The sequence below is a fragment of the Tachyglossus aculeatus genome, unplaced genomic scaffold (genome assembly GCF_015852505.1).
Source record: "Tachyglossus aculeatus isolate mTacAcu1 unplaced genomic scaffold, mTacAcu1.pri scaffold_1_arrow_ctg1, whole genome shotgun sequence".
Lineage (NCBI taxonomy): Eukaryota > Metazoa > Chordata > Mammalia > Monotremata > Tachyglossidae > Tachyglossus > Tachyglossus aculeatus.
This window is the reverse complement of record NW_024044915.1, coordinates 4122177-4194265: the sequence shown is the minus strand read 5'-3', so window position 1 is coordinate 4194265 and position 72089 is coordinate 4122177. Positions and strand designations below refer to the sequence as shown.

At 46.7% G+C, this 72089-nt stretch overlaps 1 pseudogene; it reads left to right on the top strand.

Moving 5' to 3' along the window:
* The first annotated feature begins 35167 nt into the window (after positions 1-35167).
* LOC119923487 lies at positions 35168-48447 on the top strand (annotated as a pseudogene).
* The last annotated feature ends 23642 nt before the right edge of the window (positions 48448-72089 follow it).

The following is a 72089-nucleotide window of genomic DNA, read 5'->3' as shown; positions in this document are numbered from 1 at the left end:
AGTCCTTCTCAAGGGCAGCAGCTTGTGTTATTACTCTCCCAGCTGGCAGCAGGATGAAAGTGATCCACAAATGGAAATCAAGCAATCAACTGTATTGATCCCCTGTAGATTGTAAACTCCCTCTAGATTGTAAACTCACTGTGGCAGGGAATGTGTCAATCAACTCTGCTGTATTGTACACATCCAGTTGCTTTGTACAGTGCTCTGCACAAAATTAGTGCTCCATAAATACCATAGATTGATTGACTGAGCAGAGCACTGTACCAAGTGCTTGGGAAAGTACAATACAGTAGACTTGTGTCACTGGGAGGAACGAGCTGCTGGATAGCTCATGAGTTTGTGGATTGAAGGGTTGTAAATAGAATTGCAGACTCGAAGTTATGGTTAGGGGAAGCAAGTTTATTGCTATTTTAACACAAGTAATTTTGTGAGGTAATTTTCAAGAGCAAAGCTACTCCTAGGCTAATAAGCAACAAGTACTGGTCAGAATGGTCCCCAAATTCTAACAACTGGTGGAAATGGGAGGAGATACCAGTTATCTCCAGGGGCTACCTTTCAAATCACCCCACAATTGAGATCCTTCCCAGAGGGTATACCCATTACTCCTTGCTCCAGCGAGGCGGTCTGATCAGTCACTCAGTACCATGCAGGGGGACGACAAAATGGGAATCCCTGATTCTGGGTAGAGGTGACAAGCCACATGTTACCCCTCACCCCGGGATGGATTCAAGGATCGACCAAGTGAGAGTGAGGCACTAGGGTCAGAAAGGTTGATTTTATACAAAATTTATTCCGTGAGGCTAATTGAACTTTCCTTTCAGGAAGGTTACAATTATTTAACTATCTTGGACCCAACTAACTGAATTTCCCTTTAGGGAGCAATATGATTAATTATTTGGAAGTGGCAGATTGAATTTCCCTCTGGGAGGCCCCTTTTGGGAGGAATATGATTATTTAATGATTTTACAGCTTCCCTATTGGGAGGAATATACTTATGCGTTACTTGCTTGTGGTGAAACACCTAGGTCCCACCAATGAATGCTTCCCACTTAGGAGGAAAACACTTATGCCTTATTCACATGTGGCAAGAAGGCTAGCTACCACCCATGAACACTTCCCCATTTAGGAGGAATACATTTATCCATAACACACACACGGTGAAACGGGCTAATTTCAGCATTCAGAAGAACACTCACCCTTCCCATGGCTCGTCACTTGGTGCAGACAGAAGGGGCATCCCATGCTCTGGGCAGAGATGACAGGCAGCTGCAACTCTCGATCTACACCCAGAAGGTCGGAGGCCACAGGTATCAATTACCTGTGCCCCCAGGCCATTTAGGCTTCCAGGCTAAGCTTGTCCAATCTCCCCCCTCCCCACTTCTCCATTTCTAATTTGATTGGTACAGGGGAAAGGAACACCTTCTGTATTTCCGGCCTGGGCTGTCAATCTAGTGGTTTTGGTTGCAGGGGCAGTGTCACACTTGCGCTTCTGAGTTACGTTTTGCTGGTTCATGCAGTCACGAGAAAACATTTGACCTTTTGATGGTGGACATCCTAGTTCACCTTAAGGCAACACATCAGTGTGGCAGAGTTCCGAGTTCTACAAGGGAGTGGGTCTAGATGGAGAATAGAAGGGGACCCAGACCTGAACCTTGAGGGACACCCACAAGAGGTGGGAGGCATAGAAGGATCCCACAAAGGAGACTGAGAATGAATGGCCAGAGGGATAAGAGGAGAATCAGGAAAGGATAGCACCAGTGAAGCTAAGTTTGGATAAAATTTCAAGGTTTAGAGGGTGGTCGACAGTGTCAGAGGCAGCTGAGGTGGAGGAGGATTAGGATGGAATAGAGGTCATTGGATTTGGCAAGAAAAATATCATTTTTTACCTTTGAGAGGCAGCTCCTGTGGAGTGAAGGGAATGGAAACCAGATTGGAGGGGGCCAAAGCAAGTATTGGAGGAGAGGAATTTGAGACAGATGATATAGACAACTTGATATAGACAAGGAGTTTGAAGAAGAATGGTAGAAATGAGATGGGGCAATGACAGGAGGGAGCTGCGAGGTTAGGAGAATGTTTTTTTAAGGTAGGGGAGACATGGGCATGTGAGAAAGTAGTGGGAAATAAGCCAACGGAGAGCAAACAATTTTTAACGGCTGTTATGAAGGGAAGAAGGGAGGGGGTTCATTAAATCATATTTACTGAGCGTTTACTGTGTGAAGAACACTGTACTAAATGCTTGGAAAGTACAATTCTACAACAGAGACAATCCCTACCCAACAATGGGCTCACAGTCTAGAAGCGGGGAGACAGACAACAGAACAAAACAAAACAAGTAGACAGGCATTAATAGCATCAATATAAATAAATATAATTATAGATATGAACATCATTAATAAAGTAAATAGAAAAATAAATATGTACATATATAAACAATTGCTGTGGGGCAAGGAGGGGGATAGAGCAGAGGGAGGGAATCGGGGCGATGGGTAGGAGAGGAGGAGCAGAGGAGAAAGGGAGGCTCAGTCTGTGAAGGCCTCCTGTAGGAGGTATATATGTATATATGTATATAGGTAGGACTAGGGACTCTGTCTCTATGTGTTGCCAATTTGTACTTCCCAAGCGCTTAGTACAGTGCTCTGCACATAGTAAGCGCTCAATAAATACGATTGATTGATTGATTGATTGATTGAGGTGAAATTTAAGTAGGGCTTTGAAGCGGGGGAATGTGCTAGTTTGGCACATGTGAGGAGGGAGGGCATTCCAGGCCAGAAGTGGGTCGACGGTGGGATAGGAGAGAAAGAGGCACAGCGAGGAAGTTAGCAGCAGAGGAGAGGAGTTTGCAGGCTGGGCTGTAGAAGGAGAGAAGGGAGGTAAGTTAAGAGGGGGCAAGGTGTTGGAGAGCTTTGAAGTCAATAGGGAGGAGTTTTTGTTTGATACGAAGGTTGATCATCAACCACTGGAGATTTTTGAGGAGGGGGGTGACAGGCCCAGAGCGTTTCTGTAGAAAGAGAATCTGGGCAACAGAGTGAAGTATAGACTGAAGTGGGGAGAGACTGGAGGTTGGGATAGTAGAAGGGATGCTGATGCAGTAATCCAGTCGGGATATGATGAGTGATTGTACTAAGATAAGGTACAAAGGAATGGAGTGGCTGGGCCAGCTGATACACAGCTGACTCTGATTAAAACAAACTGATTTTATTGGCCATATCTTAGTTACAGTTAATATGTAACTGATTGATTGATTGATTACAGTTTAACCAGATTCCCAAAAAGGACTTACGTTAGGGCAGTGTTCCTCCTCTAGAGGTACAGGATATGATGAGGCCTTGAACTTCTGAACTGCAGCAAAGCCCTCCCTCTTGTCAGGGCCTCTGGTCTGAAAGCTCCTTGCAGACAAGGAATGTCTGCTGTAAGGTACTCTCCTAAGTGATCAGGACTATACTCTGCAAACAGTAAACTCTCATTAAAGAACATTGATTGTGCTGCTCCCTGGGCCATCCGGGGAATGTAATCTGTCATGGATGAGGCACCAGACAGTCCTCAGTTCACCGAGATTCCAGACATGAGCTGGACAGGAGCAATTACTGGAGCCCCTGGGCCGTGGAATACCCACTCTACACTGTAACTCAGGGCAGACATCGTCAGGGAAAAATGGTGAACAGGCAGCATTTTCAAGGAAGCATTTTCTGAGCATTTCCTTGCAGAAAATTCAGGAAATGAAGTGTCCAAGGCAGACTTCCAGAATTCCTTCAAGACAATGGCTTCTGGGTATTTTATTGGTTTAATTGTCCATAAAAAATCCTTGAAACCGGGAACCTCTTTAGCAAGGTTTTCCATAGTCCAAGTACCATCAAAATCGTAGTTATTTGTTATATACATCATGCTCAAGTAACGTCCTAGTGAAAGGTGGGACCAAAACCATCTCGGACAGTCCAAAACTCTCTATCACAAATCTAAGAAGCTGCATCACAATAGGGAGCCATCACCACAGCTGATGTAAATACACTCAAATTCATTGTGCAAACCCTTTGCACTTTGTCATCTCCTTCAGCACCTTCAGCAAAATGGGAGGTTTATGGCTCTGAGGCCTCAGGTCCAGGAACCATTTCCACCCCAGCTATCTTGAATCTGAGTGGCTTAGTGACAAGAGCACAGGCTTGGGAGTCAGAGGACGTGAGTTCTAAGCCCGGCTCTGTCACTTATCTTCTGTGTGACCTTGGGCAAGCCACTTAATTTTTCTATGCCTCAGTTACCTCATCTGTAAAATGGGAATTAAGACTATGGGCCCAACGTGGGACAATCTGATTACCTTGTATCCACCCCTGTAATTAGAACAGTGTTTGGCACATAATAAATGCTTAACAAATACCATAATTATTATTCTTCCTGGGCTCAGGGCATGTGGAGGATGGACGTTTCTGCTGGAGCTTGGCCTCTCCTTGAAACTCCAGGGACAACAAAAGCCTGTTGAAACTCTACCATAGAAGGGGTTCTTGGGAGCAATCAGGGCCTCTGGAGTCAGACCCCCTTCTAACAGGCCCACTAGTCCGCAGAATGTCAGCTGCTCTGGAAAGTCCATTCAAACAATCAATTCTATGTATTCATTTATTCGTTCAATCATATTTATTGAGCGCTTACTGTGTGCAGAGCACTGTCCTAAGCGCTTGGGAAGTACAAGTTGGCAACATATAGAGATGGTCCCTATGCAACAGCGGGCTCACAGTCTAGAAGGGGGAGACAGACAACAAAACATATTAACAAAATAAAATAAAATAAAACAGAGCACTGTTCTGAGCTCCGGGTGGGGTACAAGGTGATCAGGTTGTCCCACGGGGGGGGCTCACAGGCTTCATCCCCATTTTCCAGATAAGGCAACTGAGGCCCAGAGAAGTGAAGTGACTTGCCCATAGTCACACAGCTGATAAGTGTTGGAGCCGGGATTAGAACCTATGACCTCTGACTCCCAAGCCCAGCCTCTTGTCACTGAGCCACGCTGCTTCGTCGTAATGATGGTATTTGTGAAGCTCTTACTATATGCCAAGCACTGTTCTAAGCGCCTAGGTAAAGCGGGGGAATGGCTGAGATCAGACGCCCTCCTGGTCTTCCCTGAGGGCCGCCCACAGGAGTGACCCTGATGGACCTTCTGGTCTACAACAGGCTGAGCAATGTACTGAGCACCCGGAGGAGTCTATTCAAGTTAGCAGAGAAAGCCTCTGCCCTCAAGAAGGTTACACTCTACTGCAGGTGGAGCACTGTACTGAGCGCCTCAGGGAGTGTCCTAGAGTTAGCCTTCAGGCAGATTGATTGAGCGCTTGCTGTGTACAGAGCGCTGTACTAAGCGCTTGGGAAAGTACAATACAACAATAAAAAGAGCGACCATCCCCGCCCACAACGGGCTCGGAGTAGGGAGGCCAGGGTCCCTGTCCTGACGTTGTGGCCGACCGTCGGAGCGGCCGAGAGGACCCAACCGGTCGCTGACCCCTCCCCCACCTTCCCCCGGCTGCAGGTGATCCCATACGTTGGCACTCTCGCCGAGGAGCTGGTCCCGGGACTGGTGATGGCTGTGCATGGGCACGTGCCCAATGACGCGGACAGGTAAGCGCCCCTGTGCCTGGTTGGGTGGGTGGATGGCGAGCCGGCAGGATGGAAGGGTGAGGGGAGGACGGAGGACCCCCCCATCCTCTCAGCGGGGAGAAGAGAAACCCGGATGGGGGAGCAGGGAGGGATTCGAAGCCTTCATTTTTTTTCTTTGAAATGTTACCAGTCAGCTGGTCGGTTGCATTTATAATAATAATGATATTTGTTAAGCGCTTACTATGTGCCACTGTTCATTCATTCATTCATTCAATCGTATTTATTGAACCCTGCCCACAACGAGCTCACAGTCTAGAAGGGGGCTGTGGGGCCTCAAGTCCTGAGGAGCAGCGGACAAGCTCAGACAATGGATTCTGAGGTAGGAGCTTCGAGTCAGATCTGAATTGGGAGGCAGCAGTTCTTTATCAAGACTGGCCATGGGCCAACAGGAGGTCTTCAGAAAGGAAGAAACCCACAGTCACACAGTGCATGTTGGCAAAGACAGCACAAACTGTTCGTTCTCAATCCTACTGGTCGTAGCATGGGCGAGACTCTTCTGGTGTTGACAGTAAACGCTGCTGGTTTTGGCCTGCAAGGTCGATGGGAGAACCTACAGGTAAAGCTTGTTCAGCTTGAGTGGATGGCCAGAAAAGTGACGGTGAGCATCAGTTTCGGCGAGGGCAATGCAATGCATTTTGGGGAACATGAAACAATCACCAATTGCCCATGCTTAGGGGAGATTCACTACTATAGGGAACGACACCCCAACTTGTTCATGGTTTAGAAGAGGGGAGGCAATATACAGGGGAATGTTTGCCATCCCCAGGTGGTGAGGAAAGAACGTAAGGCCATTATCTGGTCCAACCATAGGAATACTGTGACAATTGTTTTCAGAAGCAGCGTGGCCAATTGAACAAAGCACGGGGGTGGAAGTCAGAAGGACCTGGGTTCAACATGTCTGTTGTGTGAACTTGGGCAAGTAACTTCATTTCTCTGTGCCTCAATCACCTCTTCTGTAAAATGATGATTAAGAACGTGAGCCCTATGTGAGATATGGACTGTGTCCAAACTGTTTAGATTGTATCTACCCCAGAGCTTAGTACAGTGCCTGGCACATAGTAAGATCAAAACAGATACCATAAATAAAAAAACAAATTTCTCTCCAAGAGAGCATCTGCCTGTGTAGATGACGGCGAGGTTTAGCCCTTCAGGAGCTTTCTCTCTGGGTTTGGAGAGTTTTCTTTGATTCATTCTTTCATTCATTCATTCAATCGTATTTATTGAGTGCTTACTGTGTGCAGAACACTGTACAAAGCGCTTGGAAAGTACAATTCGGCAACATATAGAGACAGCCCCTACCCAACAATGGGCTAACAGTCTAGAAGGGGCAGTCAGGCAGCAAAACAAAACAAGTGGACAGGTGATGGATCTGGGACACAATCTTGGTCTGCTAGGTTGACACTGATGGGGACCAAGTTAACTCCAGCCATGAGTCATCTTATCCTCTGGCAGATCAAGAGACATCACTTTCCCACAAAATTGGGAACCTCTATGCATGAGCTTAGTGTACACTGTCATTCAAGTTCATTTGTTGAATTAGAGAAGCAGCATGGAGTAGTGGGTAGAGCAAAGGCCTGGGATTCAGAAGGACCTGGATTCTAATTCCAGCTCTGCAGCCTGTCTTCTGTGTGACTTTGGGCAAGTCACTTCACTTCTCTGGGTTTCAAACGTCTTAATCTAGAAAATAGAGAATAATATTGTGAACCCTATTTAAGACAGGGACTGTGTCCATCCTGATTAGCCTGCATCTAAGCCAGTGCTTAGAAAAGTGCCTGGTACATAGAAAGTACTTTATAAATACCATTTAAAAAATCCTTGAAAGTTTCTGTGGGTGGCATCAGATTGCGTCTGAACATCCGGTTCTGGGTCACTGGTAACAAACAGATTGAAAATGAAAAGACATCAGGCAGGGACTTTCCAAGGTTCCCACATACACCACCACTTTGTGGGCAGGAAAAGGTCAACTTCTTTCTCCACAATATGGTCCAGGGGCTCCCTGACTGGCCGAAATCCTGGCTGACCATATCTTATGGGGTTGGGGACACTCCTGTCTCCTCAGCTCCCTCTCCCCCTACCCCATTTTGACTGCCCCTTTCCACCACTATGGGATATCCCTTTCAAAGATCCAGCTTTGGCAGAAAGAGAGAGGGAGAGAGACAGAGACTTCCCCAATTACTGGGCTACATGACTAAAAGAGATGAACTTCTAGTTCCTCATTCATTATTCATATAGGCAATTCAGAGAAGTATCTAGCCTACTGTAAATAGACTGGGCTTGAGAGTCAGATGAGCTGGTTTCTAATCCCAGCTCCACCTTTGTCTGGTATGTGGCCTTGGGTAGTTCACTTAACTTCTCTGTGACTCAGTTTCCTCATATATAAAAAGGGGGGTCAAATCCTACTTGCTCCCTCTTAATAATAATAATAGCATTTATTAAGTGCTTACTATGTGCAAACCACTGTTTTAAGCGCTGGGGAAGATACAAGGTGATCAGGTTGTCCCACATGAGGCTCACAGTCTTAATCCCCATTGTACAGATGAGGGAACTGAGGCACAGAGAAGTTGAGTGACTTGCCCAAAGTCACACAGTTGATAAGTGGCAGAGCCAGGATTCAAACCCATGACCTCTGACTCCAAAGCCTGTGCTCTTTCCACTGAGCCACGCTGCTTCTCAGATAGTAAGCCCCAACTGGAACAGGGAATATGTCCAATCTGAGAATCTTTTATCTACCCAAACATTTAATGCAATGATTGGCACAAAGTAAACACTTAACAAACACCATAAAAAAACCTTTCCCCCAGTAGTCCAGCCACAATCTTTTCGAAATTGGTAAGATTATTCCTGGACTCTCTTACCCTACCCTCCAGAATGAATCTGCTTGGAGCTAAGCTCTTGCATTACACTTGGCAGAGTCGGCAGGAGCTTAGCTCCAAGCAGATTCATTCTGGATTCGGTGAGACCGAAGAAAGAGAGAGGAGCCTTTGCAATGAGGTTCATATCACCTTTAATCTCGCGGCGGCCGGTCGAGGTCCTGGTGGAAGGACAGCCCGTTTCCACGGGACATCCGTGGAGCATCCGCACCACAGCAGGTGTGGGGCGGGCTTTTACACAGAACCGGACAGAGGTGGCCACTTGCCAAAGGCTTATCTAAGGCCTACATAAGTGTGGTGCAGTTAGAAATATATGGCTCATGAGAAGAAAACACAGCAAGGAATTCTAGGTATCATAACTAAGCGAGGGATCCTGGATATCACAACAAAGCGAGGGATTCTGGGTATAGCAGTATTCTGTGGACATACACCATATCAGCATACTTGCTGACCTTCCAGCCTCCTGTTTCCCCTCTCCAGTCCATACTTAACTCTGTTGCCAGGATCATTTTTCTTCAAAAACTTTGAAGACATGTTTCCCCACTTCTCAGGAAACTCCGGTCATTGCCCATTCACCTCCACATCAAACAGAATCTCCTCACCATTGAATTTAAAGCACTCAATCTCCTTGCCCCCTACTAACTCAACTTACTACTCTTCTACTACAGCTCAGCCCACAAACATCACTCCTCTAATGTCAACCTTTTCATTGCACCTCGATCCTGTCTCACCACTAACCATTAGTCCATGTCCTGCCTCTGGCCTGGAAGGCCCTCCCTCCTCAAATTGTATAAACATTTACCCTTTCCCACCTTCAAAGCCTTATTGAAGGTATATGTCCTTCAAGAGGCCTTCCACAACTAAGCCCTCTTTTCCACCTCTCCCATTCCCTTCTGCATTACCCTGATTTGCTCCCTTTATTCATCCCCCTCCCAGCCCCAAAGCACTTATGACTATAACTGTAATTTATGTATTAATATTGATGTCTGTCTTCCCCTCAACTGTAAGCTCATTGTGGGAAGGTATTGACTGTTTTGTCATATTTTACTCTCCCAAGCACTTAGTATAGTGCTCTGCACACAGTAAATGCTCAATAAATATGATTGATTGATGGAATGAATAAATGAATATTTGTTACCAATTTTAACATTATAATGTAAGTTCCTGGAGGGCAGTGATCATGTGGCCTGCTTCTGTTGAAATATGACAAGTCCTTAACAGTCCTTCACACTCAGTAGCTGCTCAGTGATTACAATAATGATGCTGCTGCTGCTACTGTTGTTGAAGATGATGTTAACCAGCTATTTTCTTTGGAACAGTTGGATATTATCTATCTAAACAACCATTCAATTAGGGTTACTTACTGAACCTCCAATTTGGGTGAAGTGCTGTTCCAAATGTTTGAAAGAGTACAGCAGTTGAGAGACAAGTTCCCTGTCCTCAAGGAACTCAAAATATACTGGAAGAAACCAAAAAACAATTATTTACAAATTAGTATTAACAAAAGGAAGAAAAATGTTATGAGGAAAAAAATTCAATTATCACTATGGAATGGCAGAATAAGTAATTTACTATACAAATGAAAATTCACATATATTTGTATATGTCAAACTAGCTATTACAACTTTTACTGGTTGGCTTGGAGACTAGACTCCCTTTGAAGTTCACCCAAAGTGAGAGGCTGCAGTCTTTGCTTGCTTTTATGTTGCTGTCCTGGTCATTGGGGGAAATTGATAGAGAAATGGGAGGTTGTTAGGATGAGAAATCAGTTCTGTTTGCTACTTTTTAAATGAGTGAATAATACATGAAAGGAATATATTAAAATTGTTGGGAGATGAAACGGTATACACTGATTGGGTTAAATCTACTAAGTACTAGTAGAGAAGCAGCATGGCTCAGTGGAAAGAGCACGGGTTTTAGAGTCAGAGGCCATGGGTTCAAATCTCGGCTCCACCACTTGTCAGCTGTGTGACCTTGGCCAAGTCAGTTACTTCTCTGGACCTCAGTTACCTCATCTGTAAAACGGGGATTAATACTGTGAGCCCCACGTGGGACAACCTGATCATCTTGTATCCCCCTAGCGCTTAGAACAGTGCTTTGCACATGGTAAGCACTTAATAAATGCCATCATTATTATTATTATTATTACTAGATCTTTAGCTCCTTGTGGGCAGGGAACATATTCACTAATTGTGTTGTATTGTACTCTCCCAATTAGTTCAGTGTTCTAAATACTGCAAGTGTTCAATAAATGCAATTGATTGACTTACTGATTGATTGATAAGTATACCTGATGACAATGCAGAAAGCAGCGAGGTGGAGTCAGCTGGAAATTGATGAGAAACCCCTATTGTAATATAGGTAAAACTCACTACCTTAAAAGCTGACCTGTGGCCTCATCGTGATTAATCATTTATATACATTAATGCCTGTCTCCCTCACTTGACTGTAATCTCTTTGTGGGCAGCTAATGTGCTTACTAACTTTGTTTTTTACTCTCCCAAACCCTTAGTACAGTGCTCTGCACACAGTAAGCACTAAATAAATACCATTGATTGATGGAAGACCGAACATGAACAGTAGCAAAGATGGCGATTTTTACATAGCCAAAGACTAATTGGAGCAGTCATGCCAAGAGTTTAAAGGCAGGAGCACACGAATATGCATAGTAAACTAAGTGGGCAAGTGACTGTCTCTCTGTGCCCCGGAGGTGCTCAAGGGAACCATGAGCAGTAAGATTGAGAGCCTGTTTGCAGGGATCAGGAGAAAGGAGTCTGTAGTAGACAGTGGTTTGCAGAGAGAGTTCCGTGAAGTGACCCATACAGAAGGGCCCCTGTGAACTCCCTGCCAAGGAACCCGGGTGGCAATAAACTCAGTTCTGGTAACAACGGATGTCTCTCGTGAATTAATCAGTATATCTGCTCCTGGCCACAGGCATCACTTGCAAATAAAGAATGGGGAGAAATCGCGTAGGACTCTGGCTGACACAAGGATAGCAACTATGGTTGCCTGCAGTGCAGGAATTTCCGGTGTCTGGAAAAGTAAGGGAGGGGGAGTGACAAATTTCTCTCCTGGACTTCCTGACTCCAACCCTAGGACATGGGATAGATGGCTAGGTCTTGAGAGATCCCTTTGCCTTTGTAGCAGGATCTGTTTTAGAGGCAGGAGTAATGGTCGTAACTGACGTGGTTGAGGAGTGGGATTTGCTAAGCATGGACCTACAGTTCATCCCTGGAAGAGAAGATCCAGGGAACATTTCTAGAGGTCATGCTTCTCCTATGTGACACAGGGAGGAATTTTGGCCTGGACCTAGGGCTGAGAGTTCCCTGAATATCACATTGGCTTCTTATTCTCCACCCCTTAGGTGCCCATCAGGATGGAGACTAAGAGACGGGGCTGGTCCCCTAAGAACAGCAGTCTAACCAAACCATCTCCATCTCCTCTTTTCATCATATTAGCTACTGCCTCCAGTTTTAGCCTGGTCTGTCTGGCTGTGGCCTATCCCCACCCTGCCTATGGATTGAAGGATTGAGACTGGGAGTAGGGATTGTCAATGGCTATTTTAGCCTTAAGGTTCAAGTAAACTAGGCTCTACCTACAAGCAAGATGGATCAGAGCCCCTGTAGACTAATGTGGACACCAATTAATGAATGAGTCAATCGTATTTACTGAGCACTTATTATGTACAGAGCACTGTGCTAAGCACTTGGGAGAGTACAATACAACAAAATTAGCAGAAAAGTTCCTTCCAATAACGAGCAATGTGAATGGTGGGAGTAGCAGGTGCTCCAAGCTATATCTGGTTAGGCCAGATTCAGAGCCGATACCGTGCTAGACACTGATGTAGAAGTTGATTATCTGAACCAGTAACACTGATGAGAATGTGAATGTGGCCTAAGGGACAATCTCACCCTCCTGACACCTACTCAGTTGGGGGGTCAATGGCTCCCAAACAATTCATTTATGCATTCATTCATTCAGTCATATTTATGAAGTGTTTCCTGTGTGCAGAACACTGTACTAAGCACTTGGGAAAGTACAATGCAGCAATAAAGAGAGGCAATCCCTGACCACAACGAATTAACCATCAGGGGGAGCGAGGGGTGGAGAGACAGACATCAATACAAACAAACAGACATCAATATACATGAATAAAATTGCAAATATAAACATAAATGCTGCGGGGCGGAGAGGGGGGAACAGCAAAGAGAGTGGTCATGGTGACGTGGAAGGGATGGGAGATGAAGAAAAGTGGGCTTTAATCCTCTTGTAGAAAATATGCATTCAATAAGGCTTTGAAGGAGGCGAGAGCAATTGTCTGCTGGATTTGAGGAGGGATGGCGTTTCACTCAGAGATAGGAGGTGGGACAGGGATCGGCGGCAAGACAGGCAAGATTAAGGCACAGTGAGAAGGTTAGCACCAGAGAGGGTTAGTGGAGTGTGTGGTCTGGGATAGGGAGGTGAGATAAGAAGGGGCCAGGTGATGGAGAGCTTTGAAGCCAATAGTGAGGGGTTTTTGTTTGATATGAAGGTTTCTAGGCAACCACTGGAGATTTTTAAGGAGGGAACATGCCCTATACGTTTCTGTAGAAAGATAATCCAAGCAGCGGACTGAAGTATGGACTGAAGTGAGGAAAGGCAGGAGGTTGGAAAGTCAACAATGGGATAGGTGGGATAGGATGAGTTTTGTATTAATGTGGTAGCAGTTTGGATGGAAAGGAAAGGGAGGATTTTAGCAATACTGTTAAAGGTGTGATCCATAGGATTTGGTGAGGGATTGATTATGTGGGTCGAATGAGAGAGGGGAGTCAAGGATAATGCCAAGGTCATGGGCTTGTGAGACAGGAAGAATGGTGGTGTCGTCTTCAGTGATGGAAAAGTCAGAGAGAGGACAGAGTTTTGTTGGGAAGATAAGGAGCACTGCTTTGGGCATGTTAAGTTTGAAGTCACGGGAGTACATCCAGGTAGAGCCGTCTTGTAGGCAGGAGGATATGTGAGCCTGGAGAGAGGCAGAGAGATCAGAAGAGGAGATGTGCATCTGGGTATCATCTGCATAGATATGGTAATTGAAGCCGTGGGAGTTAATGAGTTCTTCAAGAGAATGAGTGTAGATGGAGAATAGAAGCGTACAGAGAATTAAATATTGAGGGCCCCCCACAGTTAGGAGGTGGGAGTTCAGAGGAGTATTCTGCGAAGGAGGCTGTGAATGAATGTCCAGAAAGATAAGAGGAGAACCTGGAGAGGACATAATCAATGAAGCCAAGGTTGGTTAATGTTCCCAGGAGAAGGGAGTAGTCCACAGTATCAAAGGCAGCTTAGATGTCAAAGAGGATTAGTCTCTCCATCTGTACTAGAGCACCTCGGAGGTCACAAACCTTCTGTTGTTTCTGCACTATCACATCTAATCTCAAAGACTCTGCACGAACATAATCTTTCATTTCCAAGAGGTTCATCTTTCCATGGGGTCTCTTGTGGTTCTCCTTCTACCACTCCGGAGCTTTGTCTTAGCCTGAGGACAGTTCTTCCTCTGACTCCCACTAACAATATTTGTTTCCTTCAAAGACTCAGTTCTGGGTCCCTTTCTATTATCAATCTACATGCATTCCCTTTGTGAATTCGTCCATTCCCTAGACTTCAACAACCACCTCTACAAGGAAGATTCTGAAATCTACTTTGACAGCCATAACTTCTATTTCATGCAATTAAACATCTTCTCCTTCCTCCAGGACATCTCTACATTTATGCACCCCTGAACCCTCAAACTCAGAATCTTCAAAACTGAATTAATCCTGTCTCCCAAATCCTCTTCTCCCCTTGATTTTCCCTTAACCACCAGGATCTCTTTCTCTCAAGATCTTGGCCTTACCCTTGACTTCTCTCTCTCCTTCAAACTGACTATTCAGTCCACAGCCAAATCCAGACCATTTTTTCCTCACATTTCCAGAACATTTCCACTTCTGTTCTGTGCCACTTTCTGTTCATTTTTAGTGGTATTTGTTAAGCATTAACTATATGCCATTAACTGTACTAAGCGCTGGGATAGATAAAAAATAATCAGGTTAAACACAGTCAAACAGTTCATTCAAACTGCCACCTTGCTGGTACAAGCATTTAACATATTCTGCCACAACTACTGCATCCGCTTAATCTCCAAGCTCTCTGTCTCCATTCTCTCCTCTCTGGTGTACATTCCTAACTCTGATTCCCAGATCATTTTTCAAAAGGAATCTTTCAAAACTCTTCTCAAAAATCTCCAGTGGCTACCAATCAATCTGCGCATCAGGCAGAAAGTTCACTCGGCTTCAAGGCTCTCCATCACCTCGTCCCCTCCTACCTCACCTCCCTTCTCTCCTTCTACAGCCCACCCCGCACCCTCCGCTCCTCCGCCGCTAATCTCCTCACCGTGCCTCGTTCTCAACTGTCCCGCCATCGACCCCTGGCTCACGTCATCCCCCGGGCCTGGAATGCCCACCCTCTGCCCATCCACCAAGCTAGCTCTCTTCCTCCCTTCAAGGCCCTACTGAGAGCTCAACTCCTCCAGGAGGCATTTCCAGACTGATCCCCTTCCTTCTTCTCCCCCTCGTCCCCCTCTCTATCTCCCCCATCTTTCCTCTTTCCCTTCCCCACAGCGCCTGTATATATGTATATATGTTTGTACAAATTTATTACTCTATTTATTTATCTTACTTGTACATATCTATTCTATTTATTTTATTTTGTTAGTGTGTTTGGTTTTGCTCTCTGTCTCCCCCTTCTAGACTGTGAACCCGCTGTTGGGTAGGGACTGTCTCTATGTGTTGCCGACTTGTACTTCCCAAGCGCTTAGTACAGTGCTCTGCACATGGTAAGCGCTCAATAAATACGACTGATTGATTGATTGATTGATTCATACGTCTCCCCATTCTTAAAACCTTACCACTGGCTTCCTATTCTTCTCTTCATCAAGCAGAAACTCCTAGTCATCTGTTTTAAGGCACTCAGTCAGTCCTCTCAAGTGCTACTCCGGCCACCTGTGCTTCTGACCCCATTCCCTCTCATCTCATGAAATCTCTCGCTCCATCCCTTCTCCCCTCCTTAACATCCATCTTCAACCGCTCACTCTCCACTGGTTCCTTCCCCTCTGCCCTCAAACATGCCCATGTCTCTTCCATCCTCAAAAAACCTCTCTTGACCCCACCACACCTTCTAGTTATCGCCCCATCTCCCTCCTACCATTCCTTTCCAAACTCCTTGAACGAGTTGTCTACACACGCTGCCTCGAATTCCTCAACACCTACTCTCTCCTCGACCCCCTCCAGTCTGGCTTCCATCCCCTACATTCCACAGAAACTGACCTCTCAAAGGTCACCAATGACCTCCTGCTTGCCAACTCCAGCGGCTCATACTCTATCCTAATCCTCCTCGACCTCTCAGCTGCCTTCGACACTGTGGACCACCCCCTTCTCCTCAACACGCTATCCAACCTTGTCTTCACAGACTCCGTCCTCTCCTGGTTCTCGTCTTATCTCTCTGGTCGTTCATTCCCAGTCTCTTTTGCAGGCTCCTCCTCCCCCTCCCATCCCCATACTGTGGGGGTTCCCCAAGGTTCAGTGCTTGGTCCCCTTCTGTTCTCGATCTACACTCACTCCCTTGGTGACCTCATTCGCTCCCACGGCTTCAACTATCATCTTTACACTGATGACACCCAGATCTACATCTCTGCCCCTGCTCTCTCCCCCTCTCTCCAGGCTCGCATCTCCTCCTGCCTTCAGGACATCTCCATCTGGATGTCTGCCCGCCACCTAAAACTCAACATGTCCAAGACTGAACTCCTTGTCTTCCCTCCCAAACCCTGCCCTCTCCCTGACTTTCCCATCTCTGTTGACGGCACTACCATCCTTCCCGTCTCACAAGCCTGTAACCTTGGTGTCATCCTGGACTCCGCTCTCTCATTCACCCCTCACATCCAAGCCGTGACCAAAACCTGCCGGTCTCAGCTCTGCAACATTGCCAAGATCCGCCCTTTCCTCTCCATCCAAACCACTACCCTGCTCTTTTGACCTCTCATCCTACCCCGTCTGGACTACTGTATCAGCCTTCTCTCTGATCTACCATCCTCATGTCTCTCCCCACTTCAGTCCATACTTCATGCTGCTGCCCGGATTGTCTTTGTCCAGAAACGCTCTGGGCATGTTACTCCCCCCCTCAAAAATCTCCAGTGGCTACCAATCAATCTACACATCAGGCAGAAACTCCTCACCCTCGGCTTCTAGGCTCTCCATCACCTCGCCCCCTCCTACCTCACCTCCCTTCTCTCCTTCTACAGCCCAGCCCGCACCCTCCGCTCCTCTGCCGCTAATCTCCTCACCGTGCCTCGTTCTCACCTGTCCCGCCATCGACCCCCGGCTCACGTCATCCCCTGGGCCTGGAATGCCCTCCCTCTGCCCACCCGCCAAGCTAGCTCTCTTCCTCCCTTCAAGGCCCTACTGAGAGCTCACCTCCTCGAGGAAGCATTCCCAGACTGGGCCCCCTCCTTCCTCTCCCCCTCGTCCCCCTCTCCATCCCCCTCATCTTACCTCCTTCCCTTCCCCACAGTACCTGTATATATGTATATATGTTTGTACATATTTATTACTCTATTTATTTTACTTGTGTATATCTATTCTATTTATTTTATTTTGTTAGTATGTTTGGTTTTGTTCTCTATCTCCCCCTTTTAGACTGTGAGCCCACTGTTGGGTAGGGACTGTCTCTATATGTTGCCAACTTGTACTTCCCAAGCGCTAAGTACAGTGCTCTGCACACAGTAAGAGCTCAATAAATACGATTGATTGATTGATTCTATCCCTCCTCTTTATCCATTATTTTATCTCACTACTAAGCCCACTCCATTTTTCTCAAGCTTACTCACTGTGACAGATTCTTATCTTTTCGGCTGCCAAATTCTTTCTCATGCTCTTTCTGTTCCTTGAATCTCTCTCCTCTTTTAAATCAGGCAGACTATGCCTCTCACCATCTTCAAAGCACTTTTGAAATCATGTCTGCTCCAAATGGCTTTCAGAGTCTAATCTCATCTCAGTCCAGTGTAGACTCTGAAAAGAATGGACTTTAACCCAGCCTAGTCCCACATTCTTCCCATTCGGGAAGAAAGGCCCATATGGAAATGGTGCAGCTCCACTGAGTCAGGATTTCCCATGGTTACTTGTCTCCAGAAATAGAAGATATCATCAATATCTCTCAGGGACAACGGGGAGAATTATTGTCCCAGAAAGCATATTTCTAGACTGTGAGCCAACTGTTGGGTAGGGACCATCTCTATATGTTGCCAACTTGTACTTCCCAAGCGCTTAGTACAGTACTCTGCACGCAGTAAGTGCTCAATAAATACGACTGATTGATTTACCTTTAGACACCGGTTCTTTGATTAGAAAAGCTTGTATTCATACATTTACAAAAGCCATTAAGTAATAATAATAATTATGGTATGTGTTAAGCCCTTACTATGTGCCTGGCACTATACTAAGTTCTGGGGTAGATACAAGCAAATCGGGTTGGACAAAGTCCCTGTCCCACGTGGGGCTCACAGTCACAATCCCCATTTTATGTGATGGAACTGAAGCCCAGAGAAGTAAAGTGACTTGCCCAAGGTCACACAGCAGAAAAGTGACCGTGTTAGGATTAGAACCCATGACCTTCTAACTCCCGGGTCCTTGCTGTACCCTGTACACCTTGCTGACTACATACGCCAAGCATGAATGCCTTAATTTCAGGCTGTTCAAGTGATAATTCCTATCAGAATGTTGATGTTATATGAAATGATTCTCAAAATATTTCCCGTGTTTCAACCTCTTGCTTTGGAACCAAGTGATAACATTTTAAACAAAACAACCAAGTTAATTTAATAATGTTAGTATTCCAGGTGTATACTTTTATAGCTCACATTTTCAAATACCATAAACTTTCTTTGATCTTTATTTGAAATGTAGTATGTTACAATCCAACTATTATTTCCTTTTGCATCTACCCACAGAGAAATGAGGAAAGAAGACTTGAGACGAGGATGAATAAAAGAACAGAGTTTGTGAGAAACTGCTAAAAAGAGAGAAATAGAGAGAGGTTTTAAGAAGGCCATTCAACAAGTTTCTAAAATTTTTAAATTACCCCAGTTGGCTTTAAATTAGAAAGGAAAAGCAATCAACTCTACTGAGAATAAAGTAGGAACTATAAGATAATGTGTGAACACTGGAAAAAAAGTATTTGAATAGCAGGTCAAAACTGAATGGGTGGGGCAAAGATGAAAGGGTGGACTTTCCTTGTGTCGCTGTCAATAAATATTCTTTGCTCTATGAGGGTTGTATTTGAGTCAGTAAGGAACATTCAGGAGGGAAAGTTCCAAAACAGAAATGTGGTGACTTACCCGATTTGGAGTAAAATTGAACTGGAAAGCTAGCTCAGGCGCTTCACTTGTACTCAAGGTTTTATTGGCTTTAAAATGGGTCCACAGAGTTTCCAACAATGGGTTGCTGATCAGGCTTTTCTCTTTCTCTTGGAGATGATCAACGACTCCACTCTCCTTTTTTCTTTCCCTTTCGTTTCCAAGTCTGTCTGTGGTAGAGGAGGACTGAGGTTGGCCTTGGTCTATGAGACCAACTGGAGGGAAATCCAAGCTTCTTGAAACAGAGTTATCTGTAGAAGGAGAAACATCAGACTGATCTCAGCCCTAGGAGTAGTTTCAGTGTCTGTCTTTAAGTATGGAATATTCAGTAATGCAAGAGAAAGTGTCAAGAATCCAAATCATTGAAAGAACACACAGCATAGAGAGTCTCACGAAAAGAGAGGGTTCTCTTTAGCTCAAGACCAGTGCTAGAAAATTCTAAAGTTATAGAAGAATGATTGCAAAACTGAAGAGAACCTAGAGGGTAAAGCATCATGTAACATTGTCCATGTGTAGAGGATTAAAAGGAGAAGTGGTACAGACTAGTGGAAAGAGCCTGTGCCTGGGAATCAGAAGACCTGAGTCTTCCAGCCTCCACAAGTTGTCTGCTATGTGACCATGGGTAAGTGACTTAACTTCTCTGTTTACCTCAGTTGTAAGATGGTGGTTAAGACCATGAGCCTCATATGGGACATAAACTATGTATTACCTGATTGTCTTCTGTCTACCCCAGAGCTTAGTATAGTTCCTGGCACATAGTAAATGATTAACAAATACCATAAAAATGGGAGTAGGGCCATACAAAAGTAAAGTAAGATGAAAGCAGTTAATAGAAAAAAATGGGAGGAAAGAAAATAAATCAAGTCACTTGGAAACTACATCCTCAACATAGATTTATGATCAAAATCTCCACATTTTAAAATTAGTGATTCCAGTCCTCTCCTCAACGACATTTTCAAAAAGCTAATTAAACTGCACCCCATTCTCACCAGGAGAAAGGTAGGAAAAAATACATTCGGAAATGGGAACCAAAGCAAAGAGTAAACGATGGATAAAAATGGGGATTTCCCAAAGGACTGAGCCCAAGGTGATCTCCTTCAGCAGTGCCCTCCAGCTACTACCTCCTGAGCTCCAATCTACATCCGCAATGTCCTCCCAGAAACTTTCGATATTTTGCAAAATGTCTGGGGTATGAGACAGGAAGACAGCCTCCTGTATGCTCATAGTCTCCAGGATGAGCTTGTCCAGTTCTCTGTCCCAGTCGAAGATCGCCAAGTAGGGCTAGTTTAGGGGTTGAGAAAATCAAGAGCAGAAAAAGACCTCATTAACAGCAGCAGGGGTGTGTGACAGAGCTAGGGACAGGAAAGACAAGGTCACTTTCACTCACTATAGTTCTCGGGTTTCTACCTCTTATGCCACCCACAGAAACAGTTGAGGAATTCAACAAATGAACATGAATGACAGCAGTACACTAAGCCCAGGAATGGAGATTACCGATTTCTTTTGGGATAAATTGACTGTTGGTCAGAGTTAACTTGGCCCAAGGCAGGATCGTCCTAGCAGGCTGGAATTGTGTCCCAGATTCATCAAGGAAAACTCCCCAAACTGGTCCCCTACCCAGGCAGTTACTCTCTTGGAGAGAAGAAAATTGAACCAGGGTCCCTGTTGCCTGACCAGCAAATGGCCTTACCTTCTTCCCTCAACAACTGGAGCTGGCAAAGATCTACCTGAATCTTCATTCATTCATTAATTCAGTCGTATTTATTCAGTGCTTATTGTGTGCAAAGCACTGTACTAAGCGCTTAGAAAGTACAAGTCGGCAACATATAGAGATGGTCCCTACCTAACAACGGGCTCACAGTCTAGAAGGGGGAGACAGACAACAAAACAAAACATGTAAACAGGTGTTAAAATCGTCCGAACAAATAGAATTGTAGCTATATGCACATCATTAACAAAAGAAATAGAATAGTAAATATGTACAAGTAAAATAAATGGGGTAATAAATCTGTATAAATATATACAAGTTCTGTGGGAAGGGGAAGGAGGTAGGGTGGGGGGATGGGGAGCAGGAGATGGGGAGGGGAGGGGGATCAGAGGAAAAAGAGGGGCCTAGTGTGGGAACCTTAGTCCCTGAAAATTTCTCACAAACACCAGAGGAAAATGGATCCCCTCCTCTAAACCACAGGCAAGTGGGGGCATCATTTCCCATAGCAGTGAATCTCCCCAAACCATGGGCAATGGAGGTTGGTTCATGTTTCCCAAAATATATTGTGTTGCTCTCACTGACAGTAATCCATACCTGTCACTTTTCTGGGCATTTGCTCAGCTGAATAAGGTTTTCTGCAGATTCTCCCACCAGCCCAGCAGGCTAAAAGCAGCAGTATTTACTGCCAACACCAGAGATGACTCTTCCAGTCCACGGCCAGTAGGATTGAGACCAAACAATTGGTGCTGCCTTTGCAGACTCGTGCTGTGGAACTGTGGGATTCTGACTTTTGGAGGACTACCAGATGAACCAAGGTCAGGCCTGATAGAGAACCACTCCCTCTAGACCATATCGGACCTCAGGTTGCTGCTCTGGAACCATCAGCTGAGCTTGCCCACTGCTTCCCAGGCCGTGAGGTTCTACAGATCCTCAGAAAGTCATCTAGATATGAGATTCCAGAGAATTAAATCCTCCTTTAGACTGTGAGATCGTTGTGGGCAGGGATTGTGTCTAGCAACTCTATTAGAGTGCCCTCTCCCAAATGCTTAGTGCAGTGCTCCGCACACAATAAGTGGTCAAAAAATATGATTGGTTGATTGTATAGACTATTCAGAGCAGTTGACATTCTGGAGATTGAATGAATGAATTCTCAATAGGATATTATTGTCCCTGGAGTTTCAAGGTGAGGCCAGTGTCCAGCAGAAACTACCATCCTCCACACCCTAAGCTCCAGAAGCATTTAGGATTCAGGGAAGAATACCTAGGGTGGGAATGGGTCGTGGGCCTGTGGCCTCAGAGCCAGAATTATGCTGAAGGTGTGGCAGGAGGAGGAAGAAGGAATCACACACGAGGATTTGAGTGTATTTACTATCTCCGTGCTGTCCGCTCTTGTCAGAAGATGGAGCTTCTGATCATTGGATGTATCCTGGACTGTGGGGTTGGTCTGACACTGACCATGCCCAGGGTCCTTTGCTCTGGGTAGTGGGGGTAGGTGTGTGTGAGGCCTATGACCTACTTTCTCAAGATTAATCTCTGTCCTTGTCACCACTCCCAGCCTCCTGCCTGATTCAAGGGCTGACAACTCTGGAGTTGCTGTGAGGACTGGTCATATTGTGGGGCTCAGGGCGGGGAGGACAGAGCTCTGGGAGGCTCCCCAATTCTGGAATTATCCGTGATTATCCCAAACCTCTCTAGCTTTCAAACCTCCCAGGGACCCATGAGGGAGGGCAATTCCTAACTGTTTTTTCTTCTGATGTTTGTGAGAAAGTTTCAGGGTTGCAGGTGCAGAGCTCCAGGCAAGGATAATCCCCAGACCTCCTGCATGGCTGATTTCTCTGATCCCAGACTGGGCGCAGGAGATTCAACCCAGTGTTCCGCCCATTCCCAACTACAGGCAAACTATGGCATGAGAACAGAGCCATCATTCTGACTACAAGTCCAGGCAAACTCTCATAACCCTCCCTTCCCAATTTTCCCTAGATCTCAGTTTGTCCTGGTTGCGGGCTTCCCCACATCTTATTGGCAGCTTCCCTCTGAGAGGAGTGGATACTGGAGTCCCAGTCCCTTTGCCCGTGGAGAAGAATCAACCTCCTGATTCGGATGGTTCCTCAATGTTTATTCTAGACTCGCCTAACCTAATGCTCTCTCATCTTACCTTGTTGCTGTTTCTCCAGCTTCCCAATTCCACTAGGTGGCGGGGCGGGGGGGGAGGGAGAGAAGACGCCCTGCTGTCTGGACAGACAGTATCCAGCCACCTGCTACAAGGATGGGGACCTGGTGATCGCAGGGATGTTATCTCTGCAGACCATGACTGTTTTCCAGAGCGAAAACTTACATTTCGTTGATAGTAGTTACAGGAAGAACTATATTGCCAAGTAAGTTTTTTTGTATTAGTGGCTATACTGAATGTTTAATTAAATTATGGTACTTGCTAAGTATTTGCTATGCAAAGCACTGTCCTAAACACTGGTTGGATACAGTTCTTGTTTAATATGGGGCTCACACTCTGACTAGGCTTTAATCCGCATTTTACAGATGAGGTAACTGAGAGACAGAAAAGTTAAGTGACCGGCTCAATGTCACACAGCAGAAATGTGGCAGAACTGAGTTTAGAACACAGGTCCCATGATTCCCAAGCTTGGGCCTCACTACTTCTTTGGTTTTCTCTGTTTTGATGGCACTTGATGATTTGGCAGGGACTGTATTCAACACAGAGTTTCTGACACCTTTCCTGAGACAGGTCCAGCCTGTACTCTAAGCCCCCCGTATCACTTCCCGGTCTGGATTGTCTGTCCCTCCTTCTTTCCCTTCAGATTCTGTCCTTCCGATCCTCCTTCTGGGTTTGAAGGGAAAATGTTTCCTTCTACTCCCTCCCTGTCCTCGTAGCCATTGGAGCTGTGACTCAGAGCCAGGGAGGACTTGGGGCTGGGTGGTGCAGGAGAGGAAGCAGGGTGGCCAGTGCAGAAGGCAATGTGATTCAGGGCCCTGGGCTGGGTGATGCTGCCACTGGACTTTGTACCTGATCTGTTCTTTTGGTAGGACATGTCCCTTGGAATGTGCAGTGGGGCGCAGGGTAAATCCTGGGGGCTTACACTGTCTTTCTCATTTCAGTTGGGCTCACAAAGACTTCGAGCACTTCCTGGCCCTGCTATATGCCATGGATGAGATCAACAAGGATCCCAGCCTTTTACCCAATATATCACTGGACTTCCATTTCCATGAAATCTACCACAATGCCAAAAGAGCCATGGAGGGTGCCTTGATGGGGATGTCAGAAGAAGGACAGACCATCCCTAACTACAGCTGTGGGAAGCAGGAAAAGACTGTGGCTGTCATTGGAGGAGCCACGTCTGCCCATGGCGAACATCCTGGTACTCTACAAGTTCCCGCAGGTAGGAAACCATTCAAACAGTACGGTTCCTTCCCTGTGTAATGAAGGAATGACTAGATTGGAGAGTTGTCTCAGGGAAAGCAGTTTCTGTTTACTTCTTTCAAACCCACACTGCACACTGAGAAGGAATGTTCATGGGTAAGAGCAAATTTTCAGGGAAAGCCTAGCGCTGTTTCTACTTTAAGGACAAGCCAGGTCCTGTGGGTTCACTGATGGATGAAACTGTCCAAGTGAATTTCTATCAAAGTCAGTTTCTTTGTTACTTTTTACTGGCTCCAAGAGCACTCCCTGTCCATACTGCAACTTTCCCTTTAGAGGGGCAAAAAGAAATGGTAAAAGGAAAGTTATAAATATGGGGCACAGAGTCAGGGGGGGTGTGAAGGAGCTAGGGACAGGGAATACAGGGTCACTTTCACTCACTATAGTTCTGGAGTTTCTACCTCTTAGTAGGGTTACAGTGATGCTTCTCACCAAGATTCCAGGAGGATTTCAAACTCCTGAAGCCCCCATTTCCCTCCTCATTTGACTCCTTTAAGAACCACTGCTATGATCCACCGTCCATCTTCCCTAAATGCCAGCTTCAACTGTTCCCTCGCTGAGGGTTCTTTTTTCTCTACCTTCTAACATATGCAAATCCCCGTGAGTCTCAAAACACTTTCCCTGGATCCAATACGCACAACGCATCTCCATCTTGTCCCTGCTCCCTTTCTTGTCATGTCTCCTCGATCAGATATTTTGCCCTTCTGCCTCCATTATCTCTTCTCCAACCCCACTCCTGACCCACTCCAATCTGCTTTCTGCCCCCTTTCCTCCACTGAGGAAGCAATCTATAAGCAACCTATTTTACCCTAATATTCCTCTACTGCTCAATCACTTTGGATTCCATGGACCACAGCCTCTTTCAGAAATACTACCTGAAGCTGTTTTCTCTTTCACAGTCTCTTTTGGTATTATTCTTGCCTCTCTGGCTGCTCCTTCTCACTCCCTTCCCCTGGCTCTTCTGTTTCTCACCCCACAACCTTGGGTGTCACTCAACACTCCATTCTTGCTCTCCTGTCATCTCACTTTGCACTCGCTCCTTTGGAGAACTCATCCACTACCAAGGCTTCATTTACCTTCATTCACCTAGTCCATGCGGTAACTCTAAATTCTGTCTCAAAAGCACCAAATCCCCACTTCCTGCGGCGTCTCACATTCCCACTTCACTCTGCAAGGCTGGCTCCCTTGGGCATCAATTTCAATAAGAATAAAATTGAAGTCTTCATTTTCCCTCCCAATTTCTCCTTTTTAGTTTCCAATAGAGGTTGATAGCATCGCCATCCTCTCTGTCATCAAGACCCTCAGTAGTGGCATGAACTTTGATTCTTTGCTCTTTCATCTCTCACATCCAGTCTGTTGGTTAATGCTGCTGATTTTTCCTCCACAGCATTTTCCCAGACCTGCTACTCCGGTCCCATCCAAATGGCCATCAGCCTGGTCTGACCACCCATAGTTTCCTAGCTAGGATCCTGTATTGGCCTCCTTACTGATTTTCCTAGACTGTGAGTTAGTTCTGGGCAGGGAATCCTTAAATCTGCACCAATTCTCTCAAGTCACCATGCCCCATTTGGTCTCTATACCCAACCTACCTACCCTTATGGCGCAGCATGACACCCTCAACACTACCCTCTCTATTGAAATCAACTTGCTCTCTCCCCTATCCCTTCTCCAGTCTCATACCACTAACCCACAACACTGGATCACCTCCAGAGCACTCTTCCTTTCCTCCCATGGACATGCCGTGGAGTGATGCTGGCAGAAATCCAGAGATCATGCCAACTTAGTCCATGTCAAATGCATCCTTGCCGCTCTAACGTGGCCTCTCCCCTGCCTGGTAACAATATTGCTCCATCCTTATTGACTCCCATGCTCATTGCGTTCGCCAGGTGTTTCATACACTTAATTCCCTCCTCAAACCCTCTGTCACCCCACCCCACCTAACCTTAGTCCCTAACTTGGCCACATATTTTATGGATAAAATTGAAGCCATCAGGAATGATCTCTCTAAAATCTCCCCTGCTCCTGTACAGTCCCTCCCTCCCTCTGTCCCTTTTTTGACTCTCCCATCTTTCTCTGTAATGTTCTAAGAGGGGATCTCCTGCTTCCTTTCAAAATCTACTCCTTCTATTCATTCCTTTCCCTTTGCACCTGATCAAAACACTTGCCCTAACCTTTTTTTCCACCCTGACCTCCACCTTCACCTGTTCACTCTTCAGTGGCTTCTTCTCCATTGCTTTCATATGTGCACATGTATGCCCTAGCCTAAAAATAAACCATCCCTCAAACCCTGGCCCCAGATCCTTCTGGTTATAGCTTCATCTCCCTCCTAACATTGCCTTCCATACTCCACTTCCTCTCCTTCTATTCTCCTTTAACTCCCCACTAATCTCTACCACCCAATCCAGTTACTAATCCCAGGTCCCACCTCCAGGTTTCTGAGCCATTTGGATCTTTTTCTCAAATTATTTCTCTCTTTCTCCATCCCTACATTGATCCTTGGGGACTTCAATTTCCACTTCTTTCTTCCTCTTATCCTCAACTCCACTGACCCATTAATCAACTTGGACATGCACTTGATCTCATCCTCCCTGGTGACAGTACTAGCCTCACTCTCCCCAACTCTACCTTCCTCAACTATGAAATTTCCCTGTAGTAATAATTACTAATAATTTTGGAATTTGTTAAGTGCTTATTATAGGCCAAATGCTGCCCTAAGCGCTGGGGTAATACAAGATGATCAGGTCCCACATGGGACTCACAACCTAAGTCGTGGGGAGAACAGCTTTTTTGAATCACCCTTTGGGAACCAAGGTATACAGAAATTAAGTGACTTGCCTGAGTGATTTGGAACTGGGATTAGAACCCAGGTGCTCTCTTTCCACAAAACCGCACTCTATCCAAACACAGCCTCCTCACCTGATATCTGTCCCTTTCCTGCCCCCACATGGAACTCTCTCCTGTTCTCCATAGAGAACTTCATTTTTTAAATCTGCACCAATATTCTCAAGACATTATGCCCCATTTAGTCTCCATTCTCAAACTATCCTTGATGCAACAATTGACACCCTCAACACAACCCTCTCTACTGGACTCTACTTGCTCACTACCCTCTCCCTTTACCAATCTCGTACCACTAACCCTCAGTACAGGATCACCCCCAGAGCACTCTTCTTTTTCTCCCATGGACATGCAGTGGAGTTGTGCTTGCAGAAACCCAGATAGCAAGCAACCTAGTCCATGTCAGATGCATCTCACCTACTTTAACGTGCCTTCTCCTTACTTGGCGCAGAGCACCGTACTAAGTGCCTGGGAGAGTACAATATAGTAACATAACAGATTTTCCCTGCCTACAACGAACTTACAATCTAGAGGGGTGCTTACAGTCTAAGGAGGAACAGGAGATCTCTTCTTGAGACACTTCAGAGAAAGATGGGAGAGTCAAAGAAGGGGCAGAGGAAAAAAGGACAAGATAGGAGCAGGGGATAGTAATGCACGATGGTCGGGTCCCACATGGGGCTCACAGTCTATGTTGTGGGGAGAACAGGTGATTTTGAATTCTCATTGGGAGCTCAAACATAGAGAAATTAAGTGACTTGTCCAAGAAACTTCGAGCTGGGATTAAAACCATGTATTCTCTTTCCACTAGACCACATTTTATCCAACCACAACCTCCTCATTATGCCCCATTTATTCATTCATTCAATTGTATTTATTGAGCACTTACTGTGTGCAGAGTCTCCATACTGAAACTACCTATCCTTGATGTGCAAAGTGACACCCTCAACACCACCCTCTCTAATGGACTTAACTTGCTCAATCCCCTCTACGTTTACTAATCTTGTATCACTAACCCTCAGTACAGGATCACCCCTAGAACACTCCTCTTTTTCTCCCGTGGACATGCCATAGAGTTGTGCTGTCAGAAATCCAGATATCAGGCCAACCTAGTCCATGTCAGATGCCTTTCACCTGCTTTAACCTGCCCTCCTCCCAACCCGGCAACAATATTGCTGCATCCTTATTGACTACCATGCCGATTGCCTTTGCCAGTTGTTTCCTTCCTCAATCCCAGTTTGGATAAAACTGGTACTATCAGGAGAATCTCCTCTGCTCCTATCTGGTTCTTCTCTCCTCCTTCCCCTTCTTTGACTCTCCCACGTTTCCATGAAGTGTCTCAAGAATAGATCTCCTATTCCTCCTCTAGACCGTAAGTCCCCCTCTATCAATCAATCAATCGTATTGATTGAGTGCTTACTGTGTGCAGAGCACTGTACTAAGCGCTTGGGAAGTACAAGTTGGCAACATATAGAGACAGTCCCTACCCAACAGTGGGTTCACAGTCTCGAAGGAGGAGACAGAGAATAAAACCAAACATATTAACAAAATAAAATAAATAGAATAGATATGTACAAGTAAAATAAATAAATAAATAGAGTAATAAATATGTACAGACATATATACATATATACAGGTGCTGTGGGGAAGGGAAGGAGGTAAGACGGGGGGATTGAGGGGGGACGAGGGGGAGACGAAGGAGGGGGCTCAGTCTGGGAAGGCCTCCTGGAGGAGGTGAGCTCTCAGTAGGGCCTTGAAGGGAGGAAGAGAACTAGCTTGGCAGATGTTGGGAGGGAGGGTATTCCAGGCCAGGGGGATGATGTGGGCCGGGGGTCGATGGCGGGACAGGTGAGAACGAGGCACGGTGAGGCGATTAGCGGCAGAGGAGCAGAGGGTGGGGGCTGGGCTGTAGAAGGAGAGAAAGGAGGTGAGGTGGGAGGGGGCGAGGTGATGGACAGCTTTGAAGCCGAGAGTGAGAAGTTTTTGCCTGATGCACAGATTGATTGGTAGCCACTGGAGATTTTTGAGGAGGGGAGTAACATGCCCAGGGCGTTTCTGGACACAGACAATCCGGGCAGCGGCGTGAAGTACGGATTGAAATGGAGAGAGACACGAGGGTGGGAGATCAGAGAGGAGGCTGATGCAGTAGTCCAGACGGGATAGGATGAGAGCTTGAACGGGCAGGGTAGCAGTTTGGATGGAGAGGAAAGGGAGGATCTTGGCAATGTAGCGGAGCTTAGACTGGCAGGTTTTGGTGATGGCTTGGATGTGAGGGGTGAGTGAGAGAGCAGAGTCGAGGACGACACCAAGGTTGCGGGCTTGTGAGACGGGGAGGATGGTAGTGTCGTCAACAGTGATGGGAAAGTCAGGGAGAGGGCAGGGTTTGGGAGGGAAGACAAGGAGTTCAGTCTTGGACATGTTGAGTTTTAGGTGGCAGGCAGACATCCAGATGGAGGTGTCCTGAAGGCAGGAGGAGATGCAAGCCTGGAGGGAGGGGGAAAGAGCAGGGGCAGAGATGTAGATTTGGGTGTCATCAGCGTAGAGATGATAGTTGAAGTCGTGGGAGCGAATGAGGTCACCGAGGGAGTGAGTGTAGAACGAGAACAGAAGGGGACCGAGAACTGAACCTTGGGGAACCCCCACAGTAAGGGGATGGGAGGAGGAGGAGGAGCCTGCAACAGAGACTGAGAATGAACGACTGGAGAGATAAGAGGAGAACCAGGAGAAGACGGAGTCTGTGAAGCCAAGGTTGGATAGCGTGTTGAAGAGAAGGGGGTGGTCCACAGTGTCGAAGGCAGCTGAGAGGTCGAGGAGGATTAGGATAGAGTGTGAGCCGTTGGATTTGGCAAGCAGGAGGTCATTGGTGACCTTTGAGAGGGTAGTTTCCGTGGAATGTAGGGGACGGAAGAAAGACTGGAGGGGGTCGAGGAGAGAGGTGGTGTTGAGGAATTCGAGCTAGCGCGTGTAGACAACTCGTTCAAGGAGTTTGGAAAGGAATGGTAGGAGGGATATGGGGCGATAACTAGAAGGTGTTGTGGGGTCAAGAGAGGGTTTTTTTTAGGATGGGAGAGACATGGGTATGTTTGAAGGCAGAGGGGAAGGAACAAGTGGAGAGTGAGCGGTTGAAGATGGAAGTTATGGAGGGGAGAAGGGATGGAGCGAGAGATTTCATGAGATGAGAGGGAATGGGGTCAAAGCACAGGTGGCCGGAGTAGCAATTGAGAGGAGGGAGGAGAGCTCTTCTGAGGATACTGCTGGGAAGGATGGGAGAGTAGCAGAGAGTGTTGAGAGCTCTAGATTGTAAGCTCATTGTTGGTAGGGAATACCAGTTACGTTGTTATATTGTACTCTCCCAAGCACTTAGTACAGTGCTCTGCACACAGTAAATGCTTAAGAAATACAGCTGATTTATTGATTTCCCTCCCAGTCTACCCCTTCTACCTGCTCCTCTGGCCCCATATCTTTATACCTTATCAAAATACTCATCTCCTCTTTTCTTCCCTTCCCTACTGCTATCTTCAACTGTTCACTCCCCAATGGCTTCTTCCCCACAGCTTTCAAATATTCTTGTGTATCTTCTATCCTAAAAATAACCCTCTCTTGACCCCTCATCTCTCTCTGGTTCTTGTTCCATATCCCTCCTCCATTCCTTTCCAAATTCTATGAGTGAGTTGTCTACACTCACTGTCTCCACTTCCTCTCCTCCATTTTCCTCCTTGACACCCCACCAATCTGGCTTTTTCAGTAGTTTTTGCTACATGGTTCTTATGTTCCAGGCAGTATGCTCTGGAGTAGGTAAAGTTAGTCGGGTTGTGACCCAATCAATGTCCCACATGGAGTTCACTGTCTTAATCCCCATTTTACAGACAAGGTAAGTGAGGTGCAGAGAAGTTAAGTGATTTGCTTAAGGTAAGACACCAGACATCTGGCAGAGGCAGGATTAGAAACCACGTCCTTTTGACTCCCAGGCCTGTGCTCTATCTACTAAGCCTTGCTGCTTATGCCAACTTCACTCCATGGAAACTGCCCTCTAAAAGGTCGCCAGTGATCAACTTCTTACCAAATCCAACAGTTTCTATTCCATCCTTTTCTTTCCGGACCTCTCAGCGCCCTTCAACACTGTGGACCAATGCCTTCTCCTGGAAACATGATCTAACCTTGGCTTCACTGACACTGTCCTCTCTTGGTTCCCTCCTGTCTCTTTGGATGCTGCTTCTCAGTCTCTTTCACAGGCACCTCATCTACATCCCAATCCCTCAATGTGGGAGTCTTTCAAGGCTCAATTCTGGGTTCCCTTCTCTTCGCTACCTACACTCACTCCCTTGGAGAATCATTCACTCTCATGGCTTCAACTACCATCTCTATGCTGATGATTCCCAAATTTACCTCTCCAGCCTTCATCTTCATTCTCTGCAGTTTCATATTTCCCCTACCTTCATAACATCACTACCTGGATGTCCTGCTTACAACTCAAAACTAGCATATCCAAAACAGAACTCATATTCCCACTCAAGCCCTGTCCTTCCCATGACTTTTCCATCATGTAGATAGCATTATCTTCCTCTCTGTTTCTGTCTCACAAGCCTGTAAATCTGCCCATTCCAGTCCATATTTCACTTTGCTGCCGGTATCATATTTGTAAAACACATTCAATCCATGTTTTGCCACTCCTCAATGAACCTCTAGTGATTGCCCATCAAGTTCCTCATCAAAAAGGATCTTTTTACCATAGACTTCATTATACTCAATCACCTGCCCCTTCCTATCTTACCTTCCTTTTCATTCATTGATTCGATTGTATTTATGGAGCTCTTACTGTATAGAAAGCGCGGTACTAAGAACTTAGGAGAGTACAATATAAGAAACACATACACCCCCTGCTCATAATGAGCTCACAGCCTAGAGGGGGAAACAGACATTAATGAAATAAATAAATGAATAAATGAATACATCAATTACAGATCTATACATATATGTGAAGTGGTGATAGGAGGGAGGATAAATGAAGAGAGCATGCCAGGCAGACACAGGAAGGGAGTGGGAGAAGAGGAGAGGAGGGCTTAGTCAGGGAAGGCTTCTTGGGAGGAGATGAGCCTTCAATAAGGCTTCGAAGTGGGGGAGTGTATTTTTCTGTTTGATATGAGGAGGAAGGATGTTCCAGGTCTGAGGTAGGACCTGAGCAAGAGGTCAGTGGTGAGAAAGATGTGATCAAGGTACAACGAGAAGGTTAGCACTAGACGATCAGAGTGTGCGAGATGGGTTGTAGTAAGAGAGTAGGGAGGCGAGGTAGGAGGGGGCAAAGAAATTTAGTGCTTTAAAGTCAATGATGAAGAGATTTTGTTCGATGCAGTGGTGGATGGGCAGCCACTTGAGTTTCTTGAAGAGTGGGGAAACATGGTCAGAACATTTTTGAAGGAAAATGTTCCGAGCAACAGAGTCAAGTATGGAGTGGTATGGGGAGAGGCAGGAGGCAGGAAGATCAGCAAGGAGGCTGATAACATTAATCAAGGCAGGATAGAATAAGTTCTTGCATTAATGCTGTAGAAGTTTGGATGGAGAGGGAGGGGTGGATTTTAGCAATGTCGTGAAGGTAGAACTGACAGGATTTAGTGAGGGCTTGAATATGTGGGTTGAATGAAAGAGAGGTTTCAGGGATAATGTCAAGGTTCATTCATTCGTTCATTCAATCGAATTTATTGAGCGTTTACTGTATTAAGAGCAATGTACTAAGCGCTTGTAAAGTACAATTAGATAACATATAGAGACAGTCCCTACTCAATAATAATAATAATAATAATAATAATAATAATAATAATGGCATTTATTGAGCGCTTACTATGTGCAAAGCACTGTTCTAAGCGCTGGGGAGGTTACAAGGTGATCAGGTTGTCCCACGTGGGGCTCACAGTCTCAATCCCCATTTTACAGATGAGGGAACTGAGGCACAGAGAAGTTAAGTGACTCGCCCAAAGTCACACAGTTGACAATTGGCGGTGCAGGGGTTTGAACCCATGACCTCTGACTCCAAAGCCCGGGCTCTTCTCCACTGAGCCACGCTGCTTCAACAATGGGCTCACAGTCTTAAAGAGGGAGACGGACAGCAAAGCAAAACAAGTAGACAGGTGTAAATACCATCAAAATAAATAGAATTATAGATATATACACATAATTAATAAAATAGAGTGATAAATATGTACAAATATACACAAGTGCTGTGGGGAGGGGGAAGGGTTAGGGCAGAGGGAGGGATTGGGAGCGATAGGGAAGGGAGGAGGAGGAGAAAATAAGGAAGGACTCAGTCTGGGAAGGCATCCTGAAGGAAGTGAGCTCTCAGTAGGGCTTTGAAGAGAGGAAGAGAGCTAATTTGGCTGATGTGTGGATGGAGGGCATTCCAGGCCAGAGGTAGAATGTGGGCCAGGGATCGACGGCGGAACAGACGAGAACAAAGCACAGTGAGGATGAGAAGGCGAGAAGGGAGGTGAGGCAGGGGGGAACAAGGTGATGGAGAGCTTTGAGGCCAATTATGAGGAGTTTTTGCTTCATGCAATGGTTGATAAGCAACCACTGGAGATTTTTGAGGAGGGGAGTGACATGCCCAGAGCGTTTCTAAAGAAAGATAATCTGGACATCAGAGTGAAGTATAGACTGAAGTGGGCAGAGACAGGAGGATGGGAGATCAGAAATGAGGCTAATGTAGTAATCCAGTCGGGATAGGGTGAGAGCTTGAACCAGCAAGGTAGCAGTTTGGATGGAGAGGAAAGGGCAGATCTTAGCGATGTTGTGGAGGTGAAACCGGCAGGGTTTGGTGGCAGATTGTATGTGTGGGGTGAATGAGAGACCAGAGTCAATGATGACACCAAGTTCGTGAGCTTGTGAGACAGGAAGGATGGTAGTGTTGTCCACAGTGACGGGAAAGTCAGGGAGAGGGCAGGGTTTGAGAGGGAAGATAAGGAGCTCAGTCTTGATATCTTGAGTTTTAAGTGGCAGGCAGACATCCAGGTGGAGATGTCCTGAAGGCAAGAGACATGAGCCTGGAGGGAGGAAGAGAGAACAGGGGAGGACTTGTAGATTGGGGTAACATTAGCATAAAGATAATAGTTGAAGCCATGGGAGCAAATGAGTTCACCAGGGAGTGAGTATATATGGAGAACAGAAGGAGACGAAGATCTGACCCTTCTGGAACCCCTATGTTAGGGGATTGGAGGGGGAAGAGGAGCCCCTGAGGGAGACTGAGAATGAACGGCCAGAGAGATAAGAGGAGAACCATGAGAGGAAGAAGTCAGTAAAGCCAAGGTTGGGTAACGTGTTGAGGAGAAGGGGATGATCCACAATGTCAAAGGCAGCTGAGAGGTCGAGGAGAATTAGGATAGAGTAGGAGCCATTGTATTTGGCAAGAAGGATGTCATTAGTGACCTTTGAGAGGGTAGCTTCGGTGGAGGGTTGGGAATGGAAGTCAGACTGAAGGGGGTCTAGGAGAGAAGTTACGGTTACAGGCTTTTGAGACAGTACAGATGGTGGTGCCATCAACAGATGGGAAAGTGAGTGGGTGGACAGAGTTTGGGTGGGAAGATAAGAAGTTACTTTTTAGCCATATTAAGTTTGAGGTGACAGGAGGGCATCCTAGTAGAGATATCTTGAAGACAGGAGGAAATACAAGATTGCAGAGAGGGAGGGTGATCAGGGCTAGAGTTGTAGCTTTGGGTATCATCAGCATAGAGGTGCTTTTCTACTACAACCCAGCTCACACCCTTCCCTCACTACTGTCAACCTACTCAATGTACTTTGATCTTGTCTACCTCGCTCCTGATCCCTCACCCACATCCTGCCTCTGGCCCAGAACTCTGTACCCCTTCGTATTTGTCTGATGATCACTGTCTCCACCTTCAAAGCCTTTCTAAAACCACATCTCTTCCAAGGAGCCTTTCCTGAATAAGACTTCATGTCCCCTACACCCTCTAACTTTTGCAACTCCCTTCTGATTAGCTCTGTTCCATTTATTCATCCCCTCCACCCAACAGCACTTATATAAATAGCCATAATTTATTTCAGTGTCTGTCTTCTTCTACGTTAGCTCACTGTGAGCGGGAGACATGCTTACCAGCCCTGTTATATTTTTCTCTCCCAGTTATCTCCCCACAGTAAATGCTCAATAAATTGGACTAATGGACTAAAACCTCTTTGAGGGTAGGGATTGCTGCTTTTTGCTTTTATTTTATCTTTTCCCTAGTGGTATGAACAGTGTGCTTTCCAAAGCAGGAACTAAGTAAATACTTTTGATGGATTTATTACATTATCACACCTCCCACTTAGTTCTGTTGGTCTCTATCCAGATCACCTATGGCCCATTTGACCTGATCCTGAGTGACAAGGTACAGTTTCCATCTCTCTATCAGGTGTCCCCCAGAATCTCCTCTCTGCCTCAGGGGATGGTCCGGTTAATGGTGCATTTCAGCTGGACCTGGGTGGGGGTCGCGGTGTCAGGTGATATGAGAGGAGAGAGATTTCTCTCGAATGTGACCAGGGAGATGGTCTAGAATAGTGTTTGTGCAGCTTTTACCAAGATGATCCCTAGTGGAAAGTTCAACTTTTATTCAGCCTGGAGAATCTACTCCAGTGTCATGGTTACATTAGCTTCAGTAATGGCTGCCTATGGTGATGCAGAGACCCTGAACTTTCTGAGATTTGTAATAGAGATTTCTGGACTGTCCAAGATGGTTTGGGTCATCACCTTTTACTGGGACGTTAGTTTGAGCAAGACGTATGAAACAAGTAATTATGATTTTCATGGGACTTTGACTCTGGTGAACGTTGCTAAAGAGGTTCCTGGTTTCAGAGATTTTTTACAGACAGTTAAACTAGCAAAATATCCAGAAGCCACTATCTTGAAAGAATTCTGAGAGTCCGCCTTTGACTGTTCTTTTTCACTGTCTGAACTGAGTGGAAGAAAATGCTCAGAAAATGCTTCCTTGGAGATGCTGCCTGCACACGTTTTTTCTCTGACGATGTCTACTCTGAGTTACAGTGTGTAACTCATGTATGCTGTGTCCCAGGGGCTCCAGTACTTGCTTCTAACCGGCTCAGACCCGGAATCACTGGAAAATGAGGACAACCTGGTGCCTCGTCCATAGCAGGTAATATTCCCCCGCTGGTATAGCGAGCAGCGTAATCTATCAGTTGACCAATGGTGTTTGTTAAGAGCTTACTGTGTTCATAGCATAGTCCTGAGCACTTAGGAGAGTACATAACAGCAGAGATGGTCGAAACATTCCCTATGCAAAGGGAGCTTTCAGCCTAGAGGTCACAAGAGGAAGGCCTTTCTGAAGTTAAGAAGTAGAGGGCCTTGTCGAAACTTACTCCTTCAGAGAAACCTCATCCTTTAAACTCTGATATATACAGGACTGGGTTCAAAGACCAAGTCCTAGAAATCTATGCACTGAAATAAAACTGCAGGTAGGAGAATAGAGAAACACTGCCCTAATGCAAGAAATCCCTCTTGGGCATCTCGTTAAACTGTAGCTAAGGTTTGGACAAAAGTATTGGTTTGTTTTAATTATAATCAGTGATATTTCAGCTGGTCCAGCCAGACATATCCTTGCAAATAAGGAAGGTCTAAATCAATCAATCAATTAAACAATGGTACTTAATGACTGCTTTCTGTGTGCCGAGCACTATATTAAGTGCTTGGGAATGTACAGTATTCATTCATTCATTCATTCAATCGTATTTATTGAAAGCTTACTGTGTGCAGAGCACTGTACTAAGCTCTTGGGAAGTACAGGTTGGCAGCATATAAAGACAGTCTCTACCCAACAACGGACTCACAGTCATTCATTCATTCATTTATTCAATCATATTTATTGAGCGCTTACTGTGTGCAGAGCACTGTACTAAGCGCTTATCGCTTAAGTCTAGAAGGGGGAGGTAGACAACAAAACAAAGTATATTAACAAAATAAAATAAATAGAATAGCAAATATGTACAAGTAAATTAAATAGAGTAATAAATCTGTACAAACATATATGCAGGTGCTGTGGGGAGGGGAAGGAGTTAGGGCGGGGGGGATGGGAAGGGGAAGAGGAAGGAGGGGGCTCAGTCTGGGAAGGCCTCCAGGAGGAGGTGAGCTCTCAGTAGGGCTTTGAAGGGAGGAAGAGCGCTAGTTGGCAGATGGGTGTAGGGAGGGCATTCCAGGCCAGGGGGAGGACATGGGCCGGGGTCGATGGCGGGACAGGCGAGAGCGAGGCACAGTGAGGAGGTTAGCGGCAGAGGAGCGGAGGCTGCGGGCTGGGCTGTAGAAGGATAGAAGGGAGGTGAGGTAGGAGGGGGCGAGGTGATACAGAGCCTTGAAACCGAGAGTGAGGAGTTTTTGCCTGATGCATAGGTTGACTAGTAGCCACTGGAGATTCTTGAGGAGGAGAGTAACATGCCCAGAGCGTTTCTGTACAAAGATGATCCGGGCAGCGGTGTGAAGTATAGACTGAAGTGGGGAGAGACAGGAGGATGGGAGATCAGAGAGGAGGCTGATGTAGTAATCCAGTCGGGATAGGATGAGAGATTGTACGAGCAGGGTAGTAGTTTGGATGGAGAGGAAAGGGTGATCTTGGCGATGCTGCGGAGATGAGACCGGCAGGTTTTGGTGACAGATTGGATGTGAGGGATGAACGAGAGAGCAGAGTCGAGGATGACACCAAGGTTGCGGGCTTGTGAGATGGGAAGGATGGTAGTGCTGTCAACAGAGATGGGAAAGTCAGGGAGAGGGCAGGGTTTGGGAGGGAAGATAAGGAGTTCAGTCTTAGACATATTGAGTTTTAGATGGTGAGCAGACATCCGGATGCAGATGGGGGAAGGCAGGAGGAGACACGAGCCTGAAGGGAGGAAGAGAGAGCAGGGGCAGAGATGTTGATGTGGGTGTCATCAGCATAGAGATGATAGTTGGAGCCGTGGGAGCGAATGAGTTCACCAAGGGAGTGAGTGTAGATAGAGAACAGAAGGGGACCAAGGACTACCCTTGAGGAACCCCTACAGTAAGGGGATGGGAGGGGGAGGAGGATCCCGCAAAGGAGACTGAGAATGAATGACCGGAGAGACAAGAGGAGAACCAGGAGAGGACAGAGTCTGTGAAGCCAAGGTTGGATAGCGTGTAAAGGAGAATCGGGGTGGTCCACAGTATCAGCTGAGAGGTTGAGGAGGATTGAGATAGAGTAGGAGCCGTTGGATCTGGGAAGCAGAGGTCATTGGTGAACTTTGAGAGGGCAGTTTCGGTGGAATGTAGGGGACGGAAGCCAGATTGGAGGGGGACGAGGAGAGAGTTGGCGTTGAGGAATTCGAGGCAGCGGATGTAGACAACTCGTTCAAGGAGTTTGGAAAGGAATGGTACGAGGGAGATAGGGTGATAACTAGAAGGGGAGGTGGGGTCAAGAGAGGGTGTTTTTAGAATTGAGAAGACGTGGGCATGTTTGAAGGCAGAGGGGAAGGACCCAGTGGAGAATGAGCCACGCTATCTGACCTTGGCTTCACAGACTCCGTCCTCTCCTGGTTCTCCTCTTATCTCTCCAGTCGTTCATTCTCAGTCTCTTTTGCAGGCTCCTCCTCACCCTCCCATCCTCTTACTGTGGGGGTTCCCCAAGGTTCAGTGCTTGGTCCCCTTCTGTTCTCGATCTACACGCACTCCCTTGGTGACGTCATTCGCTCCCACGGCTCCAACTATCATCTCTACGCTGATGACATCCAGATCTACATCTCTGCCCCTGCTCTCTCCCCCTCTCTCCAGGCTCGCATCTCCTCCTGCCTTCAGGACATCTCCATCTGGATGTCTGCCCGCCACCTAAAACTCAACATGTCAAAGACTGAACTTCTTGTCTTCCCTCCCAAACCCTGCCCTCTCCCTGACTTTCCCATCTCTGTTGACGGCACTACTATCCTTCTCGTCTCACAAGACCGCAACCTTGGTGTCATCCTCGACTCCGCTCTCTCATTCACCCCTCACATCCAAGCCGTGACCAAAACCTGCCGGTTTCAGCTCCGCAACATTGCCAAGATCCGCCCTTTCCTCTCCATCCATATCACTACCCTGCTCATTCAAGCTCTCATCCTATCCCGTCTGGACTACTGCATCAGCCTTCTCTCTGATCTCCCATCCTCGTGTCTCTCCCCACTTCAATCCGTACTTCATGCTGCTGCCCGGATTATCTTTGTCCAGAAATGCTCTGGGCATATTACTCCCCTCCTCAAAAATCTCCAGTGGCTACCAATCAATCTGTGCATCAGGCAGAATCTCCTCACCCTGGGCTTCAAGTCTCTCCATCACCTCGCCCCCTCTTACCTCACCTCCCTTCTCTCCTTCTACAGCCCACCCTGCACCCTCGGCTCCTCTGCCGCTAATCTCCTCACCGTACCTCGTTCTCGCCTGTCCCGCCATCGACCCCCGGCCCACGTCATCCCCCGGGCCTGGAATGCCCTCCCTCCCAACATCCGCCAAGCTAGCTCTTCCTCCCTTCAAGGCCCTGCTGAGAGCTCACCTCCTCCAGGAGGCCTTCCCAAACTGAGCCCCTTCCTTCCTCTCCCCCTCGTCCCCTTCTCCATCCCCCCATCTTACCTCCTTCCCTTCCCCACAGCACCTGTACATATGTATATATGCTTGTACATATTTATTACTCTATTTATTCATTTATTCATTTTACTTGTACATATCTATTCTATTTATTTTATTTTGTTAGTATGTTTGGTTTTGTTCTCTGTCTCCCCCTTTTAGACTGTGAGCCCACTGTTGGGTAGAGACTGTCTCTATATGTTACCATCTTGTACTTCCCAAACGCTTAGTACAGTGCTCTGCACACAGTAAGCGCTCAATAAATACGATTGATGATGATGATGATGAGCCGTTGAAGATGGAAGTTAAGGAGGGAATGAGGGACGGGGAGAGAGATTTCCTAAAATAAGAGGTAATGGGATCAGAAGCTCAGGTGGCCGGAGTAAGGACTTGAGAGTAGGGAGGAGATCTCATCTGAGGATACTGCTGGGAAGGATGGGAGAGTAGCAGAGAGGGTTGTGAGCAGGGGTGTTGGAGAAGGGGGAGGAGTGACTTTGGGGAGCTTAGACCTGATGGAGTTAATTTTACTAATGTAGTAGGAGGCCAGATCGTTGGGGGTGAGGGAAGGAGGAGGGGGAGGACCGGGGGCATGAGAAGGGAGTTAAATGTACGAAAGAGCTGATGGGGATGATGGGCATAGGTGTCAATATGGGAGTAGAAATAGTTTTGTCTGGCAGAGGAGAAGGCAGAGTTAAGGCAGGAAAGGATAAACTTGAAGTGAACGTGGTTGGCCTGGTGTTTAGACCTTTGCAGGCAGCGTTCAGCAGCTCGAGCATAAGAGCTAAGGAGGCGGACAGTGGCAGTTATCCAGGGCTGTGAGTTAGTGGTACGAGAGCAGCGATGGAGAGGGGGGCGAGGGGGAGAGGAAGGAAGGGGCTCAGTCTGGGAAGGCCTCCTGGAGGAGGTGAGCTCTCAGTAGGGCCTTGAAGGGAGGAAGAGCTAGCTTGGCGGATGTTGGGAGGGAGGGCATTCCAGGCCCGGGGGATGACGTGGGCCGGGGGTCGATGGCAGGACAGGCAATAACGATGTATGGTGAGGAGATTAGCGGCAGAGGAGCGGAGGGTGTGGGAGCGAGCTGAGTCGAGCTGAGTAGAAAGGATAGAGTTGAGAGCAGTAATCTGTTCATCAAGATTAGGTACAGAGGAGATGGAGGTGAGATTGGGTGTGATGCGCTGAGAAAGATGGATGGGGTCGAGAGTGTGGAGTTCTCTGTGGGGTAGTAATATAGATTTACAGGGGAGAGGTGTGTGAGTGAGGAGGCAGGTGAGAAGGTTATGATCAGAGAGAGGGATTTCAGAGTTGGTGAGGGTGGAGATAGTGCAGCGGTAGAACATGATGAGGTCGAGGGTGTGACCAAGTTGGTGAGTGGGCGAGGTGGGGTGGAGCAGGGGGTTGGCAGCGTCAAGGAGAGATAGAAGGCAGGCGGCGGAGGAGTCACCAGGGATATCCATGTGGATGTTGAAGTCTCCGAGGATCAGAATGGGCATGGTAAAGGAAAGAAGGAAGGTGAGAAAGGGGTCAAAATCGTTAAAGAAGTTGGAGGTGGGGCCGGGGTGGGGGAAGCAATAGATGACGGCTAAAAGAATCAGGAGTGGGTGGTATAGGCGAATAATGTGGGCTTCAAAGGAAGGGAAGGAAAGGGAAGGGGGAGGAGGGATAGTGCGAAATCAACATTGGGGGGCGAGAAGGAAACCGACACCTCCTCCTTTTCCGGTGAGTCTGGGGGAGTGGGAGAAGAAGAGGCCTTCACTAGAGAGAGCGGCAGAAGAGACCGTGTTGACCGGAGACAGCCATATTTCAGTTAGGGCGTGGAGGAGTAGAGAGCTGGAAAGGAATAGGTCCAGGATGAAAGGGAGCTTACCTACAATGGAGCGGGCGTTCCTAAAGCCACACTTGGCAGCAGCTGTGGAGGGAGGGGATGGAGGGGGAAGGGTGCAAGGGGTGGGCAGGGTTTCGATTGGGATGAGATGGTGGGGGCCTCGGCGAGGAGAGTGGGAAGAGGCGTGGCGATGAGAAAGGAGAATTGAGATGGGGTTGGGGTGTGGAGGAGGGGAGGGAGAGGGCTGGGAGGGAGGAGTTGAGGGTTGGTGCTGGTACAGAGGGATCCTGGGTAGGGGGTGAGGGGGAGGGGTTGTGGTGGGGGAGAGGGAGGGAAAGAGCTGGGTGCGAGAGGGGAAGGGGAAGGTGAGGAATGGAAATGGCAGTTGGGAGCAGGGGAATTGTTAGTTCACGGTGAGGTCAGCAAAGTAAATGACAGCGCAGCTGGAGGTTAAGTGACATGCAATAGGAATAACACAGTAGCAATGATTTAAGTAGGTGATGACATCACAGAGGGTAGTTGTTGATACCAGTATACTTGTTTCAGTTTGTTTTGTTGTCTGTCTCCCTCTTATAGACTGTGAGCTCGTTGTTGGTTAGGGGTTGCCTCTATTTGTGGCTGAATTATACTTTCCAAGCGCTTAGTACAGTGTTCTGCATACAGTAAGTGTTCAATAAATACAATTGATTGAATAAAGAATTTGAAATTCACAAGGATTATTAATCGTGGCTCAGTGGAAAGAGCCCGGGTCTTGGAGTCAGAGGTCATGGGTTCGAATCCTGGCTCCGCCACATGTCTGCTGTGTGCCCTTGGGCAAGTCACTTAACTTCTCTGAGCCTGTTACCTCATCTGTAAAATGGAGATGAAGACTGTGAGCCCCATGGAGACAACCTGATCACCTTGTATCCCTCCAGCGCTTAGAACAGTGCTTTGCACATAGTAAGCGCTTAACAAATGCCATCATTATTATTCTTATTCTTATTTAGGATGTAGGTTATCCATTTCAGGGAAAAGAGAACACAGTTCTAGGAACTGCAAACGTTAAAACTTAAGAACATGACAAGGGAGAGCCTTTTTGGCTGGGAGCATGCATCTCAGATTGGACTTTTCAGCCTGCCATGCACTCAGAGATGGTGATTATCACCACGAGTACTGCTTTCTTCAAATTTGTATCCATTAGAATAACCAATGCTATACCATTGGAGATGGTGGGTACTGGGGGGTGGTCACAGAGCAGAGCTTCACATTTCTCCATCCTCATCATCTCAGTCATTGCCCCTGCCCTTCTTCCTCCTGTGCACAGCTTTCTGCTCCCCATCTCCACAAACTAACTTCAGAGTGCAAGGGGTCAGCTGGGCAATTGGTACTGGGGTGGGGCTGACTCTTATTTTTAGACAACCATGCCCTTCCCTTTCCTCCTCCTTGTCTATGTATGTATGAGATGGAGAATATTCTCACGAGGAGATCAGTTCTGTTACCTTCTTTGTTCTCCCTTTCCTGTCGAGGGAGAGGGAGAGGGAGAGACAGAGACTTTCCTGACTCCTGGGCTGGGTGGCTGAGGTGGGAGGGAGGAAGAGAGATCTGGAGAAGCATGGGCATCAGTAGGGCCAAATGTGGGAGAGCAGAAATCACCTCCCTGTGGGTTGACTGCTCCCAGGTTCCAGGTCTTCTTTTTTGCCAACCAGTTTCAGTTTCCTTAGGAAGTCATGATGATAATGATATTTGCTAAATTCTTACTCAGTGCCAAGCACTTTATTAAAAACAGATGTTGATACAAGATAATGAAGGCAGAAACAGTCCTGTTCAACATGGGGCCCACAGTTCAAGTAGTAGGGAGAAGAGGTATTGAATCCTCATTTTACAGATGAGACCATTGAGGTGTAGGAAGTTAAGTGATTTGCCCTAGGTCACAGAGCAGGCAAGTGGCAGAGCCAGGATTAGAACTCAGGCCCTACAACTCCCAGGTCCGAGTGCTTTCCACTAAGTCATGCTGACCTTCAGTTGTCACATAGGGGAAATTTGGCCATTCAACCCCAACCTCTGAATCACTGACCCAACTGTCAGCATGGCCAGGTGGAAAAAGCATGGGGCTTGAGAGTCCGAGGACCTAGGTCCTAATCTCAGCTCTGCCAATTGTTGTTCCAATTAATAATAATAATAATGATGGCATTTAGTAAGCGCTTACTATGTGCAAAGCACTGTTCTAAGCGCTGGGGGGATACAAGGTGATGAGGTTGCCCCACGTGGGGCTCACAGTCTTCATCCCTATTTTCCAGATGAGGTAACTGAGGCACAGATAAGTTAAGTGACTTGCCCAAAGTCACATAGCTCACAATTGGCAGAGCGGGGATTCGAACCCATGACCTCTTTCTCCAAAGCCCGTGCTCTTTCCATTGAGCAACACTGCTTCTCTAAGCTGTGTGATCTTGGACAAGTCACGTACTTCTCTGTGCTCAGTTTCCTCAACTGTAAAATGGGGATTCAATACCTGTTCTGCTTCCCACTTAGTACTGTGAACCCCATGCCAGACAGGGACTGTGTCTGACCTAAATGACTAGTACGTACCCCAGCACTTGGAAAAATGTTTTACAAATAGGAAGCGCTTAACACATTCTATCATTCATTCATTCATTCAATCGTATTTATTGAGTGCTTACTGTGTTCAGAGCACTGTACTAAGCACTGTACTATCAAACAAACAAACTGAGCACATCAAACTCCATTGCAGCTAATCTCATCTCCCCTGGAGTCAGGAAGTCTCCAGAGTTTCCTTTTATCCATTTCAGCTCCATGAGTTTCTGAGCCAAGTCCAGTTTGACAACCCTGTGGGGGAACCAGTGATTCTGGATCAGAACCACAAATCTACTGGAAAATTTGAGATTCTGAACTTTGTGATCTCTCCCAATGGAACTTGTGAGTTGGTGAAAGTCGGGGAGGTGGACCCCCAGGCACCCCATGACCAAGATGTTTTCATCAATGAAGCAATAGTCATGTGGCCAGGGGGATCCTCTCAGGTAAGCAGCCAATGGGAATTCCCAGCTGTTCTGGGGCAGTAGTCCCAGGTTTCTAGTAGTGATTGTATTGTGGGAGTGCGTATTGTGTGCACAGCACTGTAACTAGAGCTGGGAAAGAATACTTAGGTGGCAAAGAAACATTGACCTTGATCCTCAAGGGGAGAATGATCTGAGATTAAAAGGGGGAGAGGGGACTGTAGTCAGACACATCAGGGGCAATTAAACACTCAAACTAGGCCTAAGTGGGTGTGCCTGGGGGTCCTATTAATTCTGTCAATCCCGAGATGAAGGGGAGAAGCTACAACTCAAGATGTTACCTGTCATCCCTCCCCTGTGATATGATGTCATCTGATGCCAGCCTAGTGCCCTCCCTCCAGACTGCTCCCTGCCAATAATAATAATAATAATAATAATAATAATAATAATAATAATAATAATAATAATGGTATTTCTTAAGTGCTTACTTTGTTCCAGGAACTTTACTACGCAGTAGGGTGGTTACAAGTAAATGGGGTTGGACGAAGTCCCTATCCCATGTGGGTCTCACAGTCTCAATCCCCATTTCACAAATGAGGTAACTGAGGCACAGAGAAGTTAAGTGACTTGCCTAAGATCACATAGCAGACAAGTGACAGACTGCCTTCTGACTCCCAGGCCCATACTTTATTCACTACACCATGCTGCTTCTCCAGTGGCATGGGGTTCTGGGGATGCAACATAGCAGTCCACTGAAGCTGAGGAGCCTCAACTGAGGCTTAAATCCCTAAAGCCTGACATGAATAGATCACCATAGGAGCTGGGTCCCAGGTGTCCTGGAGGGGAGCTGGTAATTGCGGGTGGCTTTGCTTGGCCATCTCCTGGGCTGGGCTAGGTAGGGATTGGCTCTTTCAGGGGTGGCTGTTCATGTGGAGAGAGGCCTGAACTGGCATGGCTTCCCTCTGATCATCTCCAAGGGCAGGAGTTGGTTATGGCTGTGTCACCCTGCCAAAGGATCACCTGAGGAATGTGATCCCCACATAGTCTCGGTGAGAGCACATATTGGTGATCACAGCAACCACACTTGGTGAACTGGGAATCTCAGAGCAATTTCCCTGGTGAGAACTCCAGGAGTGGAAAGGCAGCCCCAAGACGGTCAAAGATAAATGAAAATATTTTAGTATTCATCTATTCGGAACCTTGCACCTTCCTGGCACGGTTTTTCAGACACAACTTCCTGAATACAGTTAAGAATTTAAGGTTTATGCTGCCAGGGGGTGGAGGTCAGGAAAGAAACTTTCCTGCAGTGAGCAAGGGTGGGAGGATCAAGGAATGTCTGGAAATTATTTTTGACCCTGGAGTAGGCTCAGGTTGACCTTGTCAATAGATTGTAAATGGGACTTGTTCCCCCTGGTCCCCTGCAGCCCCAGACTCCGAGCAGGGAGGAGGAAAAGTAGGGAGGTGGAGAAGAAAGGCAGCTGTAGCCCAGTCCGTGTTGGAGTTCAAACCTGTTGGGAGGTTGTGAGGATGCCTCTTGGTGGGGGGTCCTAGGATCACCCAAGTGGGTTCGGGGCTGTGAAGCTCCACTTTCACTGTCCTCTGTCATGAGAATTCATGCGCCAAGCTCACGATGCAGCAGGAGCTGTGGACCCGGATTCAGAAAACATGCCCAGCAAGGGCTGGCCGTTTGCTGCTATTTTTGTGTCCGGTGCCCAGAGGGGGAGATTTCCAACCAGACAGGTACGTATGTGCTCCTTGCATGACCACAGTCTGCCTCCAAACGAATCTCACTGTCCGACAGCCTTTAGACAAGAGCCAGATGGTGAGAGACCTAGGATGTGGGGAGACAGAGACAGGCAGCGGTAAATCAGACAAGAGACAAGAGACAAGAGATTGCCATGCCTGATTACAGACACAGATGCCCAGGAGTCTTTCCTCAGCGGTTCTCTGCCCATGGACTTGTGTGACTGCAGAGCAAGAACAAGGGATGGAAAACACAAACTAGGCACTGGACAGAGGGGTTGGGGGGATAGGGGTAGGAGAGAGTGTTCAAGACCAGGCAGGTCGGGTTTGATGTAGAGGCAAAAATTCCAACCTGGGCTATGAACCTGTCCTAGGAGGAAGGAAATATGTGGTATAGGGGGCAGTAAGACTCTGTTCCTTCTTCTTTTCCTCCTGCTTTAAGCACTTGATATTCACCCCACCCTCACCTCCAGAGCACTTATGTGCCTATCCATTGTTAATTTATATATATATATATATATATATATATATATATATATATATATATATATATATATATATATAACAGTCTGTGTTCCCTTTTATACTGTGAACTTCTTCTGGGCAAGTAACGTGTCTACCCATGCTGTTTCATTGTACTCCTCCAAGCATTTAGTACAGCATTCTGCACACATTGAGCACTCCGTGAATACTATGGATTGACTGAGTGACTGAATGATTCTTTCCTTTCAGACGTGGAGCAGTGTGTGAAGTGTCCTGATGATCAGTATTCAAACATGGAGAGAGATGGCTTTCTCCACAAAGTGGTGACTTTCCTGTCCCACAAGGAACCTCTGGGACTGATTCTGGTCTGCATGTCTCTCTCCTTCTCTTTCATCACAGTCCTGGTTTTCGGAATCTTCATTAAGCACCGAGACACCCCCATAGTCCGAGCCCATAACTGCAATCTCAGCTACACCCTTCTCCTCTCCCTCTGGCTCTGCTTTCTCTGTGCTCTGACCTTCAACGGCCAACCTACTCCAGCTTCCTGCCTCCTTCGACAAATGGCCTTTGGGGTTGTGTTCAATCAATCAATCAATCAATCGTATTTATTGAGCGCTTACTGTGTGCAGAGCACTGTACTAAGCGCTTGGGAAGTACAAGTCGGCAACACATAGAGACAGTCCCTACCCAACAGCGGGCTCACAGTCTAGAAGGGGGAGACACAGAACAAAACCAAACATACTAACAAAATAAAATAAACAGAATAGATATGTACAAGTAAGATAAATAAATAAATAAATAGAGTAATAAATATGTACAAACATATATACATATATACAGGTGCTGTGGGGAAGGGAAGGAGGTAAGATGGGGGGATGGAGGGGGGACGAGGGGGAGAGGAAGGAAGGGACTCAGTCTGGGAAGGCCTCCTGGAGGAGGTGAGCTCTCAGTAGGGCCTTGAAGGGAGGAAGAGAGCTAGCTTGGCGGATAGGCAGAGGGAGGGCATTCCAGGTCCGCGGGATGACGTGGGCCGGGGGTCGATGGCGGGACAGGTGAGAACGAGGTACGGTGAGGAGATTAGCGGCAGAGGAGTGGAGGGTGCGGGGTGGGCTGTAGAAGGAGGATAGGGAGCTGAGGTAGGAGGTGGCGAGGTGATGGAGAGCCTTGAAGCCGAGGGTGAGGTGTTTCTGCCTGATGCGCAGATTGATTGGTAGCCACTGGAGATTTTTGAGGAGGGGAGTAACATGCCCAGAGCGTTTCTGGACAAAGACAATCCGGGCAGCAGCATGAAGTATGGATTGAAGTGGGGAGAGACACGAGGAAGGGAGATCAGAGAGAAGGCTGATGCAGTATGTTCACCATGGCCATCTCCTCCATCTTGGCCAAAACCTTCACCGTGGTTCTGGCCTTCAGGGCCACGAGCTTGGGAAGCAGGGTCAGGAGGTGGGTGGGACCCAGAGCCTCTATCTCAACAGTCCTGTCCTGTTCCCTGGTCCAGGTGACCATCTGCATGATCTGGTTGGGCACTGTTCCCCCCTTCCTGGAGGTAGACACGCACTCTGAGACGAGACTCATCATTGTTGAGTGTAATAAGGGCTCCGTGCTGCCTTCTACTGTCTTCTGGGCTACCTGGGTGTTCTGGCCCTGGTTAGCCTCATTGTGCCTTTCCTGGCCAGGAGGCTGCCCGACAGCTTCAATGAGGCCAGGGTCATCACGTTCAGCATGCTGGTATTCTTCAGCGTCTGGGCCTCCTTCCTCCCCGCATACCACAGCACCAAGGGGAAGGCCACGGTAGCCGCGGAGATCTTCTCCATCTTGGCCTCTGGTGCCGGGCTTCTCGGCTGCATCTTCGTCCCCAAGTGCTACGTGATCCTGCTGCGGCCTGAAAGGAACACTCGGGAGTGTTTGAAGAGGAAATTATCTCCAGTACATTAGTTCAAGGCTGTTGTTGGTATCTCCTAACATTTTTCCAAATCCTGATTTTATTGCAATGGCATGACAAAAGGAGAGGGAAATCCTGTCGGGGACATCCAGTAGGGATTTGGTGGCCAACCTGAATCACAGGTCAGGATTGGATGCTCCGTGGATCACTGGAGTGTTTGTCCCCTGGCCTTCTGGGCTCTTCCATCCCCGAGGCTGGATTCTTACATAGAAGGCTGACTTCACCTTCCTGGTTGTCCTGGAGACCCCTCCAGATTGGGACCAAATGATCCCAAGTGCAGTGGAATGGCTGCTCTGGACACACAATTGCAAGGGTCTTGGACAATTGTCCTTGCAGGTCAGGTTCTGGTGGGTATGGTGGAAAAATTTACAGAAGCTCCTGGGATGCCAAATGTTTGGAGCCGGGGGGTGGGGGTGGGGGCCGGGGGGAAAGGCACTCCCTAGCTCCCTTCTCCTGGAAACGTTATCCAACCTTGGCTTCCCATATTCTGTCCTTTCCTGGTTCTCCTCTTATCTCTCTAGCTGTTCATTCTCAGCCTCCTTGATGGATTCCTCATCTGCATCCCACCCTTTAAGTGTGGGGGTCTCCCAAGGTTCAGTTCTGGGTTCCCTTCTATTCTCCATCTACACCCACTCCCTTGGAGAACTCACTCATTCCCATGGCGTCAACTACCACCTCTATAATGATGGTACCCAAGTCTACATCTCCAGCCGTGATCTCTCTCCTTCTCTGCAGTCTTATATTTCCTTTTGACTTCAAGACATCTCTACCTGGATGTCCTCCCATCATCTCGAGCTTATCATGCCCAAAATAGAACTCTTTATCTTCCCACCCAAATACTGTCCTTCCGCTGACTTTCTCATCACTGTAGATGGCACCACCATCCTTCCTGTCTCACAAGTCCATTACCTTGGCATTATCCTTGACTCCTCTTTTTCTTCAGCCCAGAGATTCAATCCATCACTAAATCCTATTGTTCCCACCTTCACCACATTGCTAAAATCCATCCTTTCTTCCCTATCCAAATTGTTACCACAGTAATTCAATCACTCATCCTGCCCTGCCTGGATTACTACATCAGCTTCCCTGCTGACCTCCCAGTCTCTTGGCTCACCCTCTCCAGTCCATACCCCACACTGCTGGCCAGATCATATTTCTAGAAAAATGTTCTGGCCGTGTCACCCCACTCCTAAAAAACATCCAGTGGTTGTCCAACCACCGCCACATCAAACAAAAGCTCCCCACTATTGTCTTTAAAGCATTCCACCACCTGGCCCCCTCATACCTCACCTCACTATTCTCTTTCTACAATCTAGCCCACACTCTTAACTCCTTTAATATTAACCTTCTCACTGTGTCTCGATCTCACCTATCTCAACACCAACCCCTCACCCACATCCTGCCTCTGGCCTGGAGCACCTTCCCCCCTCAAACCCGAGGGGCAATTACTCTCCTCCCCTTCAAAGCGTTATTGAGGACACATCTCCAAGAGGCCTTCCCTGACTAAGCCTCCCTTTCCTCTTCTCCCAGTCCCTCCTGCTTTACCCCAACTTCCTCCCTTTGTTCTTTCCCCCTCCCAGCCGCAAAGCACTTAAATGTATATCTGTAATTTATGTATTTATGTTAATATCTTTCTCCTCTTCTAGACTTGAAGCTATTTGTGGGCACAGAATGTGTCTGTTTATTGTTGAATTGTACTCTCTCAAGTGCTTCATATAGTGCCCCGCACACAGTAAGTGTTCAATAAATATGATTGAATGAATGAATGACCCTTGGGGGACATGATCTTTTGTGTGTGTGGTTTTTGTTAAGCACTTACTGTAAGCCATGCATTGTACTAGGTGGTAGGGTACAAAGATAATAATCAGTTTGGGAACAGTGCCTGTCTCACTTGGGGCTTGGCATCTGGTACCGGGCATCTTGGCTGCATCTTCATCCCCAAGTGCTACGTGATCCTGCTGCAGCCTGACAGAAACACCCAGGAGTGCTTGAAGAGGAAATGATTTTCGGTACATTAGTTCAAGGCTGCTGTTGTCATCATCCAAAATTTTTCTCAACCCCGATTTTATTGCAATGGCAGGGCAAAAGGAGAGGGAAATCCTGTCAGGGACATTCAGTGTAGGGTATAGGATTTGTAGTGACTTGCTGTGTGATCTTGGGCAAATCTCTTAACTTCTCTGTGCCTTAGTTACCTCATCTGTAAAATGGGAACTAAGACTGTGATCCCCACGTGGGACAACATGATTACCTTGTATATACCCCAGCGCTTAGAACAGCACTTGGCACATAGTAACCGCCTAACAAATACCATAATTATCATTATTACTATTATTATCATTATTCTTTTCTGTCAACATTGCTCTCACCTTGGAAAGCACCTGACGATCTCCCATCTGAATACTCCAGCGTTTCCTCGACCATTCCAATAAGATCTGGGTGGTTGGTTCTGTCACGTTTGTTCCTGGGGTACTATCTAAAACCATCAGAAGGAACTGGGGGCCATCGTGAGCCGCCCCACAGACACACTGTGGGTGGTGTCAGTCACTATTTCCCTTAGGGGATCCCGAGTTACTATTAAGTCCTCCAAGGAAGACCAGAATTTATATATGGGGGACCCCAGTCTTCCGGATGAACCTCAGTCTTGGTTCTGACCATGGACCACCATAGGGTTTCCATGATTCCCATTGGTAAGGCAAAAAAGGAGGCTGATGGCGAAATCCGTTCTCTTTCCCAGGCTGAATCTTGGTCCCCTTCTGCTCGGCATCTGTGGTTTTCTGATCTCCCCATATCCCCTGAATCCATTCACTACCCCAGCGAATAACAGTCCACCCATTTTCCTTCATAAACTCCCTACACTCTTCTGAGAGGGTCTCCATTTCAGGATGCAATACAGTGACAAACGAGGGTAGGACAGAACTGGAGGATAAAGTCCAAAGTGTGAGAGGAATCTCTTAAAGAGAGAGCGAGGAGAGAGATGGCGATCTCTAGAGGAGATCTCCTGCCTTCTCTCAAAATCCACCCCCTCCAACTGCGCATCTGACCACATTCCTTCACACCTTCTCAAAACACTTTCCCTCTCCCTTCTCCCCTCTCTGACTGCCATCTCCAACTGTTCTCTCTCCAATAGTTTCTTCCACCCTGCTTTCAAAGATGTCAGTGTTTCCCTTAACCTAAAAAGCACTCTCCCTTGACCAAGACAAAGATTAAGCCTGGAAAAGGGAATGTAGTTTGCCTTCAACTCCTCACAATTATCGCCTCAGCTCCCTCTTACCATTCCTCTCCAAAATTCATGAGTGTATTGTCTACACCCATTGTCTCAAGTTCCTATCCTCCAACTGTCTTCTTGACCCCCTCCAATCTGTCTTCTGTCCCCTCTACTCCACAGAAACCACCCTCTCATAGGTCACCAATATTCTCTTTCTTGCCAAATCCAATGGCCTCTACTCCACCTCTCACCTTCCTTCGATACTGTCGACCATCCCCTTCTCCTGGAAGGATTATTCAACTCTGGCTTCACTGACACTGTCCTCTTCTGGTTCTCCTCCTTATCTCTCTGGCTACTCATTCTCGGGCTCTTTCGCTGACTCCTCCTCTGCCTCCTTCCCCTCTAACAGTGGGGGTCCTCCAGGGTTCAGTTCGGGGTCCCCTTCTATTCCCCATCTACACCCACTTCCTTGGAGAATTCATTCTTTTGCATGGCTTCATCTACCCCAGCAGCATGGCATAGCATGTTCACAAGCATTATGTAGTAGATAGAGCAGGGGCCTGGAAGTCAGAAGGGGAAGGGTTCTAATTTCAGCTCCACCTCCTGTCTGCTATGTGACATTGGGCAAGTCACTTCCCTTCTCCGTGCCTTAGTTATCTCATTTGTAAACTATGAATTGAGATTGTGAGCTTCTTTGGCAACAGGGACTTTGTCCAACCCTATTTGCTTGTATCCACCTCAGCGCTTAGTACAATGGCTGGCACATGGTAAGCACTTATCAAATATTATTATTATTACCATCTCCATGCAGATGATTTCCAAATGTAAATCTCCAGCCCTGAACTCTCTCCTTCTCTGTAGTTTTATATTTCCTCCTGCTTTCAAGACATCTCTACTTGGATGCCCTACCCTCACCTTAACCTTAACCTGTCCAAAACAGAACTTCTTATCATCCCATGAAACCTTGTCCTCCCCCATTTGTCCTGTCACCGTAGACAGCACCATCAGCCTTCCTACCGCACAAGCCCATACCCTTGTTGTTATCCTTGATTGATCTCTCACATTCAACCTACACATTCAACATTATTACTAAATCTTGTCATTTCTATCTCCCCGGAGTGGGAACTCATCATCATCATCATCATCAATCGTATTTATTGAGCGCTTACTATGTGCAGAGCACTGTACTAAGCGCTTGGGAAGTACAAATTGGCAACATATAAAGACGGTCCCTACCCAACAGTGGGCTCACAGTCTAGAAGATCAAATTGGGACACACAGAACTCAAGGAACCAGGGTGGTCCCAGCCGCCAGGCCCTGCATTTTCCCATTCCTGGATCCCACTCCCGCTCCTGACTGACTCCACAAACCCTAACCCAAGCCCCTCAGAATGGGGGGAGCTGGGAGAGTTGTTCGGTGCTCTGGACTGCCTGCACCAGGAGACAGAGCTGCTTTCTGGGTGAGGTCAGCAGCGTAAACCCAAACCTGCCTCTCCCACCGCCCGCACCATCCTCAAAACCTCTGCCAAATCGGGTCAAAATCAGCTCGAAGCCACGGCACCGAATTGGATTATCTTGGAGGAATTCACTTGAGAGCAGTATCACAGTCTGTAAAGCACACGTACTATAATAATTATGGTACTTTTAAGCGCTTACTATGTGCCAGGCACTGTACTAAGCGTTGGGGTAGATACAGCAAATAGGGTTGGACACAAATGAGATAACCGAGGCCTAGAGAATTTAAGTGACTTGCCCAAGGTCACTCAGCAGAAAAGTGGAGGAGCTAGGATTAGAACCCATAACCTTCTGACTCTCAGGCCTGGGCTTTACCCACTACGCCATACTGCTTCCATCTGTGAACCCTTGCATGAACCACCAGTTCGGGAAATGGGACCTGTCCACTCTTTCACGCCAGCCTAACCTAAGATGGGAAAATCGGACTTCAATTGCAACGCAAGCAAGAAGACAGAATTTGCATGCCTTGTCTGTGTTTGCTTGCTTACGTCTGTGAAAAAGCTCACTCGTTTCTGCCACGAACCTCACCCAATCACCCGCAGCTTTCTACCCCTCCTCCCTCATGGCATGCCCGGGCTTTGATCGTGGGAGAATCGGATGTCAGAGGAACGCAGGGAGGGATGAGAGGGAAGCATGCCTTGTTCCTGTTTTCCCCTCCACGCCTCCCTTTCCCTGTGTCCGCATTCCCCGGGCCAAGAGTCGGGTTGCCAAGACGGTGGAGAGCTTCGCCAGCTTCACTCTGCACTGCCACCTGCTGTTCAGAAGCTATAGGTGCGTGGAATTTCAGGTCCATGACAGGGAGCATCGCAGACGGGAGGCAGATAGCTCAATCAAACAAACAATAAATTGTATTCATTCAGCATTTCCTGCCTGAAGAGCAGTGTATTAAGCGCTTGGAAGGGTACAATATGAAATAATTGGTAGACACGTTCCCGATCCCATCCTTTCAAAACACCTAATCAATACTAGTAATAATAATAAAATAATGGTATTTGTTAAGAGCTTACTATGTGCCAGGCACTGTACTAAGCACTGAGATGGAAACAAGCAAATTGGTTTGTACACAATCCCTGTCTCTCTTAGGGCTTACAGTTTGAATACCTATTTTACAGATGAGGTAACTGAGGCACAGAGAAGTGAAGTCACTTACCCACAGCACGTCCCCCTCCCCATCCCCCCGCCTTACCTCCTTCCCCTCCCCACAGCACCTGTATATATGTATATATGTTTGTACATATTTATTACTCTATTTATTTATTTATTTTACTTGTACATATTTATTCTACTTATTTTATTTTGTTAATATATTTTGTTTTGTGTCTGTCTCCCCCTTCTAGACTGTGAGTCCACTGTTGGGTACGGACCGTCTCCATATGTTGACAACTTGTACTTCCCAAGCGCTTAGTACAGTGCTCTGCACACAATAAATGATCAATAAATATGATTGAATGAATGAATGAATGGTCACAAAGCAGACAAGTGGCAAAGCCAGGTTTAGAACTCATGACCTTCTGACTTCCAGACCCACGCTATATCCACTATGTCATGCTGCTTCTCCAATCAAAATACTTGCCCTGTCCCTTATTCCCTCCTACACACCTCCCAGTGCTCCAAGGGAAAACAGCATGGCTTAGTGGGTAGGGCACAGGCCTGGGAGTCAGAAGAACTGGGTTCTAATCACAGCTCTGCCACCTGTCTACTGGATTTGAGTTCCAACTTATTACGACCTACTTCCAGCATGGCTAGAGAGAGTCGCACAGAGTTAGAGAGCAAGTCACTTCACTTCTCTGGACCTCAGGTATCTCATCTGAAAACTGAGAATTAAGACTGTGAGCCCCACATTGGATGGGGACTGTGTCCAACTTGATTAGCCTTTATCTACCCCCAGAGCTTAATACAGTGCCTGGTACATAGTAACCACTTAACACATACCATAAACTCAACCAACCAAAAGGGCCCACACTCTCTACTTCTGTATCATTCATGTTTCCTGGGCAGAAAGGTTACAGTGATAAAGGCTCAGGAGAAACCAGTTCCTGATTTCTTGCTACCACCTACTGGGATTTTACTGCCAAAGTTATAATCCTACCTCTCATTGGAGTAGGGTGAGCTAGGTGGCCAAGGGGAGAAGGACCACAGAGGTGCCACGAAGCTAAAGTGGCCCCTTGGAGTTGGAAGCAAGCTAGGAACCAATACTAATGGTTGTGCTCTGCTCTTTCAGTTTGTACTCATTTCCCCTCTATATCCCCCCTCCATTGTTCCCTTTTATTCTCCAAACTCACCTTTCAAAACTTCCAGGTTCTTTATTTCATCATGGTTGTTGCATAACAGAATCTGATGACCTTTGCTTCACAAATCAGTGTGACGTGCTCTTTCAGTGCTGGGAGTAAGTTGGAATCAGTTGAATTTCAATCCCATATAAGCATAAGCCCAAGAGCGGGCATTATCGGATAGTGGAGATGCAATGTGAGGGTGTCAGCAATGAAGGGGCAGTGCTTCTGTTAACAAAGGGCTCAGGAGGGGAGTGGCTGCACTGCCCAACCCCTACCCCAGTCCTTGCTGTCTGCTGTATTTTTTTCACTAGTGTTGGAAATGTGAGGTCACGACTAGTCCGTTCACCCCAGTGGCGTACAAATGACCAGTCAGAAGATAGAGGACAGAGTTGTAAGCACGGGTGTCCCAAGACCCTGGTAAGGTCAAAGGAAGAAGGACTCGAAAGGGACAAGTCACCAGAGCAGAAAGGCATGAAAGTGGCTGTCCACCCATGTGACTGTGAGCCCACTGTTGGGTAGGGACTGTCTCTATATGTTGCCAACTTGTACTAACCAAGCGCTTAGTACAGTGCTCTGCACACAGTAAGCGCTCAATAAATACGATTGATGATGAAGGAAGATACAAGGAATGTTTCTGAAAAATCAAAACAAGTAACCTTCCCAGTCTCTGCCACCCCACCAAACTCACCTTTTCCCGACTGTCACAGAGAGCAGAACCAGGGTGTACGAATGATGAACAGCCCCGATCCCATCTCCAATTTCAGACTTTATTACAGCTTCAACCAATCAGACTCCAGGGGAAGTGTAGCAATTTAACAACATCCTGTTTACTCGGTTTGATGAGCAGGAACGTCTGATAAGATGTCTTGTCTACTCGGAACTTCTTGCTTAATACTGATAAGATACAGTCCTTGGTCAAAATGGAGTTACTTAGGTTAGGTCCTTGAGCAAAATAGAGTCATCTAGGCTAAGACCCAATTATCGAGTTGGAGCTAGCCAGGCCATGCGTCCAAAGCAAGTCTGAAGAAGAGCTGTTGCTATGAACCCCTAGCCTAGGGTGCCTCAATTTAAAATCAGAATTCACTTACACTAGCAACCAGAGAGCCAAGAGGTGCTTCATTAAAGGTAGGAGAGAGATGGGGTAGTAACTGAAGGTAGCCATGAGGTCAAGGGAGAGTGTTATTTTAGGCTAGGGGACACATGAGCATGTTTGAAAGGAGTGGGGAAGAAGCCATTGGAAAATGAATGGTTGGAGATGATGGTCAGTGAGGGGAGAAGAGGGGCAAGTGTTTTGATAAGGTGTGAAGGGTTGGGGTAGGGGTGCAGGTGGAAGGGGCAAATATTTAGATAATGCAGGGGATCTCTCTTGAGATAAGGCTGGGAACGATGGGAGAGTTGAAAAGGGAGCAGGAGGAGAGAGGGACTGGAGAGCAGCAGGAGAGATTTTAGGGAGATCACACCTGATCATTTCCATTTTATCAATGAAAAAAGTGTCCAGGTTGCTAGGGGCAAGAGATAGTGGGTGTGGGAGGACAGGGAGTTTGAGGAGAGAGTGATACGTCTGAAACAACTGACTTCAGCAATGGAATGAGAGTGAACAGGGATGGCGAGGAGAGTATAAGTGCTTCCCTTTCAGATGCTGCTGCCTTCATTGTCACCATTGGTTCTTCAATCCACACAATGAGGGTGAAGATGCTGACAGTGCTAGTGAAGGCAATACTCTTCCCCTAGTAGCAGCCCTTGTCTAAGAGGCCAATTTACCATCTAGGCACATATCCATCTGCAATTTATTTTACTGCCTGCCTCCCCCTCCAGTTTACAATCTTCTTGTGGTCAGGGATCATCTATACCTACTTTTGTGCAGTGTCCTCTCAAACGCTTAGTATACTGCTGCACACACCATAAGCGCTCATTAACGTTTGGGTAGGAGGAGTGGGGAGAAGGTGGAGGGGACGATGGCGGCAAGGGCTGCAATGGTTGTCTGCAGCAGCATCTGCAGCGCAAACACGTCGCGGGGCGGAGCCAAGTGCCACATGTGTCAAACTCCCCCCGCCCCCCCCCCCCCGCCACATCAGCACCTCTCTGCTGGGGATCTCCCTTCTGCCCTTTCTCCCCCACTTCTCCCCTCTCACGTTCTTAGTACAGTGCTCTGTACTCTGCACAAGTACTCAATAAATACCACGGATGATTACTTAAAGGTAATAATAATACTTAGAGGAAAAGAGTACGGGGACGTAATTGTTGAAGAAAATCTATTTCCTTAATGCAGAAAATTCACAGCCACCCAAGTTAAATTAGAAAGATATTTGATTGTGATGCACTTACACTGTAAAACCAGGTGTGAGAGCTTTTGTTATTTAGGTAATCCAGGCCCCAAATTATCCAGGCCCCAAATTTACTGAGGATCTGTATTATAATAAATGATTGAGACACTTTTTTCTACATTTAAATGCTATATTTACCTGACTCTTCCTGACCTCCCATTCTGCTGTGCCACCTTCCCTTTTTCATGCTTTAAATTACATACGGAACAGAAAGCTGAGCAGTTCCTGTTTTGGTTTTTGACCTGGATCTTTTTCTTTAATACAAAAAAGAAAATCAAAGGGTCAAAGGGTATAGGTCTTCAACATACATGGCATGTGTTCACATATGAGAGAGGGAATATGTGGTAGTTAGGTCTCAAGAGATGTGAGATAATTTTATTGGTTAGGTTTGGAGTGGGTGTGAATGTGCTGGGTGAATTTGTGCTGTGTTTCTGACTTACAAAGCTTTAGTCATAGGTGCGAAAGTGTAGGTATGCTGCTGAGAAAGGGACGGATGCCCATAACTTGACTGCATGCGTGGGTGTGGAGTGACTGTGGAACCGAGCAAAGTGAAGCGCAAGGGATATGTGTCTGCTTGTGGTTGCGTAGGTGTGGGGAGTACATGATTGTGAGAGCATCTGATGTTTGCCCAACCATGGACTGTGGTGCAACTATGAAAAGATCTGCTATAAATGCACTGTTGCTGAGTTGAATAGTGGAGAACTGCATATCTACGTAGTCTCTACTGTCACTCAAAATCTGCAGAGTGGAATTGACAGTCTTCCTGATTATTACACCATCTTTTGCATCTTGGAAAGCTAAAACCTCAAGAACAGATGTGGAGGATGTGAAATGGGTTTGGTTGAAAGTTAGGCAGCAACACTGGGAAAGGAGAAGGTATCGGCTTCCTTCTCGCGTCCCAATGAGGCTTTCACACTATACATCCTCCCCCTACCCTTTCTTTCCCCTCCTTTGAAGCCCATATCATCCGCTTTTACCACCGCCTCCAGATTTTTGTAGCCATCATCTACAGCCCCCCAGGTCCCACCTCCAATTTGACCCCTTTCTCACCTTCCTTCTCTCTTTTTCCATGCCCACTTTGATTATTGGAGACTTCAACATCCAGATAAATGTACCTAGTGATTCCTCTGCCGTCCGCCTTCTTTCAATCCTCAAATCCACCAACCTCCTTCTCCACCAACTTGGACACACATTCGAACTCATCATCTCTAACCGTTGCACAACCTCTACCCTCACTAACTCTGAAATCCCTCTCTCTGACCTCAACCGTCTCACTTGCCTCTTCTTCCACACTCCTCCTTCCCATTAATCTGTATTACTCCCCACAGAGACCTCTGTTCTCTCATCCCCTGCTATCTCTCACAGTGGATAATACCCACCTAGCCTCCATACCCATTCTACCCACTCATGATGATCAAATAGATGCCCTCAGCACCACCCTCTCTACTCAATGCAAGCCATGCGCTCTATTCTTTCTTCGCACTAGCACCACTAACCCACAGTCCTGGATCACCTGCAAAGTTTGCCTCCTTTGCTTTTATGCTCAAGCCGTTGAACGCTGTTGGTGGAAATTTAAACATCAGGCTCATCGTGTCCCTCCTCATCACATATCCTCAACGATCTGACCATCTACTTCATTAAGAAAATTAACGCCATCAGGTCTGAGCTCCCTAAAATCAGACCTCCGCCTCCTCCATCTCCCTCCTCTTGACCCCGTTCTCAACTTTCCCATCCTTCCCAGCAGTATCGGTAGAGTATAGGTCCTGCCTCCTCTCAAGTGACACCCCCTCCACATGCGCATCGGACCCCATTCCTTGGCCCCTTATAAAAACTCTTGCCCCTGCCCTCATTCCCTCCTTAACTACCATCTTCAACCGCTCACTGTCCAGTGGCTTCTTTCCCACTGTCTTCAAACATGCCCACGTCTCCCCTATCCTAAAAAAAACCCTCCCTTGACTCCAAAATCCCCTCCAGTTATCACCCCATCTTCCTCCTACGCTTCTTTTCCAAACTCCCTGAGCGAGTCATCTACACTCGCTGCCTAGAATTCATCTCTTCCTACTCTCTCCTGGACCCCCTCCAATCTGGCTTCTGCCCGATCCACTCCACTGAAACCGCCCTCTCAAAGGTCACCAATGTCCTCCTTGCCAAATCCAACAGCTCTTACTCCATCCTAATCCCCCTCGACCTCTCAGCTGTCTTTGACACTGTGGACTGTTGCCTTGTCCTCAACACGTTATCCAACCTTGGCTTCACTGACTCCATCCACTCCTGGTTCTCCTCTTGTCTCTCTGGCCATTAATTCTCATTCCCCTTCGCGGGCTCCTCTTCCCCTTCACATCTCCTAACTGTAAGGGTCCCTCAAGGTTCAGGTTTTGGTCCCCTTGTATTCTCCAGCTACACTCACTCTCTAGTAGAACTCAATTCCACGGCTTCAACTATAAACTCTACACGAATGACATCCAAATCTATAAACCCTCCCTTGTTCTCTCTTCCTTCCTCCAGGATAGCATCTCCTCCTGCTTTTAGGATATCTCTACTTGAATGTCATCCCACCACCTCAAACTCAACATGTCCAAGTCAAAGCTCCATAACTTCCCTTCCAGACCCTGTCCTCTCCCAAACTTTTCCAACACTGTGGACTGCACAACCATCCTTCCTGTCCCATAAAACCATAAACCTGGTGCCATCCTTGAATCTGCTCTCTTATTCATCCCACATATCCAATCGATCACCAAGTCCTACCTTCACAACATCGACAAGATCCTCCCTTTCCTCTTCAACCAAACTGCTGCCACGTTAGTACAGTCACTCATCCCATCCCGACTGGATTACTGCATCAGCATCCTTTCTGACCTCCCAACTTCTGGCCTCTCTCCACCTCAGTCCATACGTCACTCTACTGCCCGGGTTATCTTTCTACAGAAACATTCTGGGCATGCCACCCCCCACACCCACCGCCCCCTCAAAAATATCCAGTGGTTGCCTTTCAACCTCTGTATCAAACAAAAACTACTCACTATTGACTTTAAAGGTCTCCATCACCTTGCCCCTTCTTACCTCACTTCCCTTTGCTCCTTCTACATCCCAGCCCATACACTCTACTCCTCTTGTGCTAACCTTCTCAATGTGCCTTGTTCTCACCTGTACCGCCATCGACCTCTGGCCCACGTCCTACCTCTGGCCTGGAATGTCCTCCCTCTTAAAATCTGCCAAACAATCACACTTTCCCCCTTCAAAGCCCTACTGAAGGCTCACCTTCTCCAGGAGGCCTTCCCAGACTAAGCCCCCTCTTTTTCCTCAGCTCCCTCCATCACCTCACCTCTCTCCCTCTGCTCTTCCCCCTTTCCATCCCACAGCACTTATGTATAAATGTATATATCTACAATTCTTTTGATTTATTTTAATGCCCATTTACTTGTTTCGATGTCTGTCTCCCCACCTCTATACTGTAAACCTTGTGTGGGTAGGGATTGTCTCTCTTTATTGTTGCATTGTACTTTCCAAGCATTTACTACAGTGCTGTACACACAGTAAGCACTCAATAAATACGATTGAATAAATTAATTAATTAATGAGTTTTCATTATAATTTTCCAAATAATCACTCATATTGTTGCGTAATTTTCCAGCTTCCTTTAAAATCAAGTCTAAATGTGAGAAGTTTAATTTAACAATCCAATGAAACAAGCAATTTTAAAAATAGATTGATTTTCTGGATCATAGTAGTCCTGCTATAACCTGGTTAGCTCTCAAAATCGTTTCCATGAAAATAGCGTTAAGCTAAAGACTGCTACATAAATATAGTTTTCCAAAGGGAATCTTCTTGTAAAAATGTTTTAATGTGGTCCCAAGAGACAAAAATTAAACCATACTGATATAAGTGGTAAAACTCAGAGATAGAAGCACATCCTGACAAGGTAGCACTGTATATATGTACCAGTAATAAAAGATTTTCAATTATGTTTTTAATATGTACATTTGCACCTACTTTTCAGAATGATATTCCTATCCAGCAAAAAGACACCTTGTGTTACCATGCTAGAGCTCTGTCATGAAATCCTCCCTATCTACTGTTCACTTGTAATGGATTGTAATCACTCCATTTTAGTTCAGTCAAAACACTTCAAAAGGTTAGGAGAAGAGGAAGGGAGGCATTAAAGATGAAGACTCTGTAGCAGTTATTTCAGTGACAGCTTGCTGTAAGAAATACCAGCACTAAAAAGCAATAGCCCATTGAAAAGTGTACTAAAAGAATAATTTAATCATGTGGTGACTGGACAGTGAATCATGTATGCTAGTCCAATTTCCATTGAAGCGTGAGTCATAACTAAAGCTTGAAAACTCTACAGCATATACAGTAGATTTGAATCAAACAACTAATTTAAAAATCCGAATATTGGTAATAATGAGAAAGGGGTATTACATTTTTCAGGTGTTAACAAAAGCAAACCCCTGAACCTGATTTCTTGGTGTTTGCGTTGAGACAGACAGAGGTAAGAGAAACTGACTACAATATTTTCCCCCAAAAAGTGTAGTATAAAATTGCCCAGATCAACACAAGCATATTTTGCTAGGAAGGTTTTTTCTACCCTTTTACTAGAATATTTAATTGACCCCTGTTCAAAGTAAATCTCTGCTTCTATGCCAGTTCATAAATCCAAATGTAGACTTTCGATTAGACTAGTCATCTCAAGAAAGGGGAAACACAAACCGATGGTAGCACTGCTGTGAACTATACATAAGGTATAAACTGTCTGATGGCTCAGAACTTTTTTCTACAACTTTCTCAAAACGTCTTGGGAAGGGAGACCAAAATGTAATAAAAAAACCAATTATCCAAGCATATGTTATCAGAAACAACTGATTATCCAAACCTGAATTTGATTTTTGAGAATAATAAGGTTATAAATTGGCCTGGCTGACCAAGCAAAACTGTCCATTTAGCCCAAAAGGTCAAAATCCAATTTTTCTTGATTACCTGAACTTTCAATAATTTGATCTGACCTTAGTTTAAGTTTGTTTTCATTACTGATTTTTCTGTCAGTTATGATACTCTTACTTGTATAGGTTTAGATTTTGAACCAGCATATTGAAAATCAGTACATCTAAAATTCACAAGCATCCAAAATCCACATTCCAATCAAGAGGTGTAATCAGGTTTATATTTTTACTTCCCACTCTTTCAAGTAAGTACTATAAAATAATTACAATAAATAGTAAGTGCGTGTTTCTCAGCACTTGTAGCCTCTGATGAGAGGTCAGCTTTGGTCCCAGGCAAGGAGTCTCTGATGTGTAATCTGATAGTCACGCCATGGATGAATGTGAGTGGATTGTGTACACCTTCTGTGTACCAATGTGTATAGAATGGTTCATATTCAGGGCATGTGTCTTTTATGGAAAGAAGCTTAGAACTGCTGGTGTGGCTTCAGAGGTTGGGCATTATTCCCTTGGTTTGAAATTTCTAATCTGTCTCCCTTCTCTCAAAAATTCTTGATATAATCTGATTCATAGCAGGGAATCTTTTTAAATTTCTTAATTTTCTTCAGAGCCTCCTTGGGAAAGAAAGGAAACCTCTGGTGTCTAGAGATTGAAGGAACCTATGCAAGCAAATATCACTCATATTCCTTCCCTCTTTCTCCATGCCCACATTGACCTTTCTTCTTATTATTATTAAGTGCTGTTGTCATTTCCGATTCATAGTGACTCCATGGATATACTTCCTCCAGAACATCCTGTCCTCTGCCATAACCTGCAACCTTTCTAATGGTTTTTCTGCTATCATTGTTATGGTCTTTATCCATCTACCCTCTTGCACGTTTTCCCTGGACCTTTCCTAGGTTTAGTGTCTTAACATTAGTGTCACTGATCTTTGGGGACTTCAATATCCACATAGGTGATCCTGATGACACTTTTGCTACCCACCTTCTATCATGCCTCAACTCCATTTACCTCCTTCTCCTCCCCAGTTCACCAACTGAGACACACACTTGATCTCGTTATCTCTAACCACTGCACAATCTCTACCCTCACCAACTCTGAAACCCCACTATCTGACCACAGCCTCCTCTCTTACCTCCTCGCCCACATCATTCTTCCTCTTAAATCTGTACTGTTCCATCACTGAGACCTCTGATCTCTGGACCCCATCCAATTTTTTCAACTCCACTACAAAATAATAATAATAATGATGGTATTTATTAAGTGCTTACTATGTGCCAAGCACTGGGGAAGAGACAAGCTAATCAGGTTGTCCCACGTGGGGCTCACAGTATTAATCCCCATTTTTCAGATGAGGTAACTGAGGCACAGAGAAGTTAAGTGACTTGTCTAAAGTCACACAGCTGACAAATGGCAGATCTGGGATTAGAACCCATGACCTCTCACTCCCAAGCCCATGCTCTTTCCATTAAGTTGTACTGCTTTTCATAGCACTTAGCCTCCATATCCAAACTACCCTCCCAGAAGGACCAAATAGAGGCTCTCAACACTAACCTCTTTACTCTTTGTCAATCTCATGCCACTAACCTACAGCCCTGGATCACCTGCACAGTCCACCTCCTTTGCTCCTGTGCTCGAGCTGCATAGAACTGCTGGAAGAAATCTAAACATCAGGGTGACTTTGTCCACTGCAGGTTTAACCTTGCAGGCTTAACTCTGCCCGCCCCTCTGCCTGGCAGAACTGTTTCTCCACCTTTATTGATACCCATGCCCGTCGCCCTTGTCGGATTTTCCAGACATTTACCTCCCTCCTCAGGCCCCCTGTCGCCTTGCATCCTCCATTCCTTGCTCCCAGTGACCTGGCCACCAACTTTATTAAAACAATTAACTCCATCAGGTGTGAGTGCCCTAAAATGGACCCTGCCCCTCCTCAGTCTCTCCCACTTCCGGCCCCATCTTCAACTCTCTCACTTTCCTAGCACTATCTCTAGAGGAGGTCACTCACCTCCTCTCAAATGCCACCCTCTCGACCTGTGCATCTGTCACACATTGCCCGGGGATGGATTCATTCAGCAATCAGCTTGGCAAAAGAGAGAGACCGGGGGCAGAAAGTCTGAGTTTTATACAAAAGTTATACTGTGAGCTGAATTATTTGACTATTTTGGATATGGCAAACTGAACCTCCCTTTTAGGAGGAAGAATATGAATATTTAATGATATTGGAGTTTTCTGTCAGGAGGAATATGTATGTGTGTTACTCGTGCATGGCAAAACACTTGGGTCCCACCCGAGAGGAATTCACTTATGCTTTGTTCGAACGTGGTGAGGCAACTAACTCCCACCTACGAATGCCTCCCACTTGGGAGGCACCCTTGGCCAAGCGCCCTAGCTTTCAGGCCCGTGAGCATTCTGCGGGACACTCACCTATCCCACAGCTCCTCACTTGGTACAGACAGAACGGGCATCCCACATTCTGGGCAGAATGGGCACAGCTGGCTGCTGCAAGTCTCGATCCTATGCTCCTATTCCCCTAGGCCATTCCAGCTTCTGGCCTCAGTTTATCTAATCCCTGCCCTCCCTGCATCCTCAATACCTAATTTGAATGGCATGGGGGCGATGGACACCTTCTCTATTCCCGGCATGGGCTATCAATCTAGCGGTTTTAGTTGTGGGGGCAGTAGCCCACCCACACTTCTGAGTTCTGCCTTGATGGTTTAGGCGGTTATGAGATAGCATGTGATCCTGAGATGGTGGGTACCCCAGGTTCACCTTGGGACAGACTTGTTAAATTTCAGGTGTTGGATAGACATCAAGGTGAAGATGTCCTGAAGGGAGAAGAAACTGTGAGTTTGAAGAGAAGTACGGAGAACAGGGTCTGGAGATTCAGATTAGGGAATCATCTTCATAATGATGGCAGCTGAAGCCGTGGCAGTGAATGAGTTCTGCAGCAGAGTATGTGTAGGTGGAGAATGGAAGGCGATGCAGAACTGAATCTTGAGGGACTCCCAAACGTAGTGGGTAGGAGGCAGAAGAGGAGCCCATGAAAGAGACTGAGAAGGATCAACCAGGGAGATAGGAGAGGAAACAGGAGAGGACAGTGTCAATGAAGCCGAGGTTGGATAATGCTTCCAAGTGAAGGGGGTGGTTGATAGTACTGAAGGAAGCTGAAAGGTCAAAGAGGATTGGGATGGAGTAGAGGTCCTTTGATTTGTCAAGAAAGAGATCACTGGTGACCCATTTGAGGGCAGTTTCCATGAAGCGCATGGGGCAGAAACCATATTGGAAGTGTCAAGGAGAGAATTGGAGGAGAGGAAGTGGAGACAGCTGGTGCAGACAACTTGCTCAAAGAATTTGGAGAGATATGGTAAGAAAATGAAAGGGCGGTAACTGGAGGGAATCATGGGGTCAAGGGATTGCGTGTTTAGGATAGGAAAGACATGAGCAGGTATAAATGATTGAATCAATCAGTGAATCATTCAATTGCATTTATTAAATGCTTACTGTGTGCAGAACACTGTATTAAGCAATTGGTACAACCTACAGAGTTCACCAGCATGTTCCCTGCTCACAAGTCACGTACAATCCAGAGGGTTAGACTGCAAGAACCACAGCATGATGTCTGTGTTAGTGTTGAAGGTAGGTGGGGTGATGGAATCAGGGTGACCTTAAAGCACAGGCCAGGCCTGGAATTCCCCTTCTCCACCTAACCTCTGTGTGTTGCAGGGGTTGCCTCGACTGGCCACAGTGTGCTCTGCTGTGGGGCTGGGGGTGGGAGTCGGGAGGTTCACAGCTCAGCATTTCTCACCAACACTTTCTCCACCTTGTCACCTCTCTCAATCTCCTGCCTGATGCAAGCCCTGTCAAACCCATTGTCACGTATGGGACAGAAAGTTTTGACAAGGAAAACAGCTCCTTCCCAGCCCAGCCAACTGGCCTCCTGAGGATCCAGAGTCGGAGGAGAAGACTGAGGGGAAGATGACAAGTTATTTACAGCTTTTGTTTTGGTTGAGGTTGCAGGGTCACAGGTGTGGAGCTCTAGAAACAATTTCCAGAGCTCCCGATCCCCAGATGAGGCCAGGTGGCTCAGTTAGGTCCCGGAGATACAGGAAGGGGATGGGGGAGCTGGGCCCTTCCTCAGCAAGCACCAAAACTTGGGTTAGTTCTACTCGAAGCTCAGGGGACTAGTTAGAGGTGGGAGGAACCCCTCCCTCGTCACCGGTGTCTATTATGGCTGTCAAGGCAAGGTCACCAGGGTGGCATCAGGCAGGAGGCTGGAAGAGGTGATAGGGTTATAAAGTGTTAGGGAGCAAAACTGAGCCTTGCAGACTCCACTTCCCTGGACCCCACAGCAGAGGCCACTGTAGCTAGCCAGGACAGTCCTCTGGGAGGAGATCACTCCCCATATACTGACTTAAGCTTTGAGGTTACCCTGCTTTCCAAATTGAGTGTATCTGGTGTCAACACAGACATTGCCCTAGTGTCACTACCTGGGAAAGGAGCTCCATTTTTCTTGCATTTTCTCTAACAACAGAGTCCAGCGGGGGAATGAGCATATTCTTCCCTCCCCTAAACTGCTTTCCCAAACTGCACCTCTCAGGTCTGAGCTGCCCCGGATACAAACATGAACCTAGCAATTCCTTAATGACTGCTGGGGACAGGTGAGACTGGTCCACTGTCAGGAAAACTGTGCCCTGGACCAGATTTGCTTCTAAGACACATCCCAAGGTCCCAGCCAGAACTGTTCTCAGGCAGAGCTGGTTCCTGATGCCCAACTGTGGCCTGCAGGACTGGATTCATCCCTGAGTCAGGTCTACCCCTCAGTCTGGCCAGCCAAGCCTCCTCTTGCCCTGGCCAACCAGGTTCCAACCTCTCTTGACCCACAGATTCTTCCCCTATCCCCAGGCAGAGAGATCTCCCTGTGCCAGTAAGAGGAGGATCCTAGGCAGATGCTCAGAGCATAGTCCCACTGCGGGCTGAGGTGGAGCCCACCTGCACTGACAGAGCAAACCAGGCTGTTACATGAGCTCTGGGTCATGGGTCCTGGACCACAGACCCATGTGCAAAATGTCGGGAAGCAGGCAGGGCAGGATGTATCATATCATCTGTGGTTCCTCCTCCCAACTGCACCAGGGATTTGGATCTTTCTGAGTTGGTGCTAAGGGGAGAACTCTGAGGGGGTGGCCAACCAGAGCTGCTAACATTCTTTCTGAGCCCAGCCAGGCTCTGATTTCCCGTCCTTCCTCATTCCTCAGACAGTAAAGCTCCTTGATGACTGCTGCCAGATCTCTTATAGAGAAGCAGTGTGGCCTTTGGAAAGAAGTGTGGCCTGGCAGTCAGGGGAGCTGGATTCTAATCCCGGCTCTGTCCATTCCTTGTATAGAGATCTTGGACAAATCACTTAACTTTTTTATTCTTCAAGTTCCTCATCTGAAAAGCAGGACTGTGTATCATGCACCATGCCTACCATCTGGACTGTACTCTCTCAAATGTTTAGGACAGTGCTTTGCCCAAATTAAGTGTTCAATAAATAACACTGATTGATTGAAGATTAATTATCTATTCTCCCTAACGCTTTGGCTGTGAGTTTCTATGTGGGATTGGGGCTGTATCCCGCCTGATTATCTTGTATCTATCCCAGTGAGTGCTATAGTACTTGGTTTATAGTAAGCTATGAATGAATACCACAGTTATTATTACTGGTAATTGATTGAGAAGTGAGCCCGCTGTTGGGTAGGGACCGTCTCTAGATGTTGCCAACTTGTACTTCCCAAGCGCTTAGTACAGTGCTCTGCACACAGTAAGCGCAAAATAAATACGATTGAATGAATGAATGAAAATGCATTATAATGAAATGATACGATTCTGGCCCACAAGCAGTTACCACTTTATTGGAAAGTAAAACTTTAAAATATTTACAACCACTACAAGACTCTGAGCACTACACTGCCCCCATCCCTCTTACACATGCACAGAAAGATGTGTGCAGAGCACTGTACTAAGCGCTTGGGAAGTACAATTCGGCAACATATAGTGACGATCCCTACCCAACAACGGGCTCACAGTCTAGAAGAGGGGAGACAGACGACAAAAAAAGAAGTAGATAGGTGTCAAAACCATTAGAATAAATCGAATCATATCTATATACACATCATTCATAAAATAAATATAGTAAATACGTACAAATAAAATTAATAGAGTAATGAATATGTGCAAAAACATACAAGCACTGTAGGGAGGGGAAGGGAGGCAATGGGGAGGGCATTCCAGGCCAGAGGTAGGATGTGGGCCAAGGGTTGATGGCGGTACAGTCGAGAAAGAGGAACAGTGAGGAGGTTAGTGGCAGAGTGGAGTGTGCGGGCTGGGCTGTAGAAGGAGAGAAGTGAGGTGAGGTAGGAGGGAGTGAGGTGATTGAGAGCCTTCAAGCTGAGAATGAGAAGTTTTTGCTTGATTCGAAGGTTGATAAGCAACCACCGGAGATTTTAGAGAAGGGGAGTGACATGCCCAGAGCGTTTCTGTACAAAGATAATCCTGGCGGCAAAGTGAAGTATATACTGAAGCGGGGAGAGAAAGGAAGTTAGGAGATCAGAAAGGAGGCAGAGGCAGTAATCCAGTTGGGACAGGATGAGAGATTGAACCAACAAGGCAGCAGTTTGGATGGAGAGGAAAAGGCTGATCTTGGCGATGTTTTGAAGGTGAGACCGGCAGATTTTGGTGATGGATTGGGATGTGTGAGGTGAATGAGAGACTGGAGTCAAGGATGACACCAAGGTTGCGATCTTGTGAGACAGGAAGGGTGGTCGTGCCATCCACAGTGATGGAAAAGTCAGGGAGAGGACAGGGTTTGGGAGGGAAGATAAGGAGCTCAGTCTTGGACATGTTGAGTTTTAGATGGCGGAAACACATCCTGATGGTGAGCCCACTGTAGGGACAGTAGGGACTGTCTCTATATGTTGCCAATTTGTACTTCCCAAGCGCTTAGTACAGTGCTCTGCACATAGTAAGCGCTCAATAAATACGATTGATGATGATGATGATGATGATGGAGATGCCCTGGAGCAGGAGTTGATACTAGCTTTGAGAGGGGGAGGGGGAACGGGGAGGAGATGTAGATTTAGGTGTCATCAGCATAGAGTTGATAGTTGAAACCGTGGGAGTGAATGAGTTCACCAAGTGAGTGAGTATGGATGCAGAACAAAAGAACTGACCCTTGAGGAACCCCTACAGTAAGGGGATGGTAGGGGGAGGAGAAGCCCACAAAAGAGATTGAGAATGAACGGCCAGAGAGATAAGAGGAGAACTATGAGAGGACGGAGACTGTGAAGCCAAGGTTGGATAGCGTGTTGAGGAGAAGGGGGTGATGTATATGTGAATATATCTATAATTCTATTTACTCATACTGATGCCTATTTTACTTGTATTGATGCCTGTTTCCCACCCTCTAGACTGTGAGCCCGTTGTGGGTAGGGGTTGTCTCTCTTTATTTCTGTATTGTACTTTCCAAGTGTTTAGTACAGTGCTCTGCACACAGTAAGTGCTCAATACATACTATCAACTGAATGAATGACTCCTTTAAGGACCAATGCTATGATCTACCTCCTATGCTCCTTACCTGTCAGTTTTACCTGTTGCCTCTCTGATGGTTCCTTTTCCTCTAACTTACATCACGTGCAAGACTCCCCCAATTTAAAAACACTTTCTTGGGTCTGCTGTGCCCAGCACCTATTAGTCCCTGCTTCCCTTCTTGTTAAGTCTCCTCGAACAGATCTTTAGCCCTGTTTCCTCCACTACCTTGTATCCAACTCCCCTATTAATCCACTCCAATCTACTTTCTGCTTCCTTTCCCCCACTGAGGCAGCATTGTATAAGGACCTTATCTACCCTAATACTCCTCGACTCCTTGACCACCTTGGATTCCATGGACCATCTCCTACTTCGGAAATGCTATCTGTTATCAGCTTCTCCAATATGGTCTCTTTTGGAATTCCTCCCGCCTCTCTGGATGCTCCTTTTCACTGTCTTCTACTGGCTCATCTTCTGCTTCTCACCTCCTTACCATAACTGTCACTCAAAACTCCCCTTCTGTTCTTACCTTGTAGTTGCTCCCTATGACTTCAGCTTCTCAGTCCATGCAGTGTCTCTCAAATCTGTCTAGTTAGCACCAAATCCCCCACATCTGCTATCTCACATTTCACTTGACTCCCAGAGACCTGTGCCAGAATGTCTTCCAGGAGCCTCAATTTCAATAAGAATAAAACTGAACTCTTTCATTCATTCATTCAATCGTATTTATTGAGCGCTTACTGTTTGCAGAGCACTGTACTAAGCGCTTGGGAAGTACAAGTTGGCAACATATAGAGACGGTCCCTACCCAACAACGGGCTCACTGTCTAGAAGTGGGAGACAGACAACAAAACAAAACATATTAACAAAATAAAATAGGATAGTAAATATGTATAAGTAAAATAAATAGAGTAATAAATCTGTACAAACATATATACAAGTGCTGTGGGGAGGGGAAGGAGGCAAGGAGGGTGGGATGGGGAAGGGGAGAGGAAGGAGGGGGCTCATTCTGGGAAGGCCTCCTGGAGGAGGTGAGCTCTCAGTAGGGCTTTGAAGGGCTCTTCAATTTCCTTCTCAGATCAATTCCTCTGCCCAGGTTTTCTATCAGGACTGATAACACCACTGTCCTCCCTGTTACCAAGACCTTTAGTCCTGGCATGAGCTTTGATTCTTTGCTGTCTTTCACCTCTTACATCTGGCCCGTTGGTATATGCTGCTGGTTTTCCCTCCACAATATTTCCCCCGACCTATTGCTCCTGTTTCATTCCAATAGACACTACTCTGATCTGGCCACCCGTCATTTCCTAGGTAGGTTCCTTTATAGCCTCCTTACTGATCTCCCGTTCTGTAAATAATTTTGCTTCAATCTGTTGTTAGCCAGGTGCAGCGTATGAAAGCACCACTCTATCATGAGAAAGCGTCCCTTAATTCCTGACCCATAATTTACATAGTCACTGCTCCTCCTCGCATCCCTGACACCTGGCTTATCCCAGATGACATTGTTTCTCTTGCTTCTCTCTCTAGAGAGGGCTGCATCTTCACCCCATCCTCAAGACTCACAGGGAAAAGGGGAGGATTCTGTTTTCTTCTTGAATCCCAATTCCACGTTTCTACCATTACACCTCCCCCACCCCTCTCCCTTCCTTTGAAACCATGTCATCTGCCTCTGCCAACCTCAGGCCCCATCTCCAACTTTATGAACGATTTTGATCCATTTATCACATTCCCTTTCACTCTCTCCACCCATATATTGATCCTTGGGGACTTCCATATCTATGTGAATGCTCCCAATGACCTTGCTGCTGCCTACTTCCTCTCA